This window comes from Saccoglossus kowalevskii, chromosome 16 (assembly GCF_978046115.1).
Source record: "Saccoglossus kowalevskii chromosome 16, keSacKowa6.1, whole genome shotgun sequence".
NCBI classification, from domain to species: Eukaryota; Metazoa; Hemichordata; class Enteropneusta; family Harrimaniidae; genus Saccoglossus; species Saccoglossus kowalevskii.
The window spans coordinates 8,650,186-8,722,274 of NC_140656.1; the positions used below are offsets into that span (position 1 = coordinate 8,650,186).

Consider the following 72,089-nt stretch of genomic DNA (forward strand, 5'->3'; position numbering starts at 1 on the left):
CTGTGCATTGTCCTATGACATACCAAGTTTCATTGAAATGTGATGATTAGTACATGAGATATCAGTGGAAATGTTCACAATTGACTAATCCTTATGCAAATTAGATAATTAATATGCATGAATTTTAACCAAAACCTAATTGAATCTATGCATTAGTCCAGAACATCTATGCATCAAGTTTCATTAAAAACCAACATGGTTCTTGAGGTATCAGTGGAACAGACACGGACATACATACAAACGCACTAACTGCAAAGACTCCCATTGTGTGCCTCGCACATGAGAGTCAAAAATGATGTACCAGGTACATCAAAGTCCACTAATTTCGTCCCAGTTATGAACTAAATCTCTCCATGCACAACAGAGGTCCATAATAACCACCATTCAACCTTGAATTTGATAGTAAAACAAGTAGACGTGCTTATGTATCCTAAGATGTATTGATGTATGTGTGAAGTTTGAATGTGATTAGTCAAGGCATGTCTGAGATACAGGTGTGAATGCACAGACATATTCACAGAGGTCAATCTTTCAGACTGCATCCAGACAGGGACTAAAATAAGAAACAGGTGTGCAAGTGCATTATGGGTAATGAATTTTCTACATTTTGATTACCTTTCCTGCATCACTTTCCAGCTTAAAAGCATTTTGCATTGCAGACGCTAAAAACACGAAATATGCCGCAAATCTTAAAAGTTATATGACTGCGACCGAATTAATTGGGCTTGTTCTTTGGAGGGAAAGAGAATTAAGAAGCTGGGATAAAAAATAAAATTCCTAATAATTCAAATTCCAAGAGCAATTTTGGAGGAGACAAATAGACACAGGTAGCTTACAGGTTTTTGATCAACAGTTTTTACATCGGATATTGAGCATGAATACATTTTAGATGATGACAACAATTGTGAACAGTCTATAAAATTAGTTCTAGCTGTTGCATGACATAGAAAGTCCAAAAGTTCTATCAACCAATGAGCAGAGGAGTGGAAATTCACTTATGTGACATATTGTACAAATTGTATCCTGACTGGAGAGTAAAAAAAGAATTTGGAGTACACGACACCAAGTATTTTGTCATGAAATTAACGACCTAAAACATGCAATTGTTTCCTAGGTTACATTTATTAAAGTCAAACTGGAGATCAGCTGCCTGGTTGTTTCTGTTGTTGTTGAAGTTGTTTCATAACTTGTTCATCCTGCATAGATTTCTCTGTCAATTTCTTTCCAATTCTTTCATGAACTTCTAAGTATTTAGCTACACATCTGTCGAGGCAGACTGATTCTCCCTTTGTTAGATCACCTTCTTTGTATTTGGGTGGGACACACTTCTTTTGACAGGCTGTTGTCATTCTGTTGAGTGAAAATTGGAATTAGTTATGTAATAATAATAATAAGTTTGATTACAACATAATGAAATAACAAATTCATTTTGGGCTGAACGTAATAAAAGTAAAGATAACAAGTAAAAATCGAACGTTAACATAAGATCAGGTCAGTAAAAATTCAAAGCAGTTTGTGTTTTTCAAAACACTATCATATACCGTGTACTGCATTCTAATTAGTTTAGAATGGTTAGTATTGATAAGGATAATAAACTTATTGATATTGTTTTCAGACTGGAAAGTGGGGATTTCCTTAGTAAATTCAGCATATATAGTATCTCTTTCATCAGTGTAATAGCTACAGTCTGTAATCAAATGAACTTCATCTTCAATACTGTGTTGGTTTTGTCATGCACACACAGACAGATTAAACCAGAGATATTCATGTATATTTAGTCCCTGTTCGGACACAGTCCGAAAACAGGGACTTATATTTTGACCTCCGTGTGTCCGTGCGTCTGTGTGTGCGTCCGGACCTGTATCTTAGAAATGCCTGGACCAATCACAATCAAACTTCACACATACATCATACATGATATTATACATAATGCACGTCAATTTGTTTCACGATCTGATTCAAGATGGCCGAATGGCGGCCATTTTTGTGCTAAAAATCATCAAAATTAAGCATTTCTCGGCTGTTTACAGATGGATTTTGTTCAAACTTTGTATATACGTTAGACATTATAGGACCTTGATGCACATCATTTTGTTTTACGATCTGATTCAGGATGGGCGAATGGCGGCCATTTTTGTGCTAAAAAATCCTAAAAATCAACCATTTCTCGGCTGTTTATAAATGGATTTTGTTCAAACTTGGTATATACATTAGACATTATGGGACCTTGATGCAAATAATTTTGTTTTTCAGATAAGATTCAAAATGCCTGACTGGCGGCCATTTTGTTTTAATGATTGGGCTTCTCGAGCTTTGACTTATTATATTTAAATTTTATATATTCGTTATACGTTATATATATACATGTAATCAAAATGGCTGATTTTGAATGCTGTTCCAGAGCAATATCTCTCAATATGGACATGTACTTGTTTGACGATCAGATACAACTGTCAATCATTTTAATGTTAAAAAATCATATTCCTGTCATGGTTATATTCCAGCTATATTACTATAAACAAAACTATATATCTTAAATTTGATAACTAACGGGGACTGTGCCATGCATGGCTTGTTATAATTTATCTTCCTAGTTTAGTATATCACTATGTAGTGATCAGGCATCACCCTTATGAATGAAAGTTTTTTTGTCTTGCTAAATAAAAAGGTTGTACAAAGCATAGTAGTCAGTAGCTGCATCATGTCCTGCTAGATACAGGTCCCATACATCATGTCATGTGACCATCCCTAATGATTGAGAAAGGAGGGCATATAAGACCAAAGGTTAAAGTTGAACACAGGATCTGTACAAGATGCAACACAGATTCAATTGAGAATGAATTTCATTATGTTAGGAAATGCCCACCAGGGATTTTTTAAACAGCGCCCTCATGCCATGGCCATGCGCCCCATTACCCTGGGGAGCAGATCTTCTGGCAACCATAAAATTCTGATTGACCAGGGGTCACATGCGACCCCAGTCTTCAACTGTGACCTGTCTGATAGTAATTTTGGCCTAAAGGATGCCATAGAATGCTCCATTTTAACATAGAATTATCAAAAACTCCACACCCTGGTAGGGAGAACCCTATCTCCCCCACTTGGTGGCGCCGCTGAATTGCAGTGCTCCCTCTTGCGTTTTTTTTCTAGAAAAACCCTGCCTACAACATATTACAATTAGGAGCAAATTGTTTGACTCAATTAGAAATAAAACTGTTAATTTCCATTTGATGGATGAAGAGTCAAAATTTAAATACATTATGGGCAACATTTCCACATTAATACAGCTTGGCATTTTTATAAAAGAAAGTATGGTAATGTGATATAGTAATTATCAATTCTCTGATTTTTCCAAGCCCATTTGTTAAACCTTTTTAGTATGTTTTATTTTTTATTTTTATGTATTGTTATTTAGTTATAGATTTGACTATGTTCTACTCAAAATGAATATTGTTATTATTATTATTATTATAATTATTGTTGTTGTAACAATTGATTACACATTCTGGTTCAAAAAAGTTGTGAGAGCAGCAATCAAATGTTAGAACGCTTACACATTTTGTAGAGTAAAGCATAGAAATATCAAATCTACACTGTGAACATTTAAATAAGATTGGCAATGACGTAATAGGAAAGGAAATGTGCCTTGTCTTGGTAAAACTTTGTTAGGTCAGAAAGATGGAAGAATGAATGCAACCCCAAATAATAAGTCTTCATTTCAGACTACGTTCAATGGGGACTATTAACAACTCGAATAACTTGAAACAATATAATTTATTTTTAATGCAACTTACAAGGTACAAACTTTAATGCTTCTGTCATACCGTTGAAGTTTTTGAAAACATCTATTAGTCCTCGAACCCTTCTATTATCCGCCCTTGGCAGTAATATTTCAGGGTCATCTTATATCGATCGCCTACTTCTACGTATTCAGTCTAGATCTTCAAGATGTGAAAATGTTGTCGTTAAAAAATACGAGACCAAGTAATCTCGAAAACTAAGGGGGACTATAGGGCCATAAATAAATAAATCACGATCCTGACCTGTTATACATATCAGCCATCATTTCTATTTCCAGTTCAGCCACTAGCTGCATTTGCGATTGAGTCATGCCACCAAAAGCCATTTTTACTAGTTTTTCGTTTCATAAAATTGATGAAATCTGACGAAAGGACTGTAGCCTGCTTAAAACCGGTGTACCATGTGGCTTCTTCTCACGCGTGATTTTAAACACTCTTCCGGTTCCAGAAGATATTACTTCCGGGTCACAAGGCTGATACAATTAGCAAGCAGTTACCCAGTGGGGAAAACAGAAATTCATGAATCTATATAACAGTTTGCCAGGATTATACTATGCATTTTTTCAGAAAAACTAATTTTGAGCATTTTTTTCAAATGTTTTCAGTAGTTGGCATTTGATTCATATTACATTGAGCTAAAATGAATCATTAAGTTCATATTTATCCGCGGTCGGTAGAGGGGAGTGAACGTTCTGCTGGGACAGCTCTAAATAAAAAAAAATATTTCGTTACCGGAGTTTCCAACTCCGAGAAATGTATTCCGCTTACTGCCGTTTTAACAACCTTTTACTCAAACTTACACTCTCACGATGATGCCACGGAGTTATTGTTAGCCAAAAAACTAGTGGGAGTGTGTTGAACGGTGAATCATTGGTGATATTCAACATATTACGAATTACGAATCATTCGATAGCTGCTTTCTCGATCTAGAAATTCGGTCTATTGACTATTGTGTTTAGTAAGTTCTATTTTCATATCCCGTTTCCCGATAATATTGACAAAATGATGGACGACAAGGAAAGCGATGTGGAGACCCAGCTTTGCTCTAATTGGTAAGTCTGAAAATTTGTTTTGCTCTTTAATACTACGATCGAACCCTAATCCTTATGATGTATGTTATATTGAAGATAATATTAGGTAATCGTAGTCCTAAATAACTATTAAAAATAGCTAGACGTTTCGAGCAATGGCTCTTTATCGATAGCATAGAAGCAAGTGTGATAACGTACAGGTAGAACATAGGAACGTAAGAACGCGCATGAACTATAAGTTAGAATCACAAAAAATTCCACAATAGAACAAATAACGCGCCTTAGGTAGTGAGCTCAACAAATGAGTTGAACTGTTTGTTAATACCATGGGGTTCTTTAGTTCCAAGGCGGAATATAGTTTCCTCCTCGACACGCCTGAGCTGATTTTCGTCGCCATTGACAACACATACACCAGAAATAGACATATCTGTAATATTATGTCCACTAGAATTAAAATGAAGTGAAACCGGATAATAACGATTTTTCTGTCTAGTTTGCCGTAGATGCTCAGCAAACCGATCACCCAGTCGACGAACTGTAGAACCAATATAAAGTTTCCCGCATCTAATACATGAAATGCAATATACAACATTCATAGTGATACAACTGAACGGATATTTGACCTCAACATCTCCCTTGGGACCAAATATACGATTAGTGTCTGTAATAAAAGGACAAGTATTACACCTAGGGCGATTACACGGGACAGAACCATATTTCTCAGGGTCTCCCCTTTCACCCGTATGCACCAATAACCTCCTTAAATTAGTGTCACGGCGCCAGGCAGTAGTAGGCATTAGTGGAAACGTAGAACTTGTCTCCTCACTGGTCTGTAAAATGTGAAAATGTTTGTACATAATGTTTTTAATCCTGACATTTAAAGGATGGTACGTAAGTGCCAAAATTACACGATCCTGATTGTCACGGGAAACCGTAGAACCAATACAATCAGTTCTTGACATTGACACAACCTTGGCCAATGCTTTCCCAGTGACATTACGAGGATAACCCCGTTTTCTGAAATAATCACATAAAATCCTCGCCTGGTTACGGAAATCAGTATCATCGCTGCAAATACGACGTACCCGGAGTAACTGCGAGTAAGGTATGGAGTCCTTCATTCTAGTAGGATGTGATGATTCATACTGTAAATAACAATGTGAATCAGTAGGTTTTGTGTAGATAGATGTAGAAATGCGATCACCATCTACCTTAGTAGAAATATCGAGAAATGGTAGTGTTATTTCTGATATCTCATGTGTGTATTGTATGGCGGGATTAAAGTTCTTCACAAAGTCAATGAACTGTAATAACTCATCCCGACTGCCAGACATGGCACCAAATCCATCATCAATGTACCTGACATAAAATTCAGGTTTAGTGCCTTGAAAGGACGAAAAAATTAACTCCTCTTGATATGACATGAATAAACACGCATAGCTCGGACCAAAACAACTGCCCATTTTTATGTCAGGTACATTGATGATGGATTTGGTGCCATGTCTGGCAGTCGGGATGAGTTATTACAGTTCATTGACTTTGTGAAGAACTTTAATCCCGCCATACAATACACACATGAGATATCAGAAATAACACTACCATTTCTCGATATTTCTACTAAGGTAGATGGTGATCGCATTTCTACATCTATCTACACAAAACCTACTGATTCACATTGTTATTTACAGTATGAATCATCACATCCTACTAGAATGAAGGACTCCATACCTTACTCGCAGTTACTCCGGGTACGTCGTATTTGCAGCGATGATACTGATTTCCGTAACCAGGCGAGGATTTTATGTGATTATTTCAGAAAACGGGGTTATCCTCGTAATGTCACTGGGAAAGCATTGGCCAAGGTTGTGTCAATGTCAAGAACTGATTGTATTGGTTCTACGGTTTCCCGTGACAATCAGGATCGTGTAATTTTGGCACTTACGTACCATCCTTTAAATGTCAGGATTAAAAACATTATGTACAAACATTTTCACATTTTACAGACCAGTGAGGAGACAAGTTCTACGTTTCCACTAATGCCTACTACTGCCTGGCGCCGTGACACTAATTTAAGGAGGTTATTGGTGCATACGGGTGAAAGGGGAGACCCTGAGAAATATGGTTCTGTCCCGTGTAATCGTCCTAGGTGTAATACTTGTCCTTTTATTACAGACACTAATCGTATATTTGGTCCCAAGGGAGATGTTGAGGTCAAATATCCGTTCAGTTGTATCACTATGAATGTTGTATATTGCATTTCATGTATTAGATGCGGGAAACTTTATATTGGTTCTACAGTTCGTCGACTGGGTGATCGGTTTGCTGAGCATCTACGGCAAACTAGACAGAAAAATCGTTATTATCCGGTTTCACTTCATTTTAATTCTAGTGGACATAATATTACAGATATGTCTATTTCTGGTGTATGTGTTGTCAATGGCGACGAAAATCAGCTCAGGCGTGTCGAGGAGGAAACTATATTCCGCCTTGGAACTAAAGAACCCCATGGTATTAACAAACAGTTCAACTCATTTGTTGAGCTCACTACCTAAGGCGCGTTATTTGTTCTATTGTGGAATTTTTTGTGATTCTAACTTATAGTTCATGCGCGTTCTTACGTTCCTATGTTCTACCTGTACGTTATCACACTTGCTTCTATGCTATCGATAAAGAGCCATTGCTCGAAACGTCTAGCTATTTTTAATAGTTATTTAGGACTACGATTACCTAATATTATCTTCAATATATCATACTTATCAGTCCGAGCAGCGTTTATTTATTTATGATGTATGTTGTCGGCTAACGAAGCGCGAATGTGACCGATTTGAATACAATGCAATACGATTTGATACGGTGTGTTGGTTAGTCTGAATAAAAATGTACAAATTCAAATCAGGTGCATATCCTACTAATAATACAATATCAATACTATGGTAGTACGTAAAATAATTCTGTGTTCGCAAGCTTTGTTCTTCCTTAGGTGTCTTTTAAGACCAAATGTTTTGAATTTTGGGTTAGAACAGTTTTCTATTTTTTATTCCATTTAGTGCTAAGGTGAGTGAAATATATGTAACTTGTTTTTGTCATGCAACTGTACTGAAAAATAAAACGTCAGGCAGACACACTGTAAATCGTGTACACAATGGTCAAAATCTAGTACTAGTATTTAAAAACTAAATCACAGTCCCTAGAGAGACACTATGTCTAAATATATGAATTACCGGTATTAAGGATTTATAATATAAGGGTACAATGTTGGCAACTCTCATGTGTTTGCTGATATGCAATAAATATCTTACAAGAAGCAAACTCTTTGTGCTTTGCGAGTACTTGAAAGCGATCGCATATTCTGTGCGTCAACCACATGTATTTCCAACCAATAGCATTGATCACAGAATGCAATGGATGCTTGGAAAGGTTCTGTTGCATCAAGAGTAATGTGTGAGATTATTGCCCCATTAAAAAATGCATGAATAAGCAAGAACACTCAAAAACTGTACAATGTAAACACTAATCAGTTCATTCACAGACCCACTAATTTTCATGAGATTGTAGGTTTGTGATTTTGCGATCAATTATTTGTGTGCCCTTATCTTATGAGTCCTTTTGTCTAACACTACAAGCCTTCCAGTATGAGACGTTCCATATATGATGTTTATAAAATCTCAGTTTTGACCACCACAATAAGATATTTCCCATTCACTGTGTGAGAGGTGCAGACAAAGAATCAAATAATTTTATTTTAAATTTAAATTTAATTTTTTTAGTTCAGTGTCGAAATGGTGATCTTTCAGAGAGGAATATGGCATTGAGATGCTGTAGAATACTTTATTTTCGCTTGGAATTAATTTTTGCTATTTTCGCTGAAGGTATGATTCAGTGAAAATAAAATCCAGCGAATATACTTTTTTTCCTATATTTTACATTCAACTTGACAAAAATCAGTGAAAATAAATTCCATAGAAAACACCCAAATAGTCGTTTCAGCGAAAATTAATTCCAGCTAAAATAAATTATTTTACAGTACCTTTACTTCAGCAAAATGACCTTCATCAGTACATTATTCAGCTGGAAATACTTTCGTGTTAGTAAACTCCCACATGATGTTTGGATACAATTACATAGCTATGACCTTTGTTTGTTCTTTTTTTTTACATTTGATTTCACACATACATGTAACAAGAGATCATACAGTGACTACAAAATTGTCTATTGCCACAATATCTATCCATTGATATTTAGTATGTAACACATTTTTTCTTATGAATACATGTAATTTATTATATAAAGTCTCATTTATGAAAATTGAGACCCATATGAGCTCTCTTCTATACAAATGTATAAGTATCAGGGAATACTTGTATGAAATTTGGTAATGAAATTTGTGCATTTACCCTACCTAAACTCAACTTGACTAGCAATGATTTTTTTTAATTTCCAATTTTACATACTGAACAGTAAGATTAATTAACCACGGCACTATAGTATTTTAAAGTCAGAATAAGGTTTTTTTGCCATGTATTGACATTAGAATAGGTCATTTAGGTATCAATTGGAGGCAAACGAGATCGTGTCATCATGGATATGTATTGTTTAGTATTATTATAATCAAATATTACAGTTTATCAAAAGATTAGACAGATGTTATATTTTTATTATCTTGTTTTCAGATTAAAAAATAAAAATTCATAACAATTTTGAACATCGCAATTTCTATAATTTTCACAAATTTTAAAATTAAATATTTTATTTGGAACAATACCAGACTAAAAGTCCAAGGAAATCAAAATAAAACAAAATAAAATTAAAATATTTTTAAGATATAACATTCTTTATATTTTTGTCATTACTAAAAAAAAACTAAAACAACTAAATAATGGTTTCCACTCTTGCTACATGACCTTGTTCTTCATGCACACTATTATTTATCAGAAAATACAGCTGAGCTTTATATTTCTAACTACAAGGCCTTTCAGGTATATGATTGGCCTTAGAGAGTTGAGCTTATAGTGGAAGTCATTGCAATCTATCATGTTTTTTTTTTCTTATGTGATATATAGCACTGCTGTTCTCTTTACTCCAATTACCCTGATTTATTTTCCAATTTTGTCAAGTTAATGACATTTAAGAAAAGGATAATCATAAGACTTACTCATGGTTGTAATGTGGCCGTCAACTATTATTATTATTGAGGTCACTGTGTGTTGAGTTGGATACTGTTACCTTGTGTGCCATGGTTAATGTCTTATGTGTAGTTACTTGGTCTGTTGACTCTATTATTCACTGCATTGTAAGGTATTGCAATGAGGTTATACCGGTACTAAAAATTCATACATGTTATTTTCTTATACGAGTGCTGGACGAGGTCGCATATTTATCTTCATAATCGCCATAAAATCATCAAATTACGAAAACTTCTAGCAGTGAAAGTGTGGTTTACAGTATTACTATGATAGTTTTTGAATATTTGAGTCAAATAAAAGACTGACCATTGGAAATTCTGGGGCAGATTTGGAAAAATGTGAAAAAAAATAATTTGCATACATTTAGCAAAAAGTCCTGTACGGAACAAAAAAAAAAACATTCTGGATACCTAAATCTTAGATAAAAAAAATTCCACAATTAAAAAGCAAAATATAGCAAATTCAACAACAAAAAAACAATGTGAAGAAAAAACCAACATTTTGTACAGTTTTTCTGTCATTGTCCCGTCCCTCCTTCAATTTCTAATGGTCCACCCCTACTTACCTACCTACCTACCTACCTACCTACCGTGTGTCTGTGCGTGCGTGACATGCATGGACCAATTTCATTCAAACTTCACACATACATCATACATAATATTATACATATGCACATCAATTTGTTTCACGTTCTGATCCAAAATGGCCAAATGGCGGCCATTTTTTTTTCAAATATCAAGCATTTCTGGCATTTATGGATGGATTTTGTTCAAACTTCAATTCTAGAGCCATTACTCTGACATGCTTTGACTGACTATGTTCAAATAGATGTATTCAAAATGGTCGATTTTGTTTTAATTAATGCTGTTCCAGAGCAATATTTCTGAATATGTGCAATATGTGTGTGTGTGTGCGATTGGAAAATGTAATTGGCAAAAAACTGACAAAAATATAAATGTATGGATCTCTATTCTCTAGGTACAATGTACAGTGTATGCTAATGAAAAAATGATGATGTCTTCATTTTTTTTATCTTATGAAGTACAAGATCTCAATCATATTAATGTTAAAAAAACATAATCATATTCCTGACATGTTTATATTCCAACTATATAACAAAACCATATATCTTAAATTCGATAACTAACTGGGACTGTGCCATGCATGACTTGTTGGTCAATTGTCAGGTGATCAGAATGTTGATTTAAAAGAATACAGGTACAAATGTAATCTTTTTGCACACTATACTCAGTAAGAATTTGACATCTCATGAAAAGAACCATATGTACATGGGTATTATAATGCTGTCATTCCGAGAGTGAATATGAAACTTGTATCTTAGTAATTCACAATAAATTCATTATTTGTCATGTATTTATATTATACCAGTAGGCTTGAGGTCACCCTCTTATTGGAATGACCTTTGTAGTACATGAACCTACTCCATTCCATTTTTAAATTTAGATTTGTATTGAATGAATTCGTATAGACACCGGGGAGGAGGGGGGGGGGGGTATTAATTTGGATCAAGCTAAGAAAGGACATTTTTATAGGGGAATCGATACAGTGAATTTCATGAAGCCATGAATGTTTTTTATGTAAAATATTTATAAATTTTTAAAATAAATTTTAGGTTGTTATGTAAAAAAAAATCCTGGACAAGGAAATAATAAATAGGTAACACCTGCGTTTAAGTATTCTGATAACAAATATTGTCTGTCTGTCTGTCTGGCACATACTGATACATTATAGATGCACTGGACATTGTATACCATTTTAGATTGTCACCATGTACTTTCAGTCCCTACATATTCATTTTCACTAGGATTTAATTCTAGTATTTTGATATGTTAAGTGGATTTTAAACAATCAATGTTATTATGTAATTTTAAAATATTGAAATTTGAATAATTACTGCATTTACAGTATATCCGAAGCCAATTACATGTAAACTATGCAAACACATGTAATGTGTAATGAGTCTGAGTATGAAGACAGCATTCACATACGATTGACGTACGTTTCGCATAAGATTGACGTGCGATTCGCGCACTATTCACATACGATTGATGTACAATTCGAACTCCCATTGAAATACGTATAACTTAGGGAAAAAATATTACACACAGAAGAAAGACAAAAAAATTACAGCAAACTCATCACTGAACAAAACAAATTAGTATCAAAAGGTTCACCCCTTATAAATAGTTCCACAGTCACATCTGCGTATCACACAAATTTACAGTTTCAGAAGTCTCCCTCACATCAGAAGTTACCTGAGCCCAAATCCCACAAAAGCAAGTATTAAACAATTATAGAAATGTATAAGCAACCCATAAATATGATTAAAGGAATATTAAACATATGTAAATAATATTGTCCTCAAATTATCCCCACCCAGTGCTTAAAAAAGTAAAACAAACAAATGCTGATGATATTTTTATTTACAATTATTTTTCTTTGACTCTCTTCGTCACATACCAGATGCGTCAAGAAACTGTCATGCGCACTGGAACTATTTATAACCTGATATTCTTAAGAAAATATTAAGTTGATCTTTATTTTTCCACACAAAGATATTATTACATTGGCTCAAATTGCTATAACATTCGCGTGAATTATAGGTATTTTAATGGAAGGAATGGATGAATCGTGCGTCAAACGTACATGAATAGTATTCGAATTGTATGTACCTAAATCAAACCATACGCTATCTTTTCTCTCATAAGACTTTATGTATTTGAGTGACACCTGTTTGTTTGCAGTTATTTCTTCTTGTCAGGACTTACATCAGGTTGATGATGTTCTAGTACCATAAGTTGATGACATTCATCTTCAAGGTCATTTATAAGATTAAATAAACCACAGTTAGAAACTGTGATTAAACCATAGACCCTCTAAAAAGATTAAACCAACTTCATCTCTGAGATAGCAGCATGGAATCATGGCACCCTATTGTTCAGATTGATTACATTAAACAAACAGTGGTCTTCAATTGTTTTCCCAACTGTATTTTTTCATGCATATTTATTTATTTAATCACTTAACCTCCCTTGGAATGAATGATAATGGATACAATGTAGAAAAATACAAACAAGAAATACATCACACTCATGTCAAAGATAAAAAACAAAAACAAAAAACAGTGATTAAAAAATCCAAGAATTGGGAAGTTCATTATCAATATCTGGGAGGTGTTACTGTCATAGGTAACTTTGTTGTGAGATACGAATGTGGCTATATAGACCAACCTACCAATCAATGCATACTGCATATTGGTCTTAATTAAAATACCAACAATTGTTTTGCAATTTCATCAATGACTTTAGTTATTGCTATTTAAGACAAGTTCAAGCTGTAACTGATATTTTATTTATAGATTTAACAATTCTCCAATCACAGTTTTATAATAATTTAAACCATTCCATCCTGACAGATTCAATAAACGTAGTTGTAACAATGTTACACTGTAATATATTATTATGCAAATGAGTCTCCATGCTGTTATTTAGAGATGTTTCACAGCATGCGTATAGATTTATATACTGAACACATATGGTGCATGTATGTGTTTTGATAAATAGTCAAATTACTAACTGACAATAATTGTTTTTAATATTGAAATTATTTCTGCGTTAAAATCAATCACAGGTGGTACAATGTACAATGGTACTGGATTGCTAATACATGTACATGGTACAGTAATTTAGGGCATTTCAATAATATTTATTTGTTTGTTTGTTTGTTTGTTTGTTTGTTTGTTTGTTTATTTAGTTATTTGTTTATTTGTACATGTGCAGTATATGTGCGTGTGTGTCATTTGGAAAATGTAATTGGTAGAAAACTGACAAAAATATAAATGTATAGATCTTTAATTACAATGTATGCTAGGGAAAAAATGTTGATGCCATCGTTTTTTTTTTTTCTTATGAAACTGATGTCATTGTTTTTTTTTTCTTAAGAAACTGATGTCATTGTTTCCTTATCAGGGAACTGTGATGTCATCATTTTTTTCACAAACTATTGCACATTACAGATAACAACTATTACAATACAATACCGATAACAAGTTCATTTTATATTATCAGTTTTTCTGCCAGTATAATTACACACTGGGAGGACTACACATGCATTGTACAAAGGGTGTGGTTTTATAGGATTCCAATGATATACATATATAGTTACTGTACATTACTTGACTCATCAGGGACATCTGTATCATTTATAGCGTACTCGTCACATATATAAATTAATTAAAACATTAACAGCCATAGTGCTAAAAATATACATACATGTACTGTGACATGTTCAAAAAAAAAAAAAAAAATCGGCTTCCCAGAGTTTGAAAAATTAAGCAAAGATTGTAAGTTTGGTTATTTATTTATTGTTTATTTATTTATTGATTGCTATGGATACTCATCTGATAATACACAGTATTTTTATTATATTTTGAAAAAAAAGTAGATGATAACTGTAGTTAATAATGTCCATACTACTATTTCTAGTCAATGTTTTGTCAAATAAAAAAAAACAGGTTGTAATATTATATACAAATATTTATACTTTTGTTTGTTTCTATCCACTTTGGAAATTTATTTTGAAAGAAATGTATTTTAAATTTAAATATTTATCTTGTACATGCTAGTCACAGAGTTGACTTCTAACAGTGAACTATTATTATAATGACCTATAATATTCATTAAAATAGTTATTTTATTATGAATATTCATATTATGAAATCAACTATTTTTAAATGTCATTCATAAAACCTAATAGGTAGGACCATGTCAATCTCATGAAACCTCAATGGTAAGTTAGATTGTATTATGTGACATGTTGTGAGTGAGATGGTGTTGTCTTTGTTACCTTTGTATGTACAATATACATTCAGAATTGTCACTTTGTGCTTTGTCTCTCTCAAAATTATAGTGGTTTACATTCTTACAATTGTTGAATACTACCAGCATTTAAGTAGAAATGATGAGTTACCCACCATTACCATTATCAATGAAGTTGATTATAGAAAGTATATACATGTGACTCGCAATTATCCGTGTGTGTGGCGGTCATAACAATTCCATTAAGAATAAATTTAATATAATTTACAGTACCTGCAACCATGCCAAGTTTCTATGTGTTCATTTTGGAAATAAGCCAGGATATACATGTAGGGGTTATACTTGTCACCGTCTTCCCCATACAATAAGATTGGTTATAAACACTAGCACAACCAGACTTTGGTCTTACAGTGTTTTTTTTTTTTTCAAGTTTTCTGTGATGTCTCTATTAAAAGGAGAAATATTGACTTGGTTAATTTTAGCAGGTTTAGTGTTACAGGAATACATTGTGTATATGTCGTTAATGTAATTTTAATATTCACTGGATTTTTAAGTGAAAATAAAACACTAGTCTCAGAACCAGCTCAATAAGTGAAATTAAAGGGTCAAAGTTAGCAGTGGTGGTACAGGGTTAAGGGTCAAAGTTGACAGTGAAAGGTTAAATCAGATTATTATTTGGAAAAACTATTCCTGAATTGGTAATGGAAACTTACCTAGCTGGTATCTTTAAAAAAAATGGGAAATATTAAATTTCTACATACCTTGTATTTGTTATTGTGCAGCAATATGTAATATCAATCTTGTGATGATAAGAGATTGTTTCTATGGTGACAAAGATACATTGTAGTTTGATTCCCCTACAGCATATTACTTCACTGTGGAAGACATGTTTTATGGACAATCTAAACTTGAATAAAAATTATAATAACTGGAAATTAGTTCTGTCATTTTGCATACATACCAGTACTCGATTTTCTGTTGCGTCAATAACATCACAGCAAATATTTTTGCTTCAGTCGCACTTCATATGGACTTAGAGGGGACACTGTGTATTACATACAATATAATGTTTATTATTGGCGACACTTTTTAGGACACTCGGCTCAGAACCAGCCCAAATTTGCCTTTGCTTGTAGCCTATTGAAGTAAAAATTGCAGTTCATGAACGAGAAGGGCATTTTTTACAGAGAGATGTGCATATCTTGGGCCAGGTATGTTTTCTGCTCTGTGTGTACCATTTATGTTTTGAACGATCAGTGTAGGCTCTAGGCAATATATTAACAATTAACCCCTATTAAATTAAAGATTTTGTTTTTTTGCAGCAAACGAGACATTCCATCAGCAAATTTTATGATGCACCAAACTCATTGTCATCGAAATATAATCTTATGTAAATCCTGTAAAGAACCGGTACCAAGGAGTGAAATGGACAACCATGTTGAAGAGCAGCATGTAAAGGTATTGACATAGCTATAGAGTTCATATAATTAGCTTCATCTAGCGACGAAACACCTAGCGACGAAACATCTAGTGACAAAACATATAGCGACAAAACACAGGTATACGGCAAAGGTTACGGTTACGTTGCCTATGACTACACATTCTGGTCCACTCTGTACCAAATATATGAATGAAATGCAGTATCATCAAAAACATAAGAATTTGTACGAAATTTCTTGCGGTACCATCTATAACACATTATCAAATGTGGCCACCTCTTTTAAAAGGGAAAACAAATATTGTCACCATTGGGAATAACTTATTAAAGGAGGGTATTAGAGTTGTATTATTTATTTTTCATTGGTATGTAAATTTGGCCATGAACCAAATTCAGTATTTACAGCATTCGCAAGATATGCTTGTTGATTTCGTTATTCAACCAATGAGTTATTTTCTATCTGGATAACCTAAAATCCCATAAATTGCTTCGGTGTTCGCTAAACACAGCTACCGATAATCTATGACGAACAAAATGTAAGTGATGTTTGCTCAGACGCAGCTCAGTATAAAAGAGTTTCTATAAATTCTGGAGAAAGAAGCCGAATATTTATATAGAAAACAACTGATGTGCTGCATCACATTATTAGTCCCCGTTCGGACGAAGTCCGAAAACGGGGACTTATAATTCGGTCTCCATCCATCTGTGCTTCTGTGCGTTCGTCCGGAGTCATATCTCAGAATCCCTTGGACCAATTCCGTTCATTCTTTGCATGTGCCTAGTACTTTATGTGGGACATATGCACATGCAATGATTTAGCGATTCGATTCAAAATGGCCGACTGGCAGCCATCTTGTTTTTTGAAAATGTTGTATTTTGGACATGCTTTGTCAGTTTTCATTCAAATTTAGTACATAGATCATACATGTTAGGATACATGTCCCCAACCATCCGTGAGTTCCTGAGTCTGTCCGTCCATCCTCCCGTGTGTCAGTCTGTACAGTCATATTTCAGAATCCTGTGGACCGATTCCGTTCATTCTTTGCATGTGCCTAGTACTTTATGTGGGACATATGCACATGCAATGATTTAGCGATTCGATTCAAAATGGCCGACTGGCAGCCATCTTGTTTTTTGAAAATGTTGTATTTTGGACATGCTTTGTCAGTTTTCATTCAAATTTAGTACATAGATCATACATGTTAGGATACATGTCCCCAACCATCCGTGAGTTCCTGAGTCTGTCCGTCCATCCTCCCGTGTGTCAGTCTGTACAGTCATATTTCAGAATCCTGTGGACCGATTCCGTTCATTCTTTGCATGTGCCTAGTACCTTATGTGGGACATATGCACATGCAGTGGTTTAGTGATTCGATTCAAAATGGCCGACTGGCAACCATCTTGTTTTTTGAAAATGTTGTATTTTGGACATGCTTTGTCAGTTTTCATTCAAATTTAGTACATAGATCATACATGTTAGGATACATGTCCCCAACCATCCGTGAGTTCCCGAGTCTGTCCGTCCGTCCACCCGTGTGTCAGTCTGTACAGTCATATTTCAGAATCCTGTGGACCGATTCCGTTCATTCTTTGCATGTGCCTAGTACCTTATGTGGGACATATGCACATGCAGTGGTTTAGTGATTCGATTCAAAATGGCCGACTGGCAACCATCTTGTTTTTTGAAAATGTTGTATTTTGGACATGCTTTGTCAGTTTTCATTCAAATTTAGTACATAGATCATACATGTTAGGATACATGTCCCCAACCATCCGTGAGTTCCTGAGTCTGTCCGTCCGTCCGCCCGTGTGTCAGTCTGTACAGTCATATTTCAGAATCCTGTGGACCGATTCCGTTCATTCTTTGCATGTGCCTAGTACCTTATGTGAGACATATGCACATGCAGTGGTTTAGTGATTCGATTCAAAATGGCTGACTGGCAACCATCTTGTTTTTTGAAAATGTTGTATTTTGGACATGCTTTGTCAGTTTTCATTCAAATTTAGTACATAGATCATACATGTTAGGATACATGTCCCCGACCATCCATGAGTTCCTGAGTCTGTCCGTCCGTCCGTGTGTCAGTCTGTACAGTCATATTTCAGAATCCTGTGGACCGATTCCATTCATTCTTTGCATGTGCGTAGTACCTTATGTGGGACATATGCACATGCAGTGGTTTAGTGATTCGATTCAAAATGGCCGACTGGCAACCATCTAGTTTTTTGAAAATGTTGTATTTTGGACATGCTTTGTCAGTTTTCATTCAAATTTAGTACATAGATCATACATGTTAGGATACATGTCCCCGACCATCCATGAGTTCCTGAGTCTGTCCGTCCGTCCGTGTGTCAGTCTGTACAGTCATATTTCAGAATCCTGTGGACCGATTTCGTTCATTCTTTGCATGTGCCTAGTACCTTATGTGGGACATATGCACATGCAGTGGTTTAGTGATTCAATTCAAAATGGCCGACTGGCAGCCATCTTGTTTTTTGAAAATCTTGTATTTTGGACATGCTTTGTCAGTTGTCATTCAAACTTGGTACATAGATTATACATGCTAGGATACATGTCCATGACGATTTATTTTGCAATTGGATCAAAGATGGTCGACTGGCAGGCATCTTGTTTTTGTTTTTTTGTGGTATCTTGTATGTGCTCTGTCAATTTTCATTCAAATTTGGCACATACATGTACTTTATACATGTTAAGATGCATGACAGTTTGTTCCAAAATCCGGTCAAGGATGGCCGATTGACAGCCATCTGACTTTTTGGCCTTACTACTATATTTCCACAATTTATGTACCATTTTCATTTGTATTTGGCACATACATCATACATATCAGTGTGTTTCATAATCAGATCAAAGATGGCAGAATAACGGCTGTTTTTATTTTTGGCCATATTACTACTACCGGTACACGGAACACATGTTTTGATGTAAATAAACAATCTTTTGTATACGCCACTTGGAACTAAAGTTTCAAGGATACACTCACGACAATCCCTCCGCTTTAATATGACGAGCACAAAGAGAACTTTCAAAAATTTAACGAGGACTGTGTCATTTTCAATGACTTGTTGATCAGAAAATCTTGTGTGTGATTCAGTAATTTTAATTAAACGATGCTGATAACACAAGATTATCTCTGGAAGTGCTTGGTAATGTTTCGGACATTGACAAGAACCTTCTGAACTGGATTATGTGAATACCATGATTGTATTTTGTACATTACACATTCTAGTTATCAACTCATGGGCTTCCAATAAAATATATCTTGAACTATATTTAGTTGGTACTGTACCCAAACGCATGTTATATAATGCTTAAACAATTAGACAAGGCCGACAGACTTACTTGGGCAACCCACATAAAAAATCTCTTGTTCAAATATGGTTTCGACATTGTCTGGCTTGAACAACAAGTTAGTGATACTGCACATTTTTTAGTCAGCAAGAATGGCATGCCTCAATTTCATAATCACACAGACTGTGTACTTACGGAAAAATCAAAGTAGTATTAGAAATTTAAATTTATTGGCAAGCAATTATAGGCTAAAATATATACTGGCGAGTTTTCACTGTTTTGGCCATCTGAGTTAGGCAGACACACAAAAATTTGCTGTTTTTGTAGTAATACGTTTGAATTTAGAGTGGTAGAATATGAAATTCACTTTGTTTATATAAGTCCATTCTATAATGATCTAAGGGCTGATGTTTTGTCAATAACACTATGCAATTATGCAATTACAGACAGTCTGGGCTTACTTCTTCGCTCCGCTAATGGCCACACCATTTATCAATTAGCTCTGTATCTTTTAAAAGCTTTCAAGTGACAAGATGAATATGAATCCAGCTTAACCTAGTACCATATGTTTACATGGATATTATATTGTTTTAAAACGTGTTACGTACTTTTTTATCCATTACATTGAAAATACTTTTTGTGCGATGGGCTGAAGCCCTGTACTGAAATATAATAATAATAATATAATAATAATAACGCGCAGGGGAGGTCGGTGCGACGGCGTACTGTCTGAGTGCATACTTTGAGATATCCTCATAATAACCTTATTATTATACATCTTTTCCTTCAAAGAAAACATCATGGGAATGCCGAAATCCATAAAGTTTAGAACAGAATCAGCGAACTTCTTTGTGTTGAGTCCGGTCAAACCCTGGTGGCAGCCATGTTTTATTTTATTATTAGAGGACGCTTACACACGTAAACATTTCATATTTGGAATTCGCAATTCCTTATATGGTAGGATGAAAATATCCCGTAAAATACCTCATAAGTACGGCACGCTGTAACTTTTATGGCGTTACAGTAACAGATGTATAATAATATAATATATGTTACAATTATGATTTAAGTTTATTTTTTGTTAATGCATCAAGTAATCGAGTTGTCCTTCATTCTCTATAGGTGACATGTAAATGTGGCGTTGCCGTGGAGAAGTGTCATATTGAAGATCATGAGGTACGTATACAACATTTCATTTGAATTCCATGTACACAGACTACAGTGTATATATATTTTACGCATGTCATGTACGTGGTATGGGACCCATATCAAATGCAACACTGTGCAGAAACTGTGATGTTTTATCAAAATATTGCATCTTCTGCTCTTGTTTCATGGTGATTTATCGATGTAAAGTGAAAATTTTAATAGTATGGGCACTCTATGTCAGAATGCATATTCATGGAAATCACAACTGGAACTGTGAATATAGGAAGCATGTGTGATTATGTAAATAACCTTTCAAAACAGTATACATCATAACAGATGACAATTTAGGTTGGTTTTTCCATTTCCATTTTACCAGTAACTTTTATCAACCAAAATCTTGTTACTACGCCATGACTAGAACTTGCACAGTGATAGGAGGTGCATGTACCTCTAGACCAATAAAATGTTGGGCTACCGAATGCTGTTATCAGAAAATTAACATTATCAGAATATTAATGCAAGTTCCCGTTGCTTTCAGGCCAACAGTTGTTCAAAGCGTAAACAAAGCTGTGAGTACTGTGAATTGGAGATGGACGCATATGATATGGCAGACCATGTGGATTTCTGTGGTTCTCGTACTGAGCCATGTCCGAACTGTCAGCGATACATTATGTTTAAAGACCTGAAACAGCACGAGGAGAGCATGTGTACATTTCCTGAAACCAAAACCGAAACACCAAAGAATGTTTCCCAAGGCGCAGACTACTTTCCTGATGAATTTTTTATGGACATGTCCGGACCCCCATCGGGACTACCATATGAATACTACAATCCATATGTTGAGAGTAATATTCAAAATGATTTTAGGAGGCATTTACCGTCAACTGGCCAGAAAGCCACTAATCTCAGATCACGGCCAACGTGGGACAGTTCAGGCAGGAATCCTCCAGCGTCTAACTCTTTAAACAACTTAAAGAAGACAACTTCTAGAAAAGGACCAGTTGCAAGAACACGGAATAGAACTCGTGGCAGTGAGGTAAAAAGTACAACAAGACCAGGCATGGAAGGAATGAGTACTACAAGACCCAAAAATCAACCTGGTAAATTTTGTTTCCATTCTTAACCTGCAAATTTGTTCATTTATACAAAACGTATTAGTAGACTTATTTGCGATATTTTGTAATAGAAAAGTTCTCTATTAGAACATCAACCATGTAGTATTTTAGAGACTGGCATCCACTCATTCTCATTCTCACTCACAACAAATAGTAATTTTCCACCTCTTTCTCACTAACAAAGACTAGTGCAATTCGATTTCTTTCTCATTCTTACTCACAAAGAGTAGTTCATTTCGGTTCCTTTCTCATTCTTATTCACAAAGACTAGTGCATTTCGGTTCCTTTCTCATTCTTACTCGCAAAGACTAGTGCATTTCGGTTCCTTTCTCATTCTTACTCACAAAGACTAGTGCATTTCGATTTCTTTCTCATTCTTACTCACAAAGAGTAGTTCATTTTGGTTCCTTTCTCATTCTTACTCGCAAAGACTAGTGCATTTCGGTTCCTTTCTCATTCTTACTCACAAAGACTAGTGCATTTCGATTTCTTTCTCATTCTTACTCACAAAGAGTAGTTCATTTCGGTTCCTTTCTCATTCTTACTCACAAAGACTAGTGCATTTCGATTTCTTTCTCATTCTTACTCACAAAGAGTAGTGCATTTCGGTTCCTTTCTCATTCTTACTCACAAAGAGTAGTTCATTTCGGTTCCTTTCTCATTCTTACTCACAAAGAGTAGTTCATTTCGGTTCCTTTTTCATTCTTACTCACAAAGAGTAGTGCATTTCGGTTCCTTTCTCATGCCTACTCACAAAGAGTAGTTGTGTCCCACTCCTTTCTCAATCTCACTCACAAAGAGTAGTGGCTTCCCACTCCTTTCTCAATCTTACTCACAAAGAGTGGTGGCTTCCCACCCCTTTCTCAATCTCACTCACAAAGAGTAGTGGTTTGTCACCCCTTTCTCAATCTCACTCACAAAGAGTGCTGGCTTCCCACTCCTTTCTCAATCTCACTCACAAAGAGTGGTGGCTTCCCACCCCTTTCTCAATCTCACTCACAAAGAGTAGTGGTTTGTCACCCCTTTCTCAATCTCACTCACAAAGAGTGGTGGCTTCCCACCCCTTTCTCAATCTCACTCACAAAGAGTAGTGGTTTGTCACCCCTTTCTCAATCTCACTCACAAAGAGTGGTGGCTTCCCACCCCTTTCTCAATCTCACTCACAAAGAGTGGTGGCTTCCCACTCCTTTCTCAATCTCACTCACAAAGAGTGGTGGCTTCCCACTCCTTTCTCAATGTCACTCACAAAGAACAGTGGTTTTTCACTCTTTTCTCATACTCACTCCCAAAGAGTAGTAGTTTCCCACTCCCTCCTCACTCTTACTCACAATAAGTAGTGGTTTTCCTCTTCTTTCTCATTCTCACTCACAAAGAATAGTTGTTTTCCTCTTTTTTCCCCTTTTTTCTCACTCTGACTCACGAAGAATAGTGGTTTTCCTCTCCTCTCTTTTCTCATCCTTGCTCAAAAAGAATAGTGCATTACGTTTCATATTTCCATACAGAGCTTCCTATGAGTAGTCACAATCATGAAGAAATGGACAGACTATTAGCTATGCATCTGGCACATGATTTGACCACTGACGAAGACATTGACAGAATCATTGAAGATGCCAATCAAATTCCAGATCCACCTGTATCATCAGTCACACATTCAAGATTGTACTCTAGAGGGCCTCCTTCACCAACTGGAGATGGTGAGGTTCTGCTTTTATTATGTAGACCCATTTCATAACCCACACTCTACTTTGCAACAGAATCTGTCTAGTTCCCAATGCCAAGTAGTTGATAACATGCAAGTTAAAAAAGTTGTCTGCCCTGCTTGATAGTTGTTGGCCCAATATAAAAATAAAATAAATTGAACTCAAAATAAATGTGTTAATAATATTTTCAAAAATGACAGAAGCTGACTAGTAATCTGATATAATATAAGCTTATTACGAGGATACCTCAAGATATGCACAAAGACAGTACAGCGGGAGTATTGAGCGACGTGCAGCGGAGGTCGATGCGAAATCCAAAAATGCCGTTTAGAACAGAATCAACAAAATTCTTTGTGTGGAATCTGGTCAAACAGCTATGGCAGCTATGTTTGTTTTTATTATTAGAGGACGCTTACGCGCGTAATCTTTCCATATTTGGAATTTGCATTTCCCTATATGGTAAGATGAAAATACCCCATAAAATACCGCAAAATAACAGCACGCTGTAACTTATGGTGTTACGGTGACAGATGTATAATAATATAATATACTGTTTTGATGACCCATACAATTTTTCTCTGTAAACAATACTTCATCAACTGCCTGAAACTTGTAGATCAGGGCTATTAGGCCAGCATATACTGTAAAGTTCTAGGGGTCCACCTCAGATAAAAACACAGGTACTGTATTTGCTCCATTAGTAGCACATGTTCTTCTGTCAATTACAGAGGTGTTTTCATGGTCAAAATAAGTAATATTTTAATGATTCGGTATACAATAAATGTGATTTGGGGTTTATGTGCACTTCTATTAGAGATGTGCTTCTAATAGAGAAAATTCAGTAGCATATCGCATACTTATTTCAGTAACAAATAATGATCAAAATAGTATATCAAGTCACTTTATGTTTTATAAAAACTGTATTTTATTTTCAACAGATGTCATTTTATGCTGCTTATAATTTTGAAGATTTTACTTATAAATTTTCCTGTGGTACATTTTATTTTTGTAGATATGAACACCCCATTACCATGTGAATTCTGTAGCGAGTTATTTCCTTTAGACATCCTGTACGTCCATCAGGTAAGATATAGTAAAATTAGATACTCTCACTTTCCCACTCGTTCATTTCATTTTGAGGGTTTCTGAAGGGTCTTATCCCTTACAATTCATCCCTTATCCCTACAATTTAACTGACCTTCAATGACAAGTAAAGCCTCCTTAAGTGAATGTCTAATATTTACAAATCTAACTTAATTTAAGAAACTCCCTGCGATTAATTTTTTCTTTCACCCAATTGCAATATCTACATTTAATGATATAATTAATCTGTGGATGTGTGAAATGAGAATGTAACTTTAATTTATTCTGATAAGAATGTCTGTTATTTGAAGATTTAATAGCGTGTATTTATTAATTGGTTTGACTTGTCCTTATTCACTGATGTCAGTACATTCTAGTGCATTCTGGGATTCATGTCCCACATGAGGGGCAGTTAATAAGCAACTTTTTTTGTGCCATTCTCACTATTCTTCACATGCTCAATAATAGTTTAATTTGTTGAGGCTTTCTCGGTAAATTAACTTCTAAATTCATTTCTGGTATTGCAATAACAATTCAAAAACATTTTTACTTGTGCTCCAATTCAATTCAAAAGTTGATAAGATTTGCATGAGATTTACATCATATTCGTATCGGTCTCGCAACATATCTCTCATATTCAATTTGAATAACAGTTGTTTAAAAAATTAATTACAAAGTACAAATATATCATAATTGATATTTTAGATTAGGATTTTAACTCAGAATGATAGCAGTTAGGTAAGAATTAAATGATTTTTTGAATAATGCGAGTCATAAATTGAATCAGTGTTAGATGTCAACCGGGAAGAACATAGAGTTTTAAGTTGCAGAGGATTGCGTCTTTATCTACTTAGTATGAGTGATACTTTATTTTTCTATAGAACTGCATTTGATATATACTCAAATGAGACTCAAAGATGAATCTTATATAAATCTTATGCAAATCAGAATTCTTAACCCAACTTCACTTCATGTAAAGTTGCATGATGCAAATTGTTTGTATTTTGTTGCTATGAAGTTATTACGAGGATACCACAAAGTATGCAAGAAGACAGTACAGCAGAAGTATCGACCGACACACAGCAGAGGTCGATGGGGCTGTGTACTGTCTGAGTGCATATTTTGCGGTATCCTTGATATTCAGAGTTTGTGATGCTACTGTGAAGTTCAAGCAGCTTACTGGAGTCCTTCTTAACATATTCTCTCTTCATAGTCTGGATGCAGCCAAGCCATTCCAGAAGATGAACACATTACAAACAGTCCACCCAATAACAGTGTGTTCATGTCACCAAACACCAGAAGTCCACCATCCCAACCTCCAATTGTGGATAACTTGGGATATGGAATCAGAAGGTATTCAGTGCTAATTATTTTAATTCAACTGTGTCTTGTCATTTTCATTGTTGTGGGTATCAGATGCATAATTTATCATCAGTTTGTATCAGCATCATATTGATAGCCTTGTGTGATGTGCTGGATGTAGTTCTTATTTTTTCCAAGTCACAACAAATAAATTTCTGGTGAATGTGTGTCAGAAAATTTATAACGCATCATCATTATTGGCATTTTAATTTCAAAAATAAGTACATTCTCTTTGGTGGAATTGACAGTTAAATCAGGGGTCACTGTTTTACTGTAAACATTTTTAGTTTTCCAAACAAAATATTTCTTAAATCCTACTTTGAAAATTTTTGAGAGCTCCTGGTTCAGATATTTTGCATGATGTCTATTAAACACGGGAATGATATTTTTCCTAAAACTGAAATTAACATCTTGGAAAATTAGTACTGATATATGAAGGAATTAAGAGGTGGCATACAACTTGTCTACTCTTAACTCTTGTCGACATCAAGTTGCATAAAATAATGTATGATTAGGAAATCATTTTCAAACTGATCCTGTAAAAACATGTGTTATCCCCCTGATAGTTTCCATCATTTCAAAAGCCATAAAAATAAAACTATAAACAAAAGAGGCAAATCTAAGTGAAGAATTTGAGGAGATGTGTGTCTGTTTTTATTGTTCCAAATTTGAAGTGAATCGGGTAATTAGTTCTCTAGATCAATTAATTTGAATACTGCTTTTGAGAATATAATCATAACAAATGTAAATCTAATTTGCATACTAATATTTTCTTTAGTCTTAGATCAAATGGCTATACAATCAACTATAACCAAAATATTACTGAGGTCAATTCATATTAAGACAATCTAAAAGATTTCTGCACTCATTTCAATGAATTATTAATTATGTAAAATATTTGCAAATATGCAAATTAGGTAATTAAAACAATGGCCTTTACAATTGGTTGCAATTTTATTTGTATTCCACTCATAATAAAATTTTGAAATTTTTACAGAATAATTAGGTAAATCTTACAGATGAAAAAAAAGCACAGACCAAGTATTTTGTTCAAACTATTTAGAACAAGGTGTACAGTTTTCAGTGAGAAGTAGTACACACAGTTGTGAAATTTACACTGTCATTTCATTTTGATCAAAAAATAAAACATTTCACAGCATCAGTATTTGAGAGACAAAAATTTAGCAAAAGTCCAGCTCTAATAACTGTTTCAAATTTAACAAATGCTTCTTGTCATTGATAGAAGATTGACATTGAACTTTGTTTTTTCTTATTTACTTTCTTCATAGTCAAGCTGACCAGTTTGAAAGACCAGACAGTGATGATGATGATGAAATATTCTTACCCTGTGAATTCTGTGAGACACTCTTACCAGAAACTTCACTTGTACAGCATCAGGTATTGAAACTGAATATGAATTTTATTACTTAGAGACATAGAGCGAATCTGTGGTTAACCTTTTCACCACCAGACTTTCTCACCCAAATTTTTCTGCACTTTTTTCATTATATTCTTCAATAATTTTGGAAATGAACCCTAATTTTGGCCCAGCAGACAAAATTTTAGTCAATTTTCAGTTTTTACTCAAAAAATTTGGTTCTTTTTGTCCCAAACTTTTGAAAGAAAGTGCAGACTATAAATGGGACTATTTTTGGAACCGGTTGTGAAAAGGTTAAAGTTAGCTCATGGGTATTTCAACCTATTAAATGCTAACACAATATTTTGTTTCACAAATGCTACTTATTATAGGTTTGGATAAATGCCATATCCTTTTGGAAGTTTTTACCCAATATAAATCATATTCTTAGAGAAATTAGTGTTACAGATGGGCTTTCCTGTCAATCATAGTTACCCATCTTATAACAACATACTATTTTATCACTACATGTATATGTCACTAAATGATATTTTCAGATATGACGGAACCTTTTCCTCATAGAAATCAATGTTAAATGGCTCAAACATCGTTGTTTTTATTTATTTACATGAAAAATAGTTACATAATCGTGAATTGGGCAATTCGCACATTGCAATTAACATGACATGTTGTGTTTCAATCTATCTGTCTTTGATGATTAATTTCTATTTTTAGGCCATGTGTGAATCAAGTACAACCCCACTGCCGCCTGCATTACCGGAAATGCCACCAAGGCAGATGAGAGCTAAGCCTAAACCAAGAGACGCAATGAGCCATGATATGCCCTTATATAGTAATAGATCAGCTAGACATCAAGCTGATCCTGTGATGGATTTCAGAATCGGTTAGTACAATATACCCAGGGTGTGGTATTCCTGGAGTGGTGCCAATCTGAAGCAGAACTTTATGACTTGTGTAAAAATCTCTTACATCAAGACATATCACAAGCAGATGAACAGAATGCCATGACATGTTTCTAAATCACATACATCAAGATGTATGTCAAATTCAGAATGCCATGGCAAATCAAAATCATGTACATCAAGACATGTGTGAAAATCAGAATGCCATGGCATGTCAAAATCATGTACATAAAGACGTGTCAAAATCAGAATGCTATGGCATGTCAAAACCATGTACATAAAGACGTGTCAAAATCAGAATGCCATGGCATGTCAAAATCATGTACATCAAAACATGTGTCTGAATTAGCAGATTATCAATCCTATCCTATTGTTACTATATTGATTTTTGTCATTTTTAGGCAATGGGGACAGATCACCAACCAGACCCACACAGACAAAGAAATCTAATCCCATGGCTAGTACTGTGTATGGTAACAGAGGTGTCATACAGAATAGAACACGCAACAAGAAAACTAGTGAGTAATGTGTCTTGTTGCTATAGTTACAAGCATCCCTACTGAGGCACTTAGATTTGAAGGATCATTCTTAACAGCACTGATTATTAATTAAATATTAAATTTAAATCTCCATCAGTTACAGCATGTTATTTGTTATAGTTTTGAAGTATTATGAACATTGATTCATTGCCATGGTTTCTGTGTGATTTGCGATTCAACACGTTGTCTTGTCTTTTTCACTAATATTTGTTTTTCAATTTGATTCAAATTCATACATATTAAATATTTAATTTCAATAAAATTATTTTCACCTTGATACATCTCACAAGCTGCTTATTTGCTCCTAATGAAACTTGATATATACGCTCCTGGATTATCTTCAAACTTCATCAGTTGGTGTTCAAACCACCAATATTACTGTAGAAATGAAAAAATATTCACTGGGTTTAATTTTAGCAGCTTTGATGTTGCCGGAATATTCACTATATTTTAATTCACTGGTTTGTGAAGGAAACAATATACTGTATGATTAACTTTGCACCTTCACTGGGTTTTAACTGAGCACATCCAGCCATCAGTGAAATAAACAAACAAAAAACAGTTAATAACTAAGCATTGTACAGTAATTTACTTTTAATCATTTTTATCTGTTCAACTAATAACCTTTTCACTACCAGATTTTCTTGCCCAAATTTGTCTGCACTTTTTTTTTTTTTATATACTCTAAGATTTCTGGAAATGAACCCTATTTTGGAGCCAACAGACAATTTTCGGTTTTTACTTAAAAAATTTGGCTATTTTTGTCCCAATCTTCTGAAGGGAAGTGCAGACTATAAACAGGACTATTTTGTGAATTTGTGATAAAAAGAGGGAACAGGTGGTGAGAAGGTTAAATAAGAACCAGTGTTTAGAGTTCAATGAAACTAGTACATAATTCAAAGGTATATGGTCTTTATTTATAATAGAAGGCCATCGGCCCATAATATCTACATACATTATTTATATTTGAAAATAAAATTACAATTTTTAAACAATTGACAATACTTGTAGCTCTTTTCGCAATTTCATTGCGTGAAAAGTATAAAGGCTCCCAGTCTTTGAAGAAGATCTGTATTTTTTGTACCCATTAATTTGTAATATTTACTGACTGTTGGGGGATTAAAAAAGTTAGCAGGAATATATTTTATTCTTAAATTAACAAAAAAGGAACAAATAAGTAAAAAATGGTATTCATTTTCAATGTTGTTACTGTTACAAAGTAAGCAAATGCGTTCACTCCTATCTACATTATTTTTTCTATCTGTCTCAATACGAAGATAGTGGCATGAACAGCGGAGTCGAGCTAACATTTGAACATGAGAATGCACTTTCACACAAAATAAATACTTTTCAGGTTCCAAAGAAAATTTAAATTCCCTATAAAATGTCAGTTTCTCTAAAGTACATACCTGGCTGAACCAAGATTTGAAAGATTGCGAATTTCAAGATCCAAAAGTACATAATTGCTTTGAGATATTCATGATCTGATGAGCTTGAAGTTGAACTCTTTACTTATTAATTGATTTATTTGTCTAATTAGTGAATTTCAAGCTCTTCCACTTATATCCAATAAAATGTATTCCCTTTGTTGGATTAATATAAATTTTCATAGTGTATGACAGGTAGCTTTCACAGAGTACATCTCAAACCACAAAGCCATATCAACCATTACGTTTCTTTATTAACATTCTTATATTACCTCTTAGATTTTTATTTATCTCCATTTTGTTCCTTTAGTCGTTATCTTCAATACCCTCGGCACATAGCAGTTCATTCTAAGCTTTCTTTGAATATGGTGCAGTTGTTCGATGTACACATAAAGATGAAAAATTTAAATAGAATAAAAGTCATGATTATTAATATTGACAATGTGCCTAGTGTTAGTAATCGTAATAGTTCTGGCCACACTGAAAATAATCATTACAGAATAAATAAAAAAAAACATGTGACCTCATGATAATAGTAATATTTGTAACATTCAGGTTCCTCACGTCCCAGTCCATCAAGTAATCCGAAACCACCACGCATTACAAGCGCTGAGAGAACGCGTAAAACATTAGACGAACTCTTAACTGATGAAAATATTGATACTGAAGAAATCTTACAACATATGGACGGTGAAATGTACAGCAGGGATAGTGGTCATACCAGGGATAATGGTTACTATGGTAACAGTCATGCTCTAGATGATGTTGATGAGGATCCCTTTGGTCTGCAGTCGTCTAAATCACCTCATTATTCATCAAGTCAACGTCACGGTCGGTGGTCATCCCATGCTGATAGTACACAAGATCCTATTCCAGCGAGTTATGAAGCAAGCTTTTTATCGCAAAGTGCAGCAAACCGAACAAAAAAAGTCAGTACGAGTAATCCTAGAAGTCGACCACCAAAATCCAAGTAAGTTTAAACTTTGATTATGCAAAAAATGGATTTGCTTTTGGACAAAAATGTCATATGCAGAAATGTAATTAATTTAATATTAGGTAAACTGTTAAATTTGTTCTTATTTGTTTTGATTCACTTCGTAGGTCTGGAAGTACCCGTACCAGTACAGCAACCAATGACAGTGGAGCTGCTAGAGTCAGTAGAAACAGTCATCAGAGTGTCGCAAACGAACACAGTAACCCACCGAGACAAAGAGCAAAAGTAAGTAAACACAAAAACATTACAAATCATACCACATTTATGCTGTTCATTTTATTCTTACTGAGTCATGTCTAAAGTAGTTCAATATAACCCACAATTAATGCTTCAATAAATGACACAAGACACAAAGTTTTGGCAAAGGCAAAAGTGGGAGCAAGTTGCGGACGCAGGCATTGCAGCGAACAGCTGCGTGATGCAACTGGCCTGTGAATTGCATCATGACACTGAGCAGAGACTGCTGGCTGGAGCCTGCAGATAAACTCACAACTCCAGGGGGATGGACAGCGTTCAAAGTCGGCTTGGTCAGTGGTGGAAACCGCAGGGAGGCAGGGTGATGCGTAGCAGATGGAACATTGCCAAAGCTCAGTAGCGATTTGGTGTACAATTATATCACTGTGCTTAAATAATTTTTACTGTATTTCGCTATACATGTATATTTAAAGCACATGTCCAATTGTTACGCACATAAACCAACAATCATATTTATTGTACATGTATGCTACATCATTAAAAATAAAACGTATTTTTACACACACCTCTGTCATTTACATATGCAAAACTTTATGCTAATTTGTTTATGTAAAAATTGTCTTTAGTAAATGCATAGGCTTTGCTGATTTTGCTTGTTTGTGATATTTGCTGAAATTCACAAGTAACTTTTCAAATATCAACTAACAATTCTGAAATGAAAAAAACGAATGTGGACATCATTACCATATTTTGTAGGGGTGAGGGGAGGATAGCTTGAACTTCTTGAGAGCTCTGTGGTGATTCAAGGATCTCCTTCTTTAGATAAATAATAAAATAAATAATAAATCTTTTTTTCTTAAAATTTTGAATAGCATTTAACTCAATTTCACTTTTTGTTTCCTTCATAGAAACCTGCAAATTATAGACAGCGATATGATGGAGATATCTAAAATGAATTATGAGTCTGTTGCTATGAAGGACTGGACACTGAGCACCGAGCCGAGTCTACTCATTGAACGAGCATTCCTCCATAGACATGTCTTATATGTCAACATTGTGTTGTGATATTTACCATGATACTCACTATTGAAATGTACATGTGAATAACATTATCATATGAGCAACTGTGATATCCTCTCTCCTTTCGTTTAGCTGCGGTAATATTTTGCGGTATTTGATCCATATAATGTGTTACCTTTTGACCCTGTATTATTTTTTAAACCCAGATGTTAGTCTGCATTAGAGAAAAGCAACATTCTCGGATGATTTGATTCAAAATTGACTCAGTAATTCAAATTATTTAACATTGTATCCAGGCTGCTAGTTTTCTCACTTGTCCATTCATGGTCAGTTTTGTGATGTTATTGCTGATGCAGTTGCACATTTGATAAAGAGCTCTTTTTGTGGCTAATACAGGTGATAACTCGTGGTATAAAAATAGCCAAGCTCAAAACCAAGTCTTTCTGAGCTACGCATTAGAAACATATCAGCACTGCTTCTCGCATTACCACACGTTATCTCTGGTATTAGACACTAATAAACTCTAAATATTTCGCACTCAATATTTCGCACTCAATATTACACCATGGTGAAATAATCACTTTAATTTCTGAGAAAATGTGACAGTAACTTGTGAGTTCAAACCAATCATATTGAGTGAAAATTGACTTGTTTACTTACAGTACTGCTGTGCAGTAGATTTAAACACTGGTATTAAAGCTGTCCATTTACAAGTCACAACAAAAACACATTCCGCAAATTTGATTTGATATTAAACAAGTAAAACAATATGTCTGTCTCACCTGTGATTGTAGTGACTTAAAGAGTGTCTCTGATTGGTTCCCACACCCAGACATCTAAAGCAACAAGCCAATCATATTACACATAAGATTTGATGACTCATCAACACTTTGTTTGCATGAATTATCAGCTTAAATAACCAGTGACGTGTAACCAGACTGATATTTACAGGTATGTTACTTAGAAAAGTCTTTTTTTTTCAAGATCAAAGATCAGTCAAATAATGTATTTGCTCTTTATATTTTAAGTTTGAAATTCATAAGAGAGCAATGATATAGTGTGCAATTTTTTTATTTTATTTTAAGTATTGAATTAATGTGATCTTAAAAATGGCTGAAATTATCATTTTATTCTGTTTATAGAATCTTTGAGTACAACACTGTATTCATACATGTCCACAAATGATTCTGACTTTTCTGATTGATGTAACTTCTGGTGCTGACTTTTTTCACCTTTGAAAATAAGGGAATTTTCTTCCTTGGTGTGTTTTTGATATGTGTATCGTATTTGCTCTATTAGAAGCACATGTAAAATATTACATGTATTGTATTGTAGGTAATTAAAAGTATGACCATACACACACTTTTGTAATTTATACATGCGCTACTAATGGAACAAATATTGTCTGTAAAATTTTCTAAATGCTAAGCATGCTATTTATTAATCAGTTTTAGATGATGAGCAATTGTACAAGAAATGAACTATGCGTCATTATTCATCAAGTTTAACGGAATTTGTTTCCTGGGAAACCATTTTATTCTATAATTTTAACAATTATCCTGCAGTCATTGTCCTGCACCAACTCAAAATCAACTCTGATGTATATTGATGATATTAGTTTTTGAAACTGAAATTAATGACTTCTGTTCTTTATTTATTTTGGTGGTCACAATACCACTCTGTTGGTATTTATGATTGTACATTTACATTTAGTGTCTGATTCCCATTTCCGTAACCTTGGTTACTATAGACCAGTGAGAGCACAATAAATTATTTTCAACTGAAATGAATTGCAGCAAAAAAAATCACTCAACTTTTAAAATGATCTTTTCAAGAATAGATTGAATCGGGTGTAGTGTGAGGGCGCTGTTTATAATAATAATTGCAAGATGCAGTAATTTTTATATATCAAGCATCTCATTTTGGCAACACTGGTCAACCGTTTTCCTTCCCACAATTCCATGCTGCTACATGCTTACATGGTATTTAGAATCAATAAATTATCAATTCACTATAATTGAAATAATATTTTTTGGTTAAAGCAAGAATACTGTAAAATATTTTATTTTAGCTGGAATTAATTTTCGCTGAAATGAATTTTTGAGTGTTTTGTATGGAATTTATTTTCATCGATTTTTGACCAGCTGAATGTAAAATATAGGAAAAAAGTTATATTCACTGGATTTTATTTTCACTGAATCACTCCTTCAGCGAAAATAAAAATTAATTCCAAGTGCAAATGAAGTACTCTACAGTATACTAATTTGTGAATATTCTGTGAAGGCCTCACAAATTGACATTCACAGTGAATGGGATGATATGCTGTAGATAAATTGTCCGACTTACCTTTGAAATTATATTAGTGATAGTTTCAGAAAAGTTTGCACTAACATGCATGTTACATACTAATGCCCAACAAAAAATAAAATCCGTTTCTGGTTGGCATCCGAAAATTGGTATCACTGCATTATTTTTTTTTTTTTTGATTTGGATCAGAAACAGATGCTTTTAGCCTACTTAGTCCCACCTTACTTTGTTGATAATTTCATTGGTGTGCTTTAGTAGCGGAAAAACCATGCTAGTATTATTTAACTTGATTCATTGTTTAGCATGTCAGCGTTTTAATATTTGGCACCAGTGTATTGCTATGGTTGGTGGTCTGTGCATTTATGGCAGCGATTTGATAAATAAATTTAAACATAATATTTTATAATGGTGTAAATGTATTTAAATTCTTAATGGATGTATAGTTACGTTGATTGCTTTCTTTACATTATTGTCAGAGTATTTAGTGTCCTGATTGTATTAAAGATGATATTCCTATTGTAACATTTGTTGATTTTTCTGTCGTGAAAGCTCTGAGTCATTTAATGCTATGAATATGTGGGAGATATATTGTAGTTGTTGTGAATTGCTGGGAAACTCAGCATGAAGGTGAATCCACATACGCCGGGAATATGATTCAAAAACACTTAGTAAATGAAGTTGAACTGTCAAATGGTAAGCGAAAGTAATCGTCAACATTTATTCATTGACCAAGTTGTAATTTTCACAATTTGATGTTATTCACAAAAATATTTCACGAAAGTTGTTGACACTCCATGTAACACCCCAAAGAAATTTTCGTTGTGACAAGATTTTCACCGACTTTTGTCTCGAGCAAAATTGTAGTGATTTACAGTTTATCATAGTCTCATTAAAGAATTACATGTAAAGAGCAGCGGTCTTGTACAACCAGTGTTCGAATTTCATGTATACAAACTGCACAACGAGTCCCATATCAAACAGGACGCGAAACGACGACAACCACTGCCCTAACATGCTTTGGTTTATTCAAGTTTGAAGATACAGAACTTGATCATCAAAAAGCTTAAAATCAACTTACTGATTAATAAGCTTAGTACTGAAAATCACCAAATTATTTATCAATAATTGCAGATAATGTAATGAAACAAAGAAATCTGCATTTAGTTATTGTTTCTACACCAAATATGGGAGCCATATAATAGAGTCTAATCAGTGGACAGTGGTGCTACATTTTTTTTTTCTCTGCGCACTGTTCAACTACACATAAATTTCAGACAATTTATATGAATATAATGCACCAAAAATTCCATCTATTTATACTGTATCATTAAAATATCACTTATTTTGAGCACAGACATGCCTCTGTCATTTATACAAGCCCAGTGCTAATATCTCAATCAGATTAAACTATCTGGCGTATGTATGCACATATTACGTACAGTGTTTTAATTGCAATGTACAATGTTCAACTTTTTACATCATAACAAAACAAATTTAACTATTTATTTAATTTATTTGTTTATAAAAAGAATGAGGAAAACTACAATAAAAAATAAAACAAATTCAATCATGTACAATAAAAAAAATACATAATCTAGAAAATAAGTGTAAAAATAGAAACAGACTATAACCTCATAAATGACAGTTTCCGCAACAACCAAAATAAAACTACCAGTGGTAATTGTGACATGTGGTTCCACGGCAAATTTTTTGTTAATTTGACCAAATAAACACAGCTTTTGAGGTATTCTGAATAAAATATAACACACATACACTTCACAACTCAAGTGTAAATGAGTATGAACAGATAAAACTAGAATAAATTCAACCATTCAATGGTGTACAGTAAAAAAAATACATAATCAAGGAAATAAGTGTAAAAATAGAAATAACCTTGTAGGAACAGGAACAGGAACTACAAATACTCTAACACTTTTATAAATACTAACATCTAACCAGTAGACATGTTACAAAGGCAGTGAATAGTTTTGATACATGTATCAATAAAAACAAAGAAAAAAAACTGTTTTGAAAATGAAATTCAGTGTTTTTTATACACAGCATTCTCCCCAGCAAATTGTTCAAGCATCACGATTTATTTGCATATGAAAGGTGTTATTTGATTATTTCGGCTTTCTAATTTATTTTTTTTCGTATTGAAAAAACAAAACAAACTCACATTTATGATTTTTGAAAAGGGCTTGGGAAGAAGACTGTAGTATTTAACAGATGGGTAATTTGTTGAGAACCAAAAAATGATGTAAGAAAATTGTCACTGATTTAATGAGTCAATTCTATGTGCATCATGAAAAATACACGTGTGGTAACATACTGTAGTGATCCAATGAGAAGAGAAGAGTGAAATATTAAAATGTGAATTTAGTGTAGATAAGCCTGACAATCTAGAGAAACTCAAACTAGATCTTAACATGAGAAACAACTGTAATTAATATGCACTGATGAATAAGAAAAACTAATTTTCATCTGAATTGGCCGACTAAATGTCACTGAGGTATCAACTGATATGCAAATGAGACTAATTCTCATCACAAATACACTAATAATAATAAAATCAGACCCAAAAAATATATTACACAGACTCCATATTTCCCATTCTTAGTGTTAATAACAAAGTTAATGATTTATTAACCATAGATAGTAACTAAACTTTCAGAACCTCATCACTTCCTGTCTTTTTGCACACTGTTTCTGTTAATTTGGGATCAAATGTAAATCTCCTATAGTTTGGTACGAACAAAAACAAACTTTGTTGTGAAATGATTCAATTAATCATTTACCATATTAACCGTCCAGCATCTACTTACTAAAGCTTTGTGTCTAATGTGGGTCTTAATGTGGTCAATAAAAACAATACTTTAGACTTTCAGACATTTCTTTGTACAATTAATCAATAGAAATCTAAAAATTACATCAATTAAACGCTAAAATGCAAGACTAAAATAACCAGTTCAGTTTTCATTATTAAGCAGTAATGGGGATGTTTCTTTAACACGTCCAGAGTCCAACAACTGCGACGTACTTTCCATCAGTCCAGGACGTTCATCTTCATTCAGTGTTCGACTGAACGGTCGTTTTATATTACAGCAACCGGCCCAACCACGATACACAAGTGCATTCAGGAAAGCTTGCAGAGGATTCAGAATACCCTAGTATGCAATGAGGCATAGATTGTTATTATGATATTGATGGACATTACTATTATGCATGAAGGGGTGGTAACTCATAAATTGATGGGCATGCAGTCTAATGATTTGGAGAAAGGCACAGAAACAGGAATATATTTATTCTGATTTCTTATATATGATCTAAAACAACTAATACTTTTCAAAGTACATATTCTTAGAATAACAGCATATACCAGACTAAACTACCCTTAATGAATCAATGGTATAATCCTAATGTGTATGCTGCTGAACAGGCTTCCACAACTTCTAGCCAATGTGAAGTCACACATTTCACTACCACAAGGGGGGCTATAAATGCACCTCCCTTGCCAAGTTCTTCCATTGTATAGCCAATGTGGGGTCATACCTTTTACTACCACTGGGGGGGGGGGGTGTTATAAATGAATATATATATATATGGAGAAAATAATTTTTTTTCTGAACTTTTTCTCCAATAAGTTAATCTTTTTTCAGGAAAGTCTTAGAATTTCAAACATAAGGTCAACCATTGTATTTTCTGTTATGGAGGTTCAAGCCAAATTCAAGTTTATATGTCATTTTTGTCATATTTTCATCATTATCAGTTCATGGCAAAAGGATGCCAAAAACGAAAACTACTTGAACTGCGTTAATACTCTTTTTGTAGTTTCTGAGGTCAAAAATAAGGAACATTTTAATGATTAAGTATACAAGAACTGCGATTGTTGGTTTATAAGCGCTTCTATTAAATATTTAACTTTAATAGACCAAATATGGTGGATGGACAGTCAAGAAAACAATATGGTTATAGAGAAAAGAACATAGTTACATACAATTATGATATTAGAGTGAGTGGATGGATAATTTACCCTTCATCTTTGAATGGCCAAAATTTAAACTAAAAATAAAATTTTTATAACAAAATTGCAATTTTTGTTCTTTGTAATAGTGTACTTAGTAGTAAAATTGTGACCTTACCATCATAACATCCATCACGATAATTCCTGCCTCAATACTGCTATTATCTTTGTATCTCGAGTTGAAGAAAAGTAAAACCGCATTGATTACATTTGGCAACCAACTGTAACAACAAACAAACAAACAAGAATTATTCAATAAGCTATAGCAACCTAGTATAGAATGGACATTTGTAAATATTTCCCATGATTCACTGCATTTATGCCCACTGCAAGTCATGTAACACTATGTGTTAATGCATAAGGTGACTTACCACACATAGAAGACGGCTAAAATCAGAGCAAATTTTTCTTTTACTTGTTTGATCACAGCTCTCTCTTGGTCGGTGAATCGACCAAATCTAGCTTTTATTAAACTAGACACTGCAGATTAAAATACGATAAAACTTTGTTACTTAATTGTATACAGGAGAAAACTGAATAACGCTACAATTTGCTGTTACCAACAACACAACAAAAGTAAAAGGAAATGAGAGGCATACCACAGAATGTTTCTATGGTGATAATAATTTTGCGACAACTTACATCATAGTTCTTCAAATTGGCAGCCATTTTTAAAAAGGTGGAATCAAAGAGTTACTATGCTCCAACAAATGGGCATCCGACTATCATATTTTATAATTGTTTACATTTTTATTTAGTTATGTTTGATTTGCAAAGTTCTGTATACAAAAATTATTCTGCCAGTTTTTATTTTTAAATTTTTTGGTAAAATTACTAATTTTTAGAAACACTAGAAACAACTGTTTGTCCTAAACATTTTTTGCTTCTGTTAAACAGAATGAAAAACACTGCAAAACAAGAATCTCTCAAAAAGTTTCTGAATTATGAAATGGTTACTTACCGTTTCGGGCAGAGAAGAAATACAATATTGGATTACATATCATAACCATTAACATTGGGGCTAATGTAGCCAAGTAGTGAGGTACTAAATTCACTATTCTGCGTTCACAGCTGGAGGTAACAAAATATAAACAAACAAACATATATTACAAGTCATCGTCTGAGAGGGCTCTGTCATTTGAAACAATTCATACATGTTATATCGCCTTTCTGGGTACCAAGTCAAACCCAGGCACACACATATGGACCTAAGGGTTCTCCCCAGGAAATTATAGAGTAGGGGATAAACAATAGACCCAATTTTGCATAACAATTAATACAATACAAGTCATAAAAATATTCTATTGGGCAAGACTGGTCATCAAAACAAGGCCAGACTCACACAAATTTGAGAGTATGGTCATCAAAACAAGGCCAGACACTCAAAAATTAGGCTGTCTGGTCATCAAAACAAGGCCATACATACACAAACTAGGTTGTTTGGTCATCAAAACAAGGCCAGACATACACAAATTGGGTTGTCTGGTCACCAAAACAAAGCCAGACACACACAAATTGGGTTGTCTGGTCAGAAGAACAAAGGCAGACACACACAAATTGGGATGTCTGGTCATCAAAACAAAGCCAGACATACACAAATTGGAATGTCTGGTCATCAAAACAAAGCCAGACACACACAAATTGGACTGTCTGGTCATCAAAACAAAGCCAGACACACACGAATTAGGCTGTCTGATCATCAAAACAAGGCCAGACACACAGAAATTAGGCAGTCTGGTCATCAAAACAAGGCCAAACACACAGAAATTAGGCAGTCTGGTCATCAAAACAAGGCCAGACACACAGAAATTGGGCAGTCTGGTCATCAGAACAAGGCCAAACACACAGAAATTGGGCAGTCTGGTCATCAGAACAAGGCCAAACACACAGAAATTAGGCAGTCTGGTCATCAAAAAAAGGCCAGACACACACAAATTGGGCTGTCTGGTCATCAAAACAAAGCCAGGCACAAATAAATTGGGCTGTCTGGTCATCAAAACAAAGCCAGACATACACAAGTTGGGATGTCGGTCATCAACACAATGCCAGACAGACACAAATTAGGCTGTCTGGTTACCAAAACAAAGCTGGACACACACAAATTTGGCTGTCTGGCCATCAAAACAAGGTCAGACACCCACACACTAAAGGGACTGTCTGGTCATCGAAACAAAGCCAGGCACAAACAAATTGGGCTGTCTGGTCATCAACACAAAGCCAGACACACACAGATTGGGATGTCTGGTCATCAAAACAAAGCCAAGCACAAACAAATTGGGCTCTCTGGTCATCAAAACAAAGCCAGACACACACAAATTGGGCTGTCTGGTCATCAAAACAAAGCCAGACACACACAAATTGGGATGTCTGGTCATCAACACAAAGCCAGACACATACAAATTGGGCTGTCTGGTCATCAAAACAAAGCCAGGCACAAACAAATTGGGCTGTCTGGTCATCAAAACAAGACCAGACACACACACACACACAAATGGGGCAGTCTGGTCATCAAAACAAGGTCAGACACCCACACACTAATGGGACTGTCTGGTCATCGAAACAAAGCTAGACACACACAAATTGGGCTGTCTGGTCATCAAAACAAAGCCAGACATACACAAATTGGGATGTCTGGTCACCAAAATAAAGGCAGACACGCACAAATTGGGATGTCTGGTCACCAAAATAAAGGCAGACACGCACAAATTGGGATGTCTGGCTATCAAAACAAAGCCAGACATACACAAATTGGGATGTCTGGTAATCAAAACAAAGCCAGACATACACAAATTGGGATGTCTGGTCACCAAAATAAAGGCAGACACACACAAATTGGGATGTCTGGCTATGAAAACAAAGCCAGACATACACAAATTGGGATGTCTGGCTATCAAAACAAAGCCAGACATACACAAATTGGGATGTCTGGTAATCAAAACAAAGCCAGACATACACAAATTGGGATGCCTGGTCACCAAAATAAAGCCAGACACGCACAAATTGGGATGTCTGGTCACCAAAATAAAGGCAGACAAACACAAATTGGGATGTCTGGCTATCAAAACAAAGCAAGACATACACAAATTGGGATGTCTGGTAATCAAAACAAAGCCAGACATACACAAATTGGGATGTCTGGTCACCAAAATAAAGGCAGACACACACAAATTGGGATGTCTGGCTATCAAAACAAAGCCAGATACACACAGATTGGGCTGTCTGGTCATCGAAACAAAGCCAGGCACAAACAAATTGGGCTGTCTGGTCATCAAAACAAAGCCAGGCACAAACAAATTGGGCTGTCTGGTCATCAAAACAAAGCCAGACACAAACAAATTGGGCTGTCTGGTCATCAACACAAAGCCAGACACACACAGATTGGGATGTCTGGTCATTAACAAAGCCAGGTACAAACAAATTGGGCTGTCTGGCCATCAAAACAAGGTCAGACACCCACACACTAATGGGACTGTCTGGTCATCGAAACAAAGCCAGGCACAAACAAATTGGGCTGTCTGGTCATCAAAACAAAGCCAGACACACACAAATTGGGCTGTCTGGTCATCAAAACAAAGCTAGACATACACAAATTGGGATGTCTGGTCATCAAAACAAAGCCAGAAACACACAAATTAGGCTGTCTGGCCATCAAAACAAGACCAGACACACACACACAAATGGGGCAGTCTGGTCATCAAAACAAAGATAGACACACACAAATTTGGCTCCTCTGGCCATCAAAACAAGGTCAGACACCCACGCACTAATGGGACTGTCTGGTCATCGAAACAAAGCTAGACACATACAAATTGGGCTGTCTGGTCATCAAAACAAAGCCAGACATACACAAATTGGGATGTCTGGTCACCAAAATAAAGGCAGACACGCACAAATTGGGATGTCTGGCTATCAAAACAAAGCCAGACATACACAAATTGGGCTGTCTGGTCATCAAAACAAAGCCAGACATACACAAATTGGGCTGTCTGGTCATCAAAACAAAGCCAGGCACAAACAAATTGGGCTGTCTGGTCATCAAAACAAAGCCAGACACACACAGATTGGGATGTATGGTCATCAAAACAAAGCCAAGCACAAACAAATTGGGCTGTCTGGTCATCAAAACAAAGCCAGACACACACAGATTGGGCTTTCTGATCATCAAAACAAAGCCAGACATACACAAATTGGGATGTCTGGTCACCAAAATAAAGGCAGACACGCACAAATTGGGATGTCTGGCTATCAAAACAAAGCCAGACATACACAAATTGGGCTGTCTGGTCATCAAAACAAAGCCAGACACACACAAATTGGGCTGTCTGGTCATCAAAACAAAGCCAGACACACACAAATTGGGCTGTCTGGTCATCAAAACAAAGCCAGACATACACAAATTGGGCTGTCTGGTCATCAAAACAAAGCCAGACATACACAGATTGGGCTGTCTGGTCATCAAACAAAGCCAGACACACACAGATTGGGCTTTCTGATCATCAAAACAAAGCCAGACATACACAAATTGGGATGTCTGGTCACCAAAATAAAGGCAGACACGCACAAATTGGGATGTCTGGTCATCAAAACAAAGCCAGACATACACAGATTGGGCTGTCTGGTCATCAAAACAAAGCCAGACACACACAGATTGGGCTTTCTGATCATCAAAACAAAGCCAGACATACACAAATTGGGATGTCTGGTCACCAAAATAAAGGCAGACACGCACAAATTGGGATGTCTGGTCACCAAAATAAAGGCAGACAGACACAAATTGGGCTGTCTGGTCATCAAAACAAAGCCAGACACACACAGATTGGGCTTTCTGATCATCAAAACAAAGCCAGACATACACAAATTGGGATGTCTGGTCACCAAAATAAAGGCAGACACGCACAAATTGGGATGTCTGGCTATCAAAACAAAGCCAGACATACACAAATTGGGCTGTCTGGTCATCAAAACAAAGCCAGACATACACAAATTGGGATGTCTGGTCATCAGAACAAATCCAGACATACACAAATTGGGCTGTCTGGTCATCAAAACAAAGCCAAGCACAAACAAATTGGGCTGTCTGGTCATCAAAACAAAGCCAGACACACACAGATTGGGCTTTCTGATCATCAAAACAAAGCCAGACATACACAAAATGGGCAGTCTGGTCTTCAAAACAAAGCCAGACACATACAAATTGGGCTGTCTGGTCATCAAAACAAAGCCAGGCACAAACAAATTGGGCTATCTGACCATCAGAACAAAGCCAGACACACACACACAAATGGGGCTGTCTGGTCATCAAAACAAAGCCAGACACACACAAATTGGGCTGTCTGGTCATCAAAACAAAGCCACACACACACAAATTGGGCTGTCTGGTCATCAAAACAAAGCCAGACATAAACAAATTGGGCTGTCTGGTCATCAGAAAATAGCCAGACACAAACAAATTGGGCTGTCTGGTCATCAAAACAAAGCCAGACATACACAAATTGGGATGTCTAGTCATCAACACAATGCCAGACAGACACAAATTTGGCTGTCTGGTTATCAAAACAAAGCTAGACACACACAAATTTGGCTGTCTGGCCAACAAAACAAGGTCAGACACCCACACACTAATGGGATTGTCTGCTCATCGAAACAAAGCCAGGCACAAACAAATTGGGCTGTCTGGTCATCAAAACAAAGCCAGGCACAAATTGGGCTGTCTGGTCATCAACACAAAGCCAGACACACACAGATTGGGATGTCTGGTCATCAAAACAAAGCCAGGCACAAACAAATTGGGCTGTCTGGTCATTAACACAAAGCCAGACACACACAGATTGGGCAGTCTTGTCATCAAAACAAAGCCAAGCACAAACAAATTGGGCTCTCTGGTCATCAAAACAAAGCCAGACACACACAAATTGGGCTGTCTGGTCATCAAAACAAAGCCAGACACACACAAATTGGGATGTCTGGTCACCAAAATAAAGCCAGACACATACAAATTGGGCTGTCTGGTCATCAAAACAAAGCCAGGCACAAACAAATTGGGCTATCTGACCATCAGAACAAAGCCAGACACACACACACAAATGGGGCTGTCTGGTCATCAAAACAAAGCTAGACACACACAAATTTGGCTGTCTGGCCATCAAAACTAGGCCAGACACACACACACACACACACACAAATGGGGCTGTCTGGTCATCAAAACAAAGCCAGACACACACAAATTGGGCTGTCTGGTCATCAAAACAAAGCCAGACACAAACAAATTGGGATGTTTAGTCATCAAAACAAAGCCAGACATACACAAATTGGGATGTCTAGTCATCAACACAATGACAGACAGACACAAATTTGGCTGTCTGGTTATCAAAACAAAGCTAGACACACACAAATTTGGCTCCTCTGGCCATCAAAACAAGGTCAGACACCCACACACTAATGGGACTGTCTGGTCATCGAAACAAAGCTAGACACATACAAATTGGGCTGTCTGGTCATCAAAACAAAGCCAGACACGCACAAATTGGGATGCCTGGTCACCAAAATAAAGGCAGACACGCACAAATTGGGATGTCTGGCTATCAAAACAGATCCAGACATACACAAATTGGGATGTCTGGTAATCAAAACAAAGCCAGACATACACAAATTGGGATGTCTGGTCACCAAAATAAAGGCAGACACACACAAATTGGGATGTCTGGCTATCAAAACAAAGCCAGATACACACAGATTGGGCTGTCTGGTCATCGAAACAAAGCCAGGCACAAACAAATTGGGCTGTCTGGTCATCAAAACAAAGCCAGGCACAAACAAATTGGGCTGTCTGGTCATCAAAACAAAGCCAGACACACACAGATTGGGATGTATGGTCATCAAAACAAAGCCAAGCACAAACAAATTGGGCTGTCTGGTCATCAAAACAAAGCCAGACACACACAGATTGGGCTTTCTGATCATCAAAACAAAGCCAGACATACACAAATTGGGCTGTCTGGTCATCAGAACAAATCCAGACATACACAAATTGGGCTGTATGGTCATCAAAACAAAGCCAAGCACAAACAAATTGGGCTGTCTGGTCATCAAAACAAAGCCAGACACACACAGATTGGGCTTTCTGATCATCAAAACAAAGCCAGACACACACAAATTGGGCTGTCTGGTCATCAAAACAAAGCCAGACACACACAGATTGGGCTGTCTGGTCATCAAAACAAAGCCAGACATACACAAAATGGGCAGTCTGGTCTTCAAAACAAAGCCAGACACATACAAATTGGGCTGTCTGGTCATCAAAACAAAGCCAGGCACAAACAAATTGGGCTATCTGACCATCAGAACAAAGCCAGACACACACACACAAATGGGGCTGTCTGGTCATCAAAACAAAGCCAGACACACACAAATTGGGCTGTCTGGTCATCAAAACAAAGCCACACACACACAAATTGGGCTGTCTGGTCATCAAAACAAAGCCAGACAGACACAGATTGGGCTTTCTGGTCATCAAAACAAAGCCAGACATAAACAAATTGGGCTGTCTGGTCATCAGAAAATAGCCAGACACAAACAAATTGGGCTGTCTGGTCATCAAAACAAAGCCAGACATACACAAATTGGGATGTCTAGTCATCAACACAATGCCAGACAGACACAAATTTGGCTGTCTGGTTATCAAAACAAAGCTAGACACACACAAATTTGGCTGTCTGGCCAACAAAAGAAGGTCAGACACCCACACACTAATGGGATTGTCTGGTCATCGAAACAAAGCCAGGCACAAACAAATTGGGCTGTCTGGTCATCAAAACAAAGCCAGACACACACAGATTGGGATGTCTGGTCATCAAAACAAAGCCAGGCACAAACAAATTGGGCTGTCTGGTCATTAACACAAAGCCAGACACACACAGATTGGGCTTTCTGATCATCAAAACAAAGCCAGACATACACAAATTGGGCTGTCTGGTCATCAGAACAAATTCAGACATACACAAATTGGGCTGTCTGGTCATCAAAACAAAGCCAGACACACACAGATTGGGCTGTCTGGTCATCAAAACAATGCCAGACATACACAAAATAGGCAGTCTGGTCTTCAAAACAAAGCCAGACACATACAAATTGGGCTGTCTGGTCATCAAAACAAAGCCAGGCACAAACAAATTGGGCTATCTGACCATTAGAACAAAGCCAGACACACACACACAAATGGGGCTGTCTGGTCATCAAAACAAAGCCAGACATACACAAATTTGGCTGTCTGGCCATCAAAACAAGGTCAGACACCCACACACTAATGGGACTGTCTGGTCATCGAAACAAAGCCAGGCACAAACAAATTGGGCTGTCTGGTCATCAAAACAAAGCCACACACACAAATTGGGCTGTCTGGTCATCAACACAATGCCAGACAGACACAGATTGGGCTTTCTGGTCATCAAAACAAAGCCAGACATAAACAAATTGGGCTGTCTGGTCATCAGAAAATAGCCAAACACAAACAAATTGGGCTGTCTGGTCATCAAAACAAAGCCAGACATACACAAATTGGGATGTCTAGTCATCAACACAATGCCAGACAGACACAAATTTGGCTGTCTGGTTATCAAAACAAAGCTAGACACACACAAATTTGGCTGTCTGGCCAACAAAACAAGGTCAGACACCCACACACTAATGGGATTGTCTGGTCATCGAAACAAAGCCAGGCACAAACAAATTGGGCTGTCTGGTCATCAAAACAAAGCCAGGCACAAATTGGGCTGTCTGGTCATCAACAGAAAGCCAGACACACACAGATTGGGATGTCTGGTCATCAAAACAAAGCCAGGCACAAACAAATTGGGCTGTCTGGTCATTAACACAAAGCCAGACACACACAGATTGGGCAGTCTTGTCATCAAAACAAAGCCAAGCACAAACAAATTGGGCTCTCTGGTCATCAAAACAAAGCCAGACACACACAAATTGGGCTGTCTGGTCATCAAAACAAAGCCAGACACACACAAATTGGGATGTCTGGTCACCAAAATAAAGCCAGACACATACAAATTGGGCTGTCTGGTCATCAAAACAAAGCCAGGCACAAACAAATTGGGCTATCTGACCATCAGAACAAAGCCAGACACACACACACAAATGGGGCTGTCTGGTCATCAAAACAAAGCTAGACACACACAAATGTGGCTGTCTGGCCATCAAAACTAGGCCAGACACACACACACACACACACACACACAAATGGGGCTGTCTGGTCATCAAAACAAAGCCAGACACACACAAATTGGGCTGTCTGGTCATCAGAAAAAAGCCAGACACACACAGGTTGGGCTGTCTGGTCATCAAAACAAAGCCAGACACACCCAGATTGGGCTGTCTGGTCATCAAAACAAAGCCAGACACACACAAATTGGGCTATCTGACCATCAGAACAAAGCCAGACACACACACACAAATGGGGCTGTCTGGTCATCAAAACAAAGCTAGACACACACAAATTTGGCTGTCTGGCCATCAAAACTAGGCCAGACACACACACACACACACACACACACACACACACAAATGGGGCTGTCTGGTCATCAAAACAAAGCCAGACACACACAAATTGGGCTGTCTGGTCATCAGAACAAAGCCAGACACACACAGGTTGGGCTGTCTGGTCATCAAAACAAAGCCAGACACACCCAGATTGGGCTGTCTGGTCATCAAAACAAAGCCAGACACACACAAATTGGGCTGTCTGGTCAACAAAACAAAGCCAGACATACACAAATTGGGCTGTCCGGTCATCAAAACAAAGCCAGGCACAAACAAATTGGGCTATCTGACCATCAGAACAAAGCCAGACACACACACACAAATTTGGCTGTCTGCCCATCAAAACAAGGCCAGACATACACAAATTGGGATGTCTGAACACCAAAATAAAGGCAGACACACACAAATTGGGATGTCTGGCTAGGAAAACAAAGCCAGACATACACAAATTGGAATGTCTGGTCATCAAAACAAAGCCAGACATACACAAATTGGAATGTCTGGTCATCGAAACAAAGCTAGACACATACAAATTGGGCTGTCTGGTCATCAAAACAAAGCCAGACATACACAAATTGGGATGTCTGGTCACCAAAATAAAGGCAGACACGCACAAATTGGGATGTCTGGCTATCAAAACAAAGCCAGACATACACAAATTGGGATGTCTGGTCACCAAAATAAAGGCAGACACGCACAAATTGGGATGTCTGGCTATCAAAACAAAGCCAGACACACACAGATTGGGCTGTCTGGTCATCAAAACAAAGCCAGGCACAAATAAATTGGGCTGTCTGGTCATCAAAACAAAGCCAGACATACACAAGTTGGGATGTCGGTCATCAACACAATGCCAGACAGACACAAATTAGGCTGTCTGGTTACCAAAACAAAGCTAGACACACACAAATTTGGCTGTCTGGCCATCAAAACAAGGACAGACACCCACACACTAATGGGACTGTCTGGTCATCGAAACAAAGCCAGGCACAAACAAATTGGGCTGTCTGGTCATCAACACAAAGCCAGACACACACAGATTGGGATGTCTGGTCATCAAAACAAAGCCAGGTACAAACAAATTGGGCTGTCTGCTCATCAAAACAAAGCCACACACACACAAATTGGGCTGTCTGGTCATCAAAACAAAGCTAGTCATACACAAATTGGGATGTCTGGTCACCAAAATAAAGGCAGACACACACAAATTGGGATGTCTGGTCATCAAAACAAAGCCAGAAACACACAAATTGGGATGTCTGGTCATCAAAACAAAGCCAGACATACACAAATTGGGATGTCTGGTCACCAAAATAAAGGCAGACACACACAAATTGGGATGTCTGGCTATCAAAACAAAGCCAGACACACACAGATTGAGCTGTCTGGTCATCAAAACAAAGCCAGGCACAAATAAATTGGGCTGTCTGGTCATCAAAACAAAGCCAGACATACACAAGTTGGGATGTCGGTCATCAACACAATGCCAGACAGACACAAATTAGGCTGTCTGGTTACCAAAACAAAGCTAGACACACACAAATTTGGCTGTCTGGCCATCAAAACAAGGTCAGACACCCACACATTAATGGGACTGTCTGGTCATCGAAACAAAGCCAGGCACAAACAAACTGGGCAGTCTGGGCATCAAAACAAAGCCAGGCACAAACAAATTGGGCTGTCTGGTCATCAACACAAAGCCAGACACACACAGATTGGGATGTCTGGTCATTAACAAAGCCAGGTACAAACAAATTGGGCTGTCTGGTCATCAAAACAAAGCCAGACACACACAAATTGGGCTGTCTGGTCATCAAAACAAAGGTAGACATACACAAATTGGGATGTCTGGTCACCAAAATAAAGGCAGACACACACAAATTGGGATGTCTGGTCATCAAAACAAGACCAGACACACACACACACACACAAATGGGGCAGTCTGGTTATCAAAACAAAGCTAGACACACACAAATTTGGCTCCTCTGGCCATCAAAACAAGGTCAGACACCCACACACTAATGGGACTGTCTGGTCATCGAAACAAAGCTAGACACATACAAATTGGGCTGTCTGGTCATCAAAACAAAGCCAGACATACACAAATTGGGATGTCTGGTCACCAAAATAAAGGCAGACACGCACAAATTGGGATGTCTGGCTATCAAAACAAAGCCAGACATACACAAATTGGGATGTCTGGTCACCAAAATAAAGGCAGACACGCACAAATTGGGATGTCTGGCTATCAAAACAGAGCCAGACATACACAAATTGGGATGTCTGGTAATCAAAACAAAGCCAGACATACACAAATTGGGATGTCTGGTCACCAAAATAAAGGCAGACACACACAAATTGGGATGTCTGGCTATCAAAACAAAGCCAGATACACACAGATTGGGCTGTCTGGTCATCGAAACAAAGCCAGGCACAAATAAATTGGGCTGTCTGGTCATCAAAACAAAGCCAAGCACAAACAAATTGGGCTGTCTGGTCATTAACACAAAGCCAGACACACACAAATTGGGCTGTCTGGTCATCAAAACAAAGCCAGACACACACAAATTGGGATGTCTGGTCACCAAAACAAAGCCAGACACATACAAATTGGGCTGTCTGGTCATCAAAACAAAGCTAGACACACACAAATTTGGCTGTCTGGCCATCAAAACTAGGCGACACACACACACACACACACACAAATGGGGCTGTCTGGTCATCGAAACAAAGCTAGACACATACAAATTGGGCTGTCTGGTCATCAAAACAAAGCCAGACACACAAATTGGGCTGTCTGGTCATCAACACAATGCCAGACAGACACAGATTGGGCTTTCTAGTCATCAAAACAAAGCCAGACATAAACAAATTGGGCTGTCTGGTCATCAGAAAATAGCCAGACACAAACAAATTGGGCTGTCTGGTCATCAAAACAAAGCCAGACATACACAAATTGGGATGTCTAGTCATCAACACAATGCCAGACAGACACAAATTTGGCTGTCTGGTTATCAAAACAAAGCTAGACACACACAAATTTGGCTGTCTGGCCAACAAAACAAGGTCAGACACCCACACACTAATGGGATTGTCTGGTCATCGAAACAAAGCCAGGCACAAACAAATTGGGCTGTCTGGTCATCAAAACAAAGCCAGGCACAAATTGGGCTGTCTGGTCATCAACACAAAGCCAGACACACACAGATTGGGATGTCTGGTCATCAAAACAAAGCCAGGCACAAACAAATTGGGCTGTATGGTCATTAACACAAAGCCAGACACACACAGATTGGACAGTCTTGTCATCAAAACAAAGCCAAGCACAAACAAATTGGGCTCTCTGGTCATCAAAACAAAGCCAGACACACACAAATTGGGCTGTCTGGTCATCAAAACAAAGCCAGACACACACAAATTGGGATGTCGGGTCACCAAAATAAAGCCAGACACATACAAATTGGGCTGTCTGGTCATCAAACCAAAGCCAGGCACAAACAAATTGGGCTATCTGATCATCAGAACAAAGCCAGACACACACACACACACACACAAATTGGGATGTCTGGTCACCAAAATAAAGGCAGACACACAGAAATTGGGCTGTCTGGTCATCAAAACAAAGCCAGACACAAACAAATTGGGCTGTCTGGTCATCAAAACAAAGCCAGACATACACAAATTGGGATGTTTAGTCATCAACACAATGCCAGACAGACACAAATTTGGCTGTCTGGTTATCAAAACAAAGCTAGACACACACAAATTTGGCTGTCTGGCCATCAAAACAAGGTCAGACACCCACACATTAATGGGACTGTCTGGTCATCGAAACAAAGCCAGGTACAAACAAATTGAGCAGTCTGGGCATCAAAACAAAGCCAGGCACAAACAAATTGGGCTGTCTGGTCATCAACACAAAGCCAGACACACACAGATTGGGATGTCTGGTCATTAACAAAGCCAGGTACAAACAAATTGGGCTGTCTGGTCATCAAAACAAAGCTAGACATACACGAATTGGGATGTCTGGTCACCAAAATAAAGGCAGACACACACAAATGGGCCAGTCTGGTCATCAAAACAAAGCTAGACACACACAAATTTGGCTCCTCTGGCCATCAAAACAAGGTCAGACACCCACACACTAATGGGACTGTCTGGTCATCGAAACAAAGCTAGACACATACAAATTGGGCTGTCTGGTCATCAAAACAAAGCCAGACATACACAAATTGGGATGTCTGGTCACCAAAATAAAGGCAGACACGTACAAATTGGGATGTCTGGCTATCAAAACAAAGCCAGACATACACAAATTGGGATGTCTGGTCACCAAAATAAAGGCAGACACGCACAAATTGGGATGTCTGGCTATCAAAACAAAGCCAGATACACACAGATTGGGCTGTCTGGTCATCAAAACAAAGCCAGACACACACAAATTGGGATGTCTGGTCACCAAAATAAAGCCAGACACATACAAATTGGGCTGTCTGGTCATCAAAACAAAGCCAGGCACAAACAAATTGGGCTATCTGATCATCAGAACAAAGCCAGACACACACACACAAATGGGGCTGTCTGGTCATCAAAACAAAGCTAGACACACACAAATTTGGCTGTCTGGCCATCAAAACTAGGCCAGACACACACACACACACACACACACACACACACACACACACAAATGGGGCTGTCTGGTCATCAAAACAAAGCCAGACACACACAAATTGGGCTGTCTGGTCATCAAAACAAAGCCAGACACACACAAATTGGGATGTCTGGTCACCAAAATAAAGCCAGACACACACAAATTGGGCTATCTGATCATCAGAACAAAGCCAGACACACACACACACACACACAAATGGGATTGTCTGGTCATCAAAACAAAGCCAGACACAAACAAATTGGGCTGTCTGGTCATCAAAACAAAGCCAGACACAAACAAATTGGGCTGTCTGGTCATCAAAACAAAGCCAGACATACACAAATTGGGATGTTTAGTCATCAACACAATGCCAGACAGACACAAATTTGGCTGTCTGGTTATCAAAACAAAGCTAGACACACACAAATTTGGCTGTCTGGCCATCAAAACAAGGTCAGACACCCACACACTAATGGGACTGTCTGGTCATCGAAACAAAGCCAGGCACAAACAAATTGGGCTGTCTGGTCATCAAAACTAAGCCAGGCACAAACAAATTGGGCTGTTTGGTCATCAACACAAAGCCAGACACACACAGATTGGGATGTCTGGTCATCTAAACAAAGCCAGAAACACACAAATTAGGCTGTCTGGCCATCAAAACAAGACCAGACACACACACACAAATGGGGCAGTCTGGTCATCAAAACAAAGCTAGACACACACAAATTTGGCTCCTCTGGCCATCAAAACAAGGTCAGACACCCACACACTAATGGGACTGTCTGGTCATCGAAACAAAGCTAGACACATACAAATTGGGCTGTCTGGTCATCAAAACAAAGCCAGACATACACAAATTGGGATGTCTGGTCACCAAAATAAAGGCAGACACGCACAAATTGGGATGTCTGGCTATCAAAACAAAGCCAGACATACACAAATTGGGATGTCTGGTCACCAAAATAAAGGCAGACACACACAAATGGGGCAGTCTGGTCATCAAAACAAAGCTAGACACACACAAATTTGGCTCCTCTGGCCATCAAAACAAGGTCAGACACCCACACACTAATGGGACTGTCTGGTCATCGAAACAAAGCTAGACACATACAAATTGGGCTGTCTGGTCATCAAAACAAAGCCAGACATACACAAATTGGGATGTCTGGTCACCAAAATAAAGGCAGACACGCACAAATTGGGATGTCTGGCTATCAAAACAAAGCCAGACATACACAAATTGGGATGTCTGGTCACCAAAATAAAGGCACACACGCACAAATTGGGATGTCTGGCTATCAAAACAAAGCCAGATACACACAGATTGGGCTGTCTGGTCATCAAAACAAAGCCAGACACACACAAATTGGGATGTCTGGTCACCAAAATAAAGCCAGACACATACAAATTGGGCTGTCTGGTCATCAAAACAAAGCCAGGCACAAACAAATTGGGCTATCTGATCATCAGAACAAAGCCAGACACACACACACAAATGGGGCTGTCTGGTCATCAAAACAAAGCTAGACACACACAAATTTGGCTGTCTGGCCATCAAAACTAGGCCAGACACACACACACACACACAAATGGGGCTGTCTGGTCATCAAAACAAAGCCAGACACACACAAATTGGGCTGTCTGGTCATCAAAACAAAGCCAGACACAAACAAATTGGGCTGTCTGGTCATCAAAACAAAGCCAGACATACACAAATTGGGATGTTTAGTCATCAACACAATGCCAGACAGACACAAATTTGGCTGTCTGGTTATCAAAACAAAGCTAGACACACACAAATTTGGCTGTCTGGCCATCAAAACAAGGTCAGACACCCACACACTAATGGGACTGTCTGGTCATCGAAACAAAGCCAGGCACAAACAAATTGGGCTGTCTGGTCATCAAAACAAAGCCAGGCACAAACAAATTGGGCTGTTTGGTCATCAACACAAAGCCAGACACACACAGATTGGGATGTCTGGTCATCTAAACAAAGCCAGAAACACACAAATTAGGCTGTCGGGCCATCAAAACAAGACCAGACACACACACACAAATGGGGCAGTCTGGTCATCAAAACAAAGCTAGACACACACAAATTTGGTTCCTCTGGCCATCAAAACAAGGTCAGACACCCACACACTAATGGGACTGTCTGGTCATCGAAACAAAGCTAGATATACACAAATTGGGATGTCTGGTCACCAAAATAAAGGCAGACACGCACAAATTGGGATGTCTGGCTATCAAAACAAAGCAAGACATACACAAATTGGGATGTCTGGTCACCAAAATAAAGGCAGACACGCACAAATTGGGATGTCTGGCTATCAAAACAAAGCCAGATACACACAGATTGGGCTGTCTGGTCATCAAAACAAAGCCAGACACACACAAATTGGGATGTCTGGTCACCAAAATAAAGCCAGACACATACAAATTGGGCTGTCTGGTCATCAAAACAAAGCCAGGCACAAACAAATTGGGCTATCTGATCATCAGAACAAAGCCAGACACACACACACAAATGGGGCTGTCTGGTCATCAAAACAAAGCTAGACACACACAAATTTGGCTGTCTGGCCATCAAAACTAGGCCAGACACACACACACACACACACAAATGGGGCTGTTTGGTCATCAAAACAAAGCCAGACACACACAAATTGGGCTGTCTGGTCATCAAAACAAAGCCAGACACAAACAAATTGGGCTGTCTGGTCATCAAAACAAAGCCAGACATACACAAATTGGGATGTTTAGTCATCTAAACAATGCCAGACAGACACAAATTTGGCTGTCTGGTCATCAGAACAAAGCCAGACACACACACACAAATGGGGCTGTCTGGTTATCAAAACAAAGCTAGACACACACAAATTTGGCTGTCTGGCCATCAAAACAAGGTCAGACACCCACACACTAATGGGACTGTCTGGCCATCAAAACAAGGCCAGACACACACACACAAATGGGGCTGTCTGGTTATCAAAACAAAGCTAGACACACACAAATTTGGCTGTCTGGCCATCAAAACAAGGTCAGACACCCACACACAAATTAGGCTGTCTGGCCATCAAAACAAGGCCAGACACACACACACAAATGGGGCTGTCTGGTTATCAAAACAAAGCTAGACACACACAAATTTGGCTGTCTGGCCATCAAAACAAGGTCAGACACCCACACACAAATTAGGCTGTCTGGCCATCAAACCAAGGCCAGACACACACACACAAATGGGGCTGTCTGGTCATCAAAACAAAGCTAGACACACACACACAAATGGGGCTGTCTGGTTATCAAAACAAGGTCAGACACCCACACACAAATTAGGCTGTCTGGCCATCAAAACAAGGCCAGACACACACACACAAATTAGGCTGTCTGGCCATCAAAACAAGGCCAGACACACACACACAAATTAGGCTGTCTGGTCATCAGAACAAAGCCAGACACACACACACAAATGGGGCTGTCTGGTTATCAAAACAAAGCTAGACACACACAAATTTGGCTGTCTGACCATCAAAACAAGGTCAGACACCCACACACTAATGGGACTGTCTGGTCATCTAAACAAAGCCAGGCACAAACAAATTGGGCTGTCTGGTCATTAACACAAAGCCAGACACACACAGATTGGGCTGTCTTGTCATCAAAACAAAGTCAAGCACAAACAAATTGGGCTGTCTGGTCATCAAAACAAAGCCAGACACACACAAATTGGGATGTCTGGTCATCAAAACAAAGCCAGACACACACAAATTGGGCTGTCTGGTCATCAAAACAAAGCTAGACACAAACAAATTGGGCTGTCTGGTCATCAAAACAAAGCCAGACATACACAAATTGGGATGTCTAGTCATCAACACAATGCCAGACAGACACAAATTTGGCTGTCTGGTTATCAAAACAAAGCTAGACACACACAAATTTGACTGTCTGGCCATCAAAACAAGGTCAGACACCCACACATTAATGGGACTGTCTGGTCATCGAAACAAAGCCAGGCACAAACAAATTGGGCTGTCTGGTCATCAAAACAAAGCCAGACATACACAAATTGGGATGTTTAGTCATCAACACAATGCCAGACAGACACAAATTTGGCTGTCTGGTTATCAAAACAAAGCTAGACACACACAAATTTGGCTGTCTGGCCATCAAAACAAGGTCAGACACCCACACACTAATGGGACTGTCTGGTCATCTAAACAAAGCCAGGCACAAACAAATTGGGCTGTCTGGTCATTAACACAAAGCCAGACACACACAGATTGGGCTGTCTTGTCATCAAAACAAAGTCAAGCACAAACAAATTGGGCTGTCTGGTCATCAAAACAAAGCCAGACACACACAAATTGGGATGTCTGGTCATCAAAACAAAGCCAGACACACACAAATTGGGCTGTCTGGTCATCAAAACAAAGCCAGACACACACAAATTGGGCTGTCTGGTCATCAAAACAAAGCCAGACACAAACAAATTGGGCTGTCTGGTCATCAAAACAAAGCCAGACACACACAGATTGGGATGTCTGGTCATCAAAACAAAGCCAGAAACACACAAATTAGGCTGTCTGGCCATCAAAACAAGACCAGACACACACACACAAATGGGGCAGTCTGGTCATCAAAACAAAGCTAGACACACACAAATTTGGCTCCTCTGGCCATCAAAACAAGGTCAGACACCCACACACTAATGGGACTGTCTGGTCATCGAAACAAAGCTAGACACATACAAATTGGGCTGTCTGGCTATCAAAACAAAGCCAGACATACACAAATTGGGATGTCTGGTCACCAAAATAAAGGCAGACACGCACAAATTGGGATGTCTGGTAATCAAAACAAAGCCAGACATACACAAATTGGGATGTCTGGTCACCAAAATAAAGGCAGACACACACAAATTTGGATGTCTGGCTATCAAAACAAAGCCAGATACACACAGATTGGGCTGTCTGGTCATCGAAACAAAGCCAGGCACAAACAAATTGGGCTGTCTGGTCATCAAAACAAAGCCAAGCACAAACAAATTGGGCTGTCTGGTCATTAACACAAAGCCAGACACACACAAATTGGGATGTCTGGTCACCAAAATAAAGCCAGACACATACAAATTGGGCTGTCTGGTCATCAAAACAAAGCCAGGCACAAACAAATTGGGCTATCTGACCATCAGAACAAAGCCAGACACACACACACAAATGGGGCTGTCTGGTCATCAAAACAAAGCTAGACACACACAAATTTGGCTGTCTGGCCATCAAAACTAGGCCAGACACACACACACACACACACACACACAAATGGGGCTGTCTGGTCATCAAAACAAAGCCAGGCACAAACAAATTGGGCTATCTGACCATCAGAACAAAGCCAGTCACACACACACAAATGGGGCTGTCTGGTCATCAAAACAAAGCCAGACACACACAAATTGGGCTGTCTGGTCATCAAAACAAAGCCACACACACACAAATTGGGCTGTCTGGTCATCAACACAATGCCAGACAGACACAGATTGGGCTTTCTGGTCATCAAAACAAAGCCAGACATAAACAAATTGGGCTGTCTGGTCATCAGAAAATAGCCAGACACAAACAAATTGGGTTGTCTGGTCATCAAAACAAAGCCAGACATACACAAATTGGGATGTCTGGCCAACAAAACAAGGTCAGACACCCACACACTAATGGGATTGTCTGGTCATCGAAACAAAGCCAGGCACAAACAAATTGGGCTGTCTGGTCAACAAAACAAAGCCAGGCACAAATTGGGCTGTCTGGTCATCAACACAAAGCCAGACACACACAGATTGGGATGTCTGGTCATCAAAACAAAGGCAGGCACAAACAAATTGGGCTGTCTGGTCATTAACACAAAGCCAGACACACACAGATTGGGCAGTCTTGTCATCAAAACAAAGCCAAGCACAAACAAATTGGGCTCTCTGGTCATCAAAACAAAGCCAGACACACACAAATTGGGCTGTCTGGTCATCAAAACAAAGCCAGACACACACAAATTGGGATGTCTGGTCACCAAAATAAAGCCAGACACATACAAATTGGGCTGTCTGGTCATCAAAACAAAGCCAGGCACAAACAAATTGGGCTATCTGACCATCAGAACAAAGCCAGACACACACACACAAATGGGGCTGTCTGGTCATCAAAACAAAGCTAGACACACACAAATTGGGATGTCTGGTCATCAAAACAAAGCTAGACATACACAAATTTGGCTGTCTGATCATCAAAACAAAGCCAGACACAAACAAATTGGGCTGTCTGGTCATCAAAACAAAGCCAGACATACACAAATTGGGATGTTTAGTCATCTAAACAAAGCCAGGCACAAACAAATTGGGCTGTCTGGTCATCAAAACAAAGCCAGACACACACAAATTGGGATGTCTGGTCACCAAAATAAAGCCAGACACATACAAATTGGGCTGTCTGGTCATCAAAACAAAGCCAGGCACAAACAAATTGGGCTATCTGACCATCAGAACAAAGCCAGACACACACACACAAATGGGGCTGTCTGGTCATCAAAACAAAGCTAGACACACACAAATTGGGATGTCTGGTCATCAAAACAAAGCTAGACATACACAAATTTGGCTGTCTGATCATCAAAACAAAGCCAGACACAAACAAATTGGGCTGTCTGGTCATCAAAACAAAGCCAGACATACACAAATTGGGATGTTTAGTCATCTAAACAAAGCCAGGCACAAACAAATTGGGCTGTCTGGTCATTAACACAAAGCCAGACACACACAGATTGGGCTGTCTTGTCATCAAAACAAAGTCAAGCACAAACAAATTGGGCTGTCTGGTCATCAAAACAAAGCCAGACACACAGAAATTGGGATGTCTGGTCATCAAAACAAAGCCAGACACACACAAATTGGGCTCTCTGGTCATCAAAACAAAGCCAGACACACACAAATTGGGCTGTCTGGTCATCAAAACAAAGCCAGACACACACAAATTGGGATGTCTGGTCACCAAAATAAAGCCAGACACATACAAATTGGGCTGTCTGGTCATCAACACAAAGCTAGACACATAAAAATTGGGCTGTCTGGTCATCAAAACAAAGCCAGACATACACAAATTGGGATGTCTGTTCACCAAAATAAAGGCAGACACGCACAAATAGGGATGTCTGGCTATCAAAACAAAGCCAGACATACACAAATTGGGATGTCTGGTCACCAAAACAATGCCAGACAGACACAAATTGGGATGTCTGGTCATCAGAACAAAGCCAGACACACACAAATTGGGCTGTCTGGTCATCAAAACAAAGCCAGACATACACAAATTGGGCTGTCCGGTCATCAAAACAAAGCCAGGCACAAACAAATTGGGCTATCTGACCATCAGAACAAAGCCAGACACACACACACAAATGGGGCTGTCTGGTCATCAAGACAAAGCTGGACACACACAAATTTGGCTGTCTGGCCATCAAAACAAGGCCAGACATACACAAATTGGGATGTCTGGACACCAAAATAAAGGCAGACACACACAAATTGGGATGTCTGGCTAGGAAAACAAAGCCAGACATACACAAATTGGAATGTCTGGTCATCAAAACAAAGCCAGACATACACAAATTGGGATGTCTGTTCACCAAAATAAAGGCAGACACGCACAAATAGGGATGTCTGGCTATCAAAACAAAGCCAGACACACACAGGTTGGGCTGTCTGGTCATCAAAACAAAGCCAGACACACCCAGATTGGGCTGTCTGGTCATCAAAACAAAGCCAGACACACACAAATTGGGCTGTCTGGTCATCAAAACAAAGCCAGACATACACAAATTGGGCTGTCCGGTCATCAAAACAAAGCCAGGCACAAACAAATTGGGCTATCTGACCATCAGAACAAAGCCAGACACACACACACAAATGGGGCTGTCTGGTCATCAAGACAAAGCTGGACACACACAAATTTGGCTGTCTGGCCATCAAAACAAGGTCAGACACCCACACACTAATGGGACTGTCTGGTCATCGAAACAAAGCCAGGCACAAACAAATTGGGCTGTCTGGTCATCAAAACAAAGCCAGACACAAACAAATTGGGCTGTCTGGTCGTCAAAACAAAGCCAGACATACACAAATTGGGATGTTTAGTCATCAACACAATGCCAGACAGACACAAATTTGGCTGTCTGGTTATCAAAACAAAGCTAGACACACACAAATTTGGCTGTCTGGCCATCAAAACAAGGTCAGACACCCACACACTAATGGGACTGTCTGGTCATCGAAACAAAGCCAGGCACAAACAAATTGGGCTGTCTGGTCATCAAAACAAAGCCAGGCACAAACAAATTGGGCTGTTTGGTCATCAACACAAAGCTAGACACAAACAGATTGGGATGTCTGGTCATCTAAACAAAGCCAGAAACACACAAATTAGGCTGTCTGGCCATCAAAACAAGACCAGACACACACACACAAATGGGGCAGTCTGGTCATCAAAACAAAGCTAGACACACACAAATTTGGCTCCTCTGGCCATCAAAACAAGGTCAGACACCCACACACTAATGGGACTGTCTGGTCATCGAAACAAAGCTAGACACATACAAATTGGGCTGTCTGGTCATCAAAACAAAGCCAGACATACACAAATTGGGATGTCTGGTCACCAAAATAAAGGCAGACACGCACAAATTGGGATGTCTGGCTATCAAAACAAAGCCAGACATACACAAATTGGGATGTCTGGTCACCAAAATAAAGGCAGACACGCACAAATTGGGATGTCTGGCTATCAAAACAAAGCCAGATACACACAGATTGGGCTGTCTGGTCATCAAAACAAAGCCAGACACACACAAATTGGGATGTCTGGTCACCAAAATAAAGCCAGACACATACAAATTGGGCTGTCTGGTCATCAAAACAAAGCCAGGCACAAACAAATTGGGCTATCTGATCATCAGAACAAAGCCAGACACACACACACAAATGGGGCTGTCTGGTCATCAAAACAAAGCTAGACACACACAAATTTGGCTGTCTGGCCATCAAAACTAGGCCAGACACACACACACACACACAAATGGGGCTGTCTGGTCATCAAAACAAAGCCAGACACACACAGATTGGGCTGTCTGGTCATCAACACAAAGCCAGACACACACAGATTGGGATGTCTGGTCATCAAAACAAAGCCAGGCACAAACAAATTGGGCTGTCTGGTCATTAACACAAAGCCAGACACACACAGATTGGGCAGTCTTGTCATCAAAACAAAGCCAAGCACAAACAAATTGGGCTCTCTGGTCATCAAAACAAAGCCAGACACACACAAATTGGGCTGTCTGGTCATCAAAACAAAGCCAGACACACACAAATTGGGATGTCTGGTCACCAAAATAAAGCCAGACACATACAAATTGGGCTGTCTGGTCATCAAAACAAAACCAGGCACAAACAAATTGGGCTATCTGATCATCAGAACAAAGCCAGACACACACACACAAATGGGGCTGTCTGGTCATCAAAACAAAGCTAGACACACACAAATTTGGCTGTCTGGCCATCAAAACTAGGCCAGACACACACACACACACACACACACACACAAATGGGGCTGTCTGGTCATCAAAACAAAGCCAGACACACACAAATTGGGATGTCTGGTCATCAAAACAAAGCCAGACACACACAAATTGGGATGTCTGGTCACCAAAATAAAGCCAGACACATACAAATTGGGCTGTCTGGTCATCAAAACAAAGCCAGGCACAAACAAATTGGGCTATCTGATCATCAGAACAAAGCCAGACATACACAAATTGGGATGTCTGGTCATCAAAACAAAGCCAGACATACACAAATTGGGATGTTTAGTCATCAACACAATGCCAGACAGACACAAATTTGGCTGTCTGGTTATCAAAACAAAGCTAGACACACACAAATTTGGCTGTCTGGCCATCAAAACAAGGTCAGACACCCACACACTAATGGGACTGTCTGGTCATCGAAACAAAGCCAGGCACAAACAAATTGGGCTGTCTGGTCATCAAAACAAAGCCAGGCACAAACAAATTGGGCTGTTTGGTCATCAACACCAAGCCAGACACACACAGATTGGGATGTCTGGTCATCAAAACAAAGTCAAGCACAAACAAATTGGGCTGTCTGGTCATCAAAACAAAGCCAGACACACACAAATTGGGATGTCTGGTCATCAAAACAAAGCCAGACACACACAAATTGGGCTGTCTGGTCATCAAAACAAAGCCAGACACAAACAAATTGGGCTGTCTGGTCATCAAAACAAAGCCAGACATACACAAATTGGGATGTTTAGTCATCAACACAATGCCAGACAGACACAAATTTGGCTGTCTGGTTATCAAAACAAAGCTAGACACACACAAATTTGGCTGTCTGGCCATCAAAACAAGGTCAGACACCCACACATTAATGGGACTGTCTGGTCATCGAAACAAAGCCAGACACACACAAATTGGGCTGTCTGGTCATCAGAAAATAGCCAGACACAAACAAATTGGGCTGTCTGGTCATCAAAACAAAGCCAGACATACACAAATTGGGATGTCTAGTCATCAACACAATGCCAGACAGACACAAATTTGGCTGTCTGGTTATCAAAACAAAGCTAGACACACACAAATTTGGCTGTCTGGCCAACAAAACAAGGTCAGACACCCACACACTAATGGGATTGTCTGGTCATCGAAACAAAGCCAGGCACAAACAAATTGGGCTGTCTGGTCATCAAAACAAAGCCAGGCACAAATTGGGCTGTCTGGTCATCAACACAAAGCCAGACACACACAGATTGGGATGTCTGGTCATCAAAACAAAGCCAGGCACAAACAAATTGGGCTGTCTGGTCATTAACACAAAGCCAGACACACACAGATTGGGCAGTCTTGTCATCAAAACAAAGCCAAGCACAAACAAATTGGGCTCTCTGGTCATCAAAACAAAGCCAGACACACACAAATTGGGCTGTCTGGTCATCAAAACAAAGCCAGACACACACAAATTGGGATGTCTGGTCACCAAAATAAAGCCAGACACATACAAATTGGGCTATCTGGTCATCAAAACAAAGCCAGGCACAAATTGGGCTATCTGATCATCAGAACAAAGCCAGACACACACACACAAATGGGGCTGTCTGGTCATCAAAACAAAGCTAGACACACACAAATTTGGCTGTCTGGCCATCAAAACAAGGTCAGACACCCACACACTAATGGGACTGTCTGGTCATCGCAACAAAGCCAGGCACAAACAAATTGGGCTGTCTGGTCATCAAAACAAAGCCAGACACAAACAAATTGGGCTGTCTGGTCATCAAAACAAAGCCAGACATACACAAATTGGGATGTTTAGTCATCAACACAATGCCAGACAGACACAAATTTGGCTGTCTGGTTACCAAAACAAAGCTAGACACACACAAATTTGGCTGTCTGGTCATTAACACAAAGCCAGACACACACAGATTGGGCAGTCTTGTCATCAAAACAAAGCCAAGCACAAACAAATTGGGCTCTCTGGTCATCAAAACAAAGCCAGACACACACAAATTGGGCTGTCTGGTCATCAAAACAAAGCCAGACACACACAAATTGGGATGTCTGGTCACCAAAATAAAGCCAGACACATACAAATTGGGCTATCTGGTCATCAAAACAAAGCCAGGCACAAATTGGGCTATCTGATCATCAGAACAAAGCCAGACACACACACACAAATGGGGCTGTCTGGTCATCAAAACAAAGCTAGACACACACAAATTTGGCTGTCTGGCCATCAAAACTAGGCCAGACACACACACACACACAAATGGGGCTGTCTGGTCATCAAAACAAAGCCAGACACACACAAATTGGGCTGTCTGGTCATCAAAACAAAGCCAGACACAAACAAATTGGGCTGTCTGGTCATCAAAACAATGCCAGACAGACACAAATTGGGATGTCTGGTCATCAAAACAAAGCTAGACACACACAAATTGGGCTGTCTGGTCATCAAAACAAAGCCAGACACAAACAAATTGGGCTGTCTGGTCATCAAAACAAAGCCAGACATACACAAATTGGGATGTTTAGTCATCAACACAATGCCAGACAGACACAAATTTGGCTGTCTGGTTACCAAAACAATGCCAGACAGACACAAATTTGGCTGTCTGGTTATCAAAACAAAGCTAGACACACACAAATTTGGCTGTCTGGCCATCAAAACAAGGTCAGACACCCACACACTAATGGGACTGTCTGGTCATCGAAACAAAGCCAGGCACAAACAAATTGGGCTGTCTGGTCATCAAAACAAAGCCAGGCACAAATTGGGCTGTCTGGTCATCAGAACAAAGCCAGACACACACAAATTGGGCTGTCTGGTCATCAAAACAAAGCCAGGCACAAACAAATTGGGCTGTTTGGTCATCAACACTAAGCCAGACACACAGATTGGGATGTCTGGTCATCAAAACAAAGCCAGGCACAAATTGGGATGTCTGGTCATCAGAACAAAGCCAGACACACACAAATTGGGCTGTCTGGTCATCAAAACAAAGCCAGGCACAAACAAATTGGGCTGTTTGGTCATCAACACTAAGCCAGACACACACAGATTGGGATGTCTGGTCATCTAAACAAAGCCAGGCACAAACAAATTGGGCTGTCTGGTCATTAACACAAAGCCAGACACACACAGATTGGGCTGTCTTGTCATCAAAACAAAGTCAAGCACAAACAAATTGGGATGTCTGGTCACCAAAATAAAGGCAGACACACAGAAATTGGGATGTCTGGTCACCAAAATAAAGGCAGACACACAGAAATTGGGATGTCTGGTCATCGAAACAAAGCCAGAAAAACACAAATTAGGCTGTCTGGCCATCAAAACAAGGCCAGACACACACACACAAATGGGGCTGTCTGGTCATCGAAACAAAGCTAGACACATACAAATTGGGCTGTCTGGTCATCAAAACAAAGCCAGACACACACAAATTGGGCTGTCTGGTCATCAAAACAAAGCCAGACACACACAAATTGGGCTGGCTGGTCATCAGAACAAAGCCAGACACACACAGATTGGGCTGTCTGGTCATCAAAACAAAGCCAGACACACACAAATTGGGCTGTCTGGTCATCAAAACAAAGCCAGACACACACAAATTGGGCTGTCTGGTCATCAAAACAAAGCCAGACACACACAAATTGGGCTGGCTGGTCATCAGAACAAAGCCAGACACACACAGATTGGGCTGTCTGGTCATCAGAACAAAGCCAGACACACACAGATTGGGCTGTCTGGTCATCAAAACAAAGCCAGACACACACAGATTGGGCTGTCTGGTCATCAAAACAAAGCCAGACATACACAGATTGGGCTGTCTGGTCATCAAAACAAAGCCAGACACACACAAATTGGGCTGTCTGGTCATCAAAACAAAGCCAGACACACACAAATTGGGCTGGCTGGTCATCAGAACAAAGCCAGACACACACAGATTGGGCTGTCTGGTCATCAAAACAAAGCCAGACACACACAAATTGGGCTGTCTGGTCATCAAAACAAAGCCAGACATACACAGATTGGGCTGTCTGGTCATCAAAACAAAGCCAGACACACACAAATTGGGCTATCTGACCATCAGAACAAAGCCAGACACACACACACACAAATGGGGCTGTCTGGTCATCAAGACAAAGCTGGACACACACAAATTTGGCTGTCTGGCCATCAAAACAAGGCTAGACATACACAAATTGGGATGTCTGGACACCAAAATAAAGGCAGACACACACAAATTGGGATGTCTGGCTATGAAAACAAAGCCAGACATACACAAATTGGGATGTCTGGTCATCAAAACAAAGCCAGACATACACAAATTGGGATGTCTGGTCACCCAAATAAAGGCAGACACACACAAATTGGGATGTCTGGCTATCAAAACAAAGCCAGGCACACACAGATTGGGCTGTCTGGTCATCAAAACAAAGCCAGGCACAAATAAATTGGGCTGTCTGGTCATCAAAACAAAGCCAGACATACACAAATTGGGATGTCTGGTCACCAAAATAAAGGCAGACAAACACAAATTGGGATGTCTGGCTATCAAAACAAAGCCAGACACACACAGATTGGGCTGTCTGGTCATCAAAACAAAGCCAGACATACACAAATTGGGCTGGCTGGTCATCAGAACAAAGCCAGACACACACAGATTGGGCTGTCTGGTCATCAAAACAAAGCCAGACACACACAGATTGGGCTGTCTGGTCATCAAAACAAAGCCAGGCACACACAAATTGGGCTGTCCGGTCATCAAAACAAAGCCAGGCACAAACAAATTGGGCTATCTGACCATCAGAACAAAGCCAGACACACACACACAAATGGGGCTGTCTGGTCATCAAGACAAAGCTGGACACACACAAATTGGGCTGTCTGGCCATCAAAACAAGGCCAGACATACACAAATTGGGATGTCTGGACACCAAAATAAAGGCAGACACACACAAATTGGGATGTCTGGTCATCAAAACAAAGCCAGACATACACAAATTGGGATGTCTGGTCACCAAAATAAAGGCAGACATACACAAATTGGGATGTCTGGTCACCCAAATAAAGGCAGACACACACAAATTGGGATGTCTGGCTATCAAAACAAAGCCAGGCACACACAGATTGGGCTGTCTGGTCATCAAAAAAAAGCCAGGCACAAATAAATTGGGCTGTCTGGTCATCAAAACAAAGCCAGACATACACAAATTGGGATGTCTGGTCATCAAAACAAAGCCAGACATACACAAATTGGGATGTCTGGTCACCCAAATAAAGGCAGACACACACAAATTGGGATGTCTGGCTATCAAAACAAAGCCAGGCACACACAGATTGGGCTGTCTGGTCATCAAAACAAAGCCAGGCACAAATAAATTGGGCTGTCTGGTCATCAAAACAAAGCCAGACATACACAAATTGGGATGTCTGGTCACCAAAATAAAGGCAGACAAACACAAATTGGGATGTCTGGCTATCAAAACAAAGCCAGACACACACAGATTGGGCTGTCTGGTCATCAAAACAAAGCCAGGCACAAATAAATTTGGCTGTCTGGTCATCAAAACAAAGCCAGACATACACAAGTTGGGATGTCGGTCATCAACACAATGCCAGACAGACACAAATTAGGCTGTCTGGTTACCAAAACAAAGCTAGACACACACAAATTTGGCTGTCTGGCCATCAAAACAAGGTCAGACACCCACACACTAATGGGACTGTCTGGTCATCGAAACAAAGCCAGGCACAAACAAATTGGGCAGTCTGGGCATCAAAACAAAGCCAGGCACAAACAAATTGGGCTGTCTGGTCATCAACACAAAGCCAGACACACACAGATTGGGATGTCTGGTCATTAACAAAGCCCGGTACAAACAAATTGGGCTGTCTGGTCATCAAAACAAAGCCAGACACACACAAATTGGGCTGTCTGGTCATCAAAACAAAGCTAGACATACACAAATTGGGATGTCTGGTCACCAAAATAAAGGCAGACACACACAAATTGGGATGTCTGGTCATCAAAACAAAGCCAGACACACACAAATTGGGATGTCTGGTCACCAAAATAAAGCCAGACACATACAAATTGGGCTGTCTGGTCATCAAAACAAAGCCAGGCACAAACAAATTGGGCTATCTGATCATCAGAACAAAGCCAGACATACACAAATTGGGATGTCTGGTCATCAAAACAAAGCCAGACATACACAAATTGGGATGTTTAGTCATCAACACAATGCCAGACAGACACAAATTTGGCTGTCTGGTTATCAAAACAAAGCTAGACACACACAAATTTGGCTGTCTGGCCATCAAAACAAGGTCAGACACCCACACACTAATGGGACTGTCTGGTCATCGAAACAAAGCCAGGCACAAACAAATTGGGCTGTCTGGTCATCAAAACAAAGCCAGGCACAAACAAATTGGGCTGTTTGGTCATCAACACCAAGCCAGACACACACAGATTGGGATGTCTGGTCATCAAAACAAAGTCAAGCACAAACAAATTGGGCTGTCTGGTCATCAAAACAAAGCCAGACACACACAAATTGGGATGTCTGGTCATCAAAACAAAGCCAGACACACACAAATTGGGCTGTCTGGTCATCAAAACAAAGCCAGACACAAACAAATTGGGCTGTCTGGTCATCAAAACAAAGCCAGACATACACAAATTGGGATGTTTAGTCATCAACACAATGCCAGACAGACACAAATTTGGCTGTCTGGTTATCAAAACAAAGCTAGACACACACAAATTTGGCTGTCTGGCCATCAAAACAAGGTCAGACACCCACACATTAATGGGACTGTCTGGTCATCGAAACAAAGCCAGACACACACAAATTGGGCTGTCTGGTCATCAGAAAATAGCCAGACACAAACAAATTGGGCTGTCTGGTCATCAAAACAAAGCCAGACATACACAAATTGGGATGTCTAGTCATCAACACAATGCCAGACAGACACAAATTTGGCTGTCTGGTTATCAAAACAAAGCTAGACACACACAAATTTGGCTGTCTGGCCAACAAAACAAGGTCAGACACCCACACACTAATGGGATTGTCTGGTCATCGAAACAAAGCCAGGCACAAACAAATTGGGCTGTCTGGTCATCAAAACAAAGCCAGGCACAAATTGGGCTGTCTGGTCATCAACACAAAGCCAGACACACACAGATTGGGATGTCTGGTCATCAAAACAAAGCCAGGCACAAACAAATTGGGCTGTCTGGTCATTAACACAAAGCCAGACACACACAGATTGGGCAGTCTTGTCATCAAAACAAAGCCAAGCACAAACAAATTGGGCTCTCTGGTCATCAAAACAAAGCCAGACACACACAAATTGGGCTGTCTGGTCATCAAAACAAAGCCAGACACACACAAATTGGGATGTCTGGTCACCAAAATAAAGCCAGACACATACAAATTGGGCTATCTGGTCATCAAAACAAAGCCAGGCACAAATTGGGCTATCTGATCATCAGAACAAAGCCAGACACACACACACAAATGGGGCTGTCTGGTCATCAAAACAAAGCTAGACACACACAAATTTGGCTGTCTGGCCATCAAAACAAGGTCAGACACCCACACACTAATGGGACTGTCTGGTCATCGCAACAAAGCCAGGCACAAACAAATTGGGCTGTCTGGTCATCAAAACAAAGCCAGACACAAACAAATTGGGCTGTCTGGTCATCAAAACAAAGCCAGACATACACAAATTGGGATGTTTAGTCATCAACACAATGCCAGACAGACACAAATTTGGCTGTCTGGTTACCAAAACAAAGCTAGACACACACAAATTTGGCTGTCTGGTCATTAACACAAAGCCAGACACACACAGATTGGGCAGTCTTGTCATCAAAACAAAGCCAAGCACAAACAAATTGGGCTCTCTGGTCATCAAAACAAAGCCAGACACACACAAATTGGGCTGTCTGGTCATCAAAACAAAGCCAGACACACACAAATTGGGATGTCTGGTCACCAAAATAAAGCCAGACACATACAAATTGGGCTATCTGGTCATCAAAACAAAGCCAGGCACAAATTGGGCTATCTGATCATCAGAACAAAGCCAGACACACACACACAAATGGGGCTGTCTGGTCATCAAAACAAAGCTAGACACACACAAATTTGGCTGTCTGGCCATCAAAACTAGGCCAGACACACACACACACACAAATGGGGCTGTCTGGTCATCAAAACAAAGCCAGACACACACAAATTGGGCTGTCTGGTCATCAAAACAAAGCCAGACACAAACAAATTGGGCTGTCTGGTCATCAAAACAATGCCAGACAGACACAAATTGGGATGTCTGGTCATCAAAACAAAGCTAGACACACACAAATTGGGCTGTCTGGTCATCAAAACAAAGCCAGACACAAACAAATTGGGCTGTCTGGTCATCAAAACAAAGCCAGACATACACAAATTGGGATGTTTAGTCATCAACACAATGCCAGACAGACACAAATTTGGCTGTCTGGTTACCAAAACAATGCCAGACAGACACAAATTTGGCTGTCTGGTTATCAAAACAAAGCTAGACACACACAAATTTGGCTGTCTGGCCATCAAAACAAGGTCAGACACCCACACACTAATGGGACTGTCTGGTCATCGAAACAAAGCCAGGCACAAACAAATTGGGCTGTCTGGTCATCAAAACAAAGCCAGGCACAAATTGGGCTGTCTGGTCATCAGAACAAAGCCAGACACACACAAATTGGGCTGTCTGGTCATCAAAACAAAGCCAGGCACAAACAAATTGGGCTGTTTGGTCATCAACACTAAGCCAGACACACAGATTGGGATGTCTGGTCATCAAAACAAAGCCAGGCACAAATTGGGATGTCTGGTCATCAGAACAAAGCCAGACACACACAAATTGGGCTGTCTGGTCATCAAAACAAAGCCAGGCACAAACAAATTGGGCTGTTTGGTCATCAACACTAAGCCAGACACACACAGATTGGGATGTCTGGTCATCTAAACAAAGCCAGGCACAAACAAATTGGGCTGTCTGGTCATTAACACAAAGCCAGACACACACAGATTGGGCTGTCTTGTCATCAAAACAAAGTCAAGCACAAACAAATTGGGATGTCTGGTCACCAAAATAAAGGCAGACACACAGAAATTGGGATGTCTGGTCACCAAAATAAAGGCAGACACACAGAAATTGGGATGTCTGGTCATCGAAACAAAGCCAGAAAAACACAAATTAGGCTGTCTGGCCATCAAAACAAGGCCAGACACACACACACAAATGGGGCTGTCTGGTCATCGAAACAAAGCTAGACACATACAAATTGGGCTGTCTGGTCATCAAAACAAAGCCAGACACACACAAATTGGGCTGTCTGGTCATCAAAACAAAGCCAGACACACACAAATTGGGCTGGCTGGTCATCAGAACAAAGCCAGACACA

At 38.6% G+C, this 72,089-nt stretch overlaps 3 protein-coding genes across 3 annotated transcripts; 1 reads left to right on the forward strand and 2 right to left on the reverse strand.

Annotated features, from left to right (window-relative positions):
- Positions 1 to 839: 839 nt before the first annotated feature.
- Positions 840 to 4,263, reverse strand: LOC100367690 (mitochondrial import inner membrane translocase subunit Tim10-like). Its single transcript, XM_002738838.4, has 2 exons — positions 4,044 to 4,263; positions 840 to 1,350 (listed from the first exon to the last, which is right to left on the reverse strand). The coding sequence occupies exons 1-2, from the start codon at positions 4,124 to 4,126 to the stop codon at positions 1,143 to 1,145; spliced, it is 291 nt and encodes a 96-aa protein (XP_002738884.1). The 5' UTR covers positions 4,127 to 4,263; the 3' UTR covers positions 840 to 1,142.
- Positions 4,264 to 4,506: 243 nt separating this feature from the next.
- Positions 4,507 to 35,296, forward strand: LOC100368148 (TRAF-type zinc finger domain-containing protein 1-like). Its single transcript, XM_006821573.3, has 13 exons — positions 4,507 to 4,852; positions 16,175 to 16,310; positions 20,726 to 20,779; positions 21,291 to 21,852; positions 23,370 to 23,561; positions 24,580 to 24,650; positions 25,864 to 26,003; positions 27,302 to 27,410; positions 28,105 to 28,273; positions 28,694 to 28,810; positions 30,814 to 31,228; positions 31,360 to 31,477; positions 32,356 to 35,296. Exons 1-13 carry the CDS (start codon positions 4,803 to 4,805, stop codon positions 32,395 to 32,397), a joined length of 2,175 nt encoding a protein of 724 aa, XP_006821636.1. The 5' UTR covers positions 4,507 to 4,802; the 3' UTR covers positions 32,398 to 35,296.
- A 971-nt stretch (positions 35,297 to 36,267) lies between these two features.
- Positions 36,268 to 39,868, reverse strand: LOC100367998 (G protein-coupled receptor 143-like). The gene is made up of 4 exons (XM_002738840.4): positions 39,760 to 39,868; positions 39,170 to 39,278; positions 38,917 to 39,019; positions 36,268 to 37,941 (listed from the first exon to the last, which is right to left on the reverse strand). The coding sequence occupies exons 1-4, from the start codon at positions 39,812 to 39,814 to the stop codon at positions 37,744 to 37,746; spliced, it is 465 nt and encodes a 154-aa protein (XP_002738886.2). The 5' UTR covers positions 39,815 to 39,868; the 3' UTR covers positions 36,268 to 37,743.
- Positions 39,869 to 72,089: the final 32,221 nt, after the last annotated feature.

Excerpts from the sequence above, each read along its gene's own strand:
- LOC100367690 (XM_002738838.4), bottom strand. The coding sequence starts at position 4,126 with ATGGCTTTTGGTGGCATGACTCAATCGCAAATGCAGCTAGTGGCTGAA. Across the intron at positions 1,351-4,043 it reads ATGGCTGATATGTATAACAG|AATGACAACAGCCTGTCAAA; the intron begins GTCAGGATCGTG and ends TTCACTCAACAG.
- LOC100368148 (XM_006821573.3), top strand. The coding sequence starts at position 4,803 with ATGATGGACGACAAGGAAAGCGATGTGGAGACCCAGCTTTGCTCTAAT. Across the intron at positions 20,780-21,290 it reads GTCATATTGAAGATCATGAG|GCCAACAGTTGTTCAAAGCG; the intron begins GTACGTATACAA and ends CGTTGCTTTCAG. Across the intron at positions 23,562-24,579 it reads TCCTTCACCAACTGGAGATG|ATATGAACACCCCATTACCA; the intron begins GTGAGGTTCTGC and ends TTATTTTTGTAG.
- LOC100367998 (XM_002738840.4), bottom strand. The coding sequence starts at position 39,814 with ATGTTAATGGTTATGATATGTAATCCAATATTGTATTTCTTCTCTGCC. Across the intron at positions 39,279-39,759 it reads TTTCTTCTCTGCCCGAAACG|TGTCTAGTTTAATAAAAGCT; the intron begins GTAAGTAACCAT and ends TTTAATCTGCAG. Across the intron at positions 37,942-38,916 it reads TCGTGATGGATGTTATGATG|GGTATTCTGAATCCTCTGCA; the intron begins GTAAGGTCACAA and ends ATTGCATACTAG.